This window comes from Gavia stellata, chromosome 5 (assembly GCF_030936135.1).
Source record: "Gavia stellata isolate bGavSte3 chromosome 5, bGavSte3.hap2, whole genome shotgun sequence".
NCBI classification, from domain to species: Eukaryota; Metazoa; Chordata; class Aves; order Gaviiformes; family Gaviidae; genus Gavia; species Gavia stellata.
This window is the reverse complement of record NC_082598.1, coordinates 61,262,028-61,334,116: the sequence shown is the minus strand read 5'-3', so window position 1 is coordinate 61,334,116 and position 72,089 is coordinate 61,262,028. Positions and strand designations below refer to the sequence as shown.

General features: G+C 42.9%; 1 long non-coding RNA gene across 1 annotated transcript; it reads left to right on the top strand.

Moving 5' to 3' along the window:
• Nucleotides 1–29,165: 29,165 nt before the first annotated feature.
• On the top strand, nucleotides 29,166–52,852 carry LOC132317116 (uncharacterized). The gene is made up of 3 exons (XR_009484010.1): nucleotides 29,166–29,290; nucleotides 49,099–49,161; nucleotides 52,674–52,852. It is a non-coding gene; the product is annotated as an uncharacterized LOC132317116 (long non-coding RNA).
• The last annotated feature ends 19,237 nt before the right edge of the window (nucleotides 52,853–72,089 follow it).

The following is a 72,089-nucleotide window of genomic DNA, read 5'->3' as shown; positions in this document are numbered from 1 at the left end:
GTGTGTCTAAATGTCATAGTTACAGGAGGCTTCGTTGCTAGAATCTGTGACTTTGGTAAAGGAAGGACGATTTAAAACCAGTGTGTGTTCACAGGCACAGGTGGGCTAAACTTTGACTGAAGTGAACCAGATCTTTGAGTTAAATACTTTAATTGTTAGAATAGGCTTTATTACTGTCAGAACTGGGAAGCAATTTGCAAAGTAAGTGAAGCCCCCCTTAAATAACCAGAGGAGAAATTGGTCAGTCATGAAAATTTAGCTAAACAGCTGAGGTAAATGCAACCATTATTTGGTAGCATAGGACCATTCAGTGGAACTGTGTAAGGTAGGGAAAATACAGAAAGAGACAATTTCCCTATACAGTAAGGAAAGCAACAGGAGTTTAGTTATCCAAACTAGCACCTGAACACAATGTTACAGTTAATTTGCGATGCAATGGAGTGTTTAATGGCTTTCGGTGGTCAGGAAGTTGGTTTTAGAAAGAGCGTGGGTAACAGTTTTATAGTCATCCGAGTGATTTACAGCATTTGTAGACTGCACAGTGCGTTGTGGTGCTGAGAAGCCCCACACTAGCATCGTCTGCTCTGGTGCCAGAGCTGAATGCAAAGCTGAGGTCTCTCAGCAGCAGATCTAGAGACCCCTGAGCCCCTCCACCCCATGCACACATATTAACAGGCTCAGAGCTATCGCGAGGACTGTATGCAGCCCTGCATTGCTTTCCACAAGAACAGCCCATATGCTTTGGGCACAGTGATCAGTTTTACCCTGTAGCACTGTCTTCTCTGTCTGAGCTCTGGGATCAAACACCGCATACCTGTGCATCTAGTCGTGCCACATGCCTGCGACCAACTTGTGCGTGATCAAGCAATGCTCCTGTCTGGGACTCAAGTCCTAGTTTTTAGATCCATCTCGTATAGGTGGTGATGGGATTTTGCTTTCACTGCTGACCTAATGCTTTCAGAGGGCAGTTGCGAATTCCCACGTGGCTTCCCACGTTGTGGTTTGGGAGCAGGCTCCATCACTGTTTTCTGTGTCACTTAGGTTTTCCTGGTCACAACTTCCACATCCTAAAATATGTTGTGCCTCCTTGGGAAAGAAGCTGGCAGCATGAGGTCTGTCTGCATGAAGATGGTGAGGATCCATTAAGTGGGATGTGAATTTACCGGGTATGAACTTGTGCATTCTCTTTCCCTGTGCAAATCCCGGCAGAAGGAGACTGCCTGCCACTACGAGCGTCTGGCCAGCGGGTTCAGCAACTGTCCTGGGAGTTTAGGCTCCATCTCAGTGCACTGAACTGTTCAAGCAGACCTCTGGTCAGTGACAAGGTGTATTTGTCAACTGCAGCCCTTTTTTTCTGCTCGTGAGTTAATCAGTCACTGTCACTCGCGTAACTGAGCTGGTTCTTACCGGTGTTGATCTGTGATACAGAACTTTTTGTCTGGTAGAGATCAGAGCAATCCGCAGATGAAGGTGAGTGCTCTCATCCCCATTTAACTGATGGGCAAACAGTGATGAAAAACAATTTCTGAAAAGCAGCAGAGCTGATAGTTAGCCGTTGGGAATAAAATCCTGTCTCTTACCATCCCTACGGATGCTTCATAAATTTCAAGTGTGCATAATGTGCAGTTTGAGACATGTTTTGATATATATCCTTTTGACAGACAAATCATAGCCTATCTTTGTGTTTCCAGATAGGATGAGACTGATTCTTGAAATGAGATTTCCAGCATGAATATTCATGTTCACAAAAACCAAATTCTAGTTATTTAAGTATGCTGCAGTAGCCATAGGTTTAAGCACATACTCTTGCCTGGTAGCTTGCTCACTACAGCATTCACAAGAAGAGTTTGCAACCTGGGACTGGATACAGTCAAAGTAAATTCATGTGAAGTAGACAAATAATTGTCCATGCAGCAGTTACCATCGCTTTACCTCATTTTCAAAATCAGAGTTCAGTTCCACATGAATAATGAACCATCTTTTGTTATCTCTATCATCTTTGTTTCAATGCGGTAGATAATTGATGAACGGGGAAGCACGCAGAGTCCAGGCTGTCAGCTGGTGCCGGCTGTTTGTGCCCGGGGAGAATCTGGCTCGGAGCCTGTCTCCCCCAAGAGTCTCTCCCCTTTGAAGCACATACGGAGCAAAAGGAACGGCTGCATTATGCGACTCGAGAAGTCAAGAAGATGGCTGGTTACGCTGTCAAGCATTCATAATATTGTTGTACAGGCAATGACCTCTCCAAAGTCCGTTCCGAAATGAACTGGCAGTTTCAAGTTACTCTGATAGATTGAAGTTAAATACCTTTAGATTTGCAATGGGTTGATGCAGCCCCTGCTCTCTAATTACGCTAGACCTTCCAGCAACTGTGACTGGCTTCCTGGGTTAGAAAACCTCTCCTTGCATCTGTTAACTCCTGCCCATCTCCACATTTAGGAGAGTCACGCTTGGCAGTGTAAGAGTAACCCTTGGAGAGTGTGTTCCTGCATACACAGGTGTGCCAATCTGCTGAGATTTATACTTCCATTCCCCAGATGCATCTGCAGGGTGACATCCGCCTACTGATGGTGAAAGACAAGCAGGAATAAATGCTGCAGGCTTTTTTATAAAAATGCCAGTGCCTCTATATTTACGTAGCAATGTGGCCTGATTATTCAGGAGCTCTGAGGCTTATCCCAAGATGATGATTTTTACATCAAAAGTAGATTAATGGAAGTCGACAGCCTCGTGTCCATCCAAACACAGTGTGAAGTGGTAATAAGTATAGAATTGCTAGTCAGTAGGGTCCCATGTCACATACTCAGACTAGATAAATGATGAATATGTAATTAAATTACATAGAATTGAGACAGATGGCTCTAGCTTTTGATAAATGCATATATCTTCACAATCAGATAATAATGCCAATATGTGGAAGATCAATTGGGATATAACAACTTTGAAAACGAAAATCATTTCTCTGCTTTCACTTTAAGATGCGCATTTAAATCAGAATCAAGCTTAATTTAATTACAAATTTTTTTTCATCATGAAATTAAACAAGAAGAAGAAAAGAAACCCCAGGAAAAAATACAGGGACGTTTTCATCTTATTTTGCTTTGAACTGTCGTTATTTATCCTACTGCATATAATGAAATACCATTGCCAAAAAGAAAAGACAATTATTTTCTCACCAATAAACGTTAAGATAGATTGATGGTCCCCACTGTAAAAAGGACTAAATGAAATTCTTGACACCTTTTCAGGAAGATGTCATTTTGTTCCTAAGAACTCCAGTTATGAGGAGGCTCATAATATGGTCCACCTGTTATTGATAGGGATGTTTAATATTTTACTGACTATTTAAGGTGCAAAGTCCTTGAGATAAATCAACCTCTCCTTCTCTCTCTTGATTTTACCATTTCACTTTAGGTACCTCTTTCAGAGAATTGACATGATTGACTAGGGACATGGTGTAAAAAATATCATTTGAAATAATGTCATTACCAAAAAGTAAGGAATTTTGAGAACAAAATAATTATGAAGCTCATTAAATTCACAGTTTCTGCATATTGCAGATTAGTGAAAGAGTAATGGCAGCAACTCAGCACATAATTTTGCACAGTGGTTGTGTATTATCTGAATTACTGTCACCTCTTTTGAATTTAAAGTCCGTGCTTGTGTAGATAAACAAATATATCTGTCCCTCATTTGCATGGGATTACAGATATCTTCAGGTGAAGTGGAAGTAGCTTGTGGTTTTCTGCAGTTGATCAGCCCAACTTGGAGTACCGGTTGTAATGAAAACAAAACCCCAGCTGAGATCTGATGTGTTAGGTGCCGTACTGATACACAAAAAGGGTATTACAGGTATGAAGCGTTTTATAATCTCTTGTCTTCAGATGAGATTTCTTGAGCTGAGAGGGAGGAAATGAGGCACAGAATGAAGAAGCAGCTTTCCTAAAATGGGTAGAAGTAGTAGTAGGTGGGAGTACTAGGGGTAGTCCTCTGTGGGACAGCCTTCCTCACTGTCTGCGGTGCTCCTGTAGGAAGAGCTTCAGGCGAGAAGGCACCTTGTGTGGCTGCAGAGATCCTGAATCAGCAGCTGGCACAAGAGAAGGTAAATCAAGTTTAGCCTGCGTTTTGGGGCTCAGTGCATAAATTGCCTTGATGTCTTCTGGAGAGCACCAGAGGATGACGCGTGAGTTAATGCAGTGGCCCTGCGTGAGGAGTACGCAATTTATAGTGCACTGAGGAACAAACAAATGAGGTTCAGAGCGGCGGACTCTGAGGTTTTTTGCATAGCCATCAGCAGAAAAAGTACGAGATCCCTTTTGCATTTAGCACTATCCAGTTCCAAGAGATAGGTGTTTCCTCAACTTTGTGTGGTTTTCCAAAGCCTCCCAAATGCAGTGGGAACCCTTCTCTTAATTTCAGCAGTCTCTGCAGGCAGCACGAGCACTACTGTGTATTGGCTCGCAGTGGAAGTGGGGCAAAAGCCCTGCCCCTCTCAAGCAGGAGGGCACTGACGCTCCCAAGGAAAACCCTTGCTGGTGTAGTAAGAAATTCTGCCTTGCTGGCTGCAGAGCCATCACAACAGGAGCGCATCTCCTCCCACAGTTTGCCACCTCCTCAGCACTTCCAAAAATCACTTGCGGCTTTCTCAAGCCAGGTTACCTAAAGCTGGAGGCTCCCTAATAATACTTAAGCGCCTTAGCGCTCTCTGAGCAGGAATTCTTTGCATTTATCTTTCAAGTGGATCACTTAACTGTCTAAAACATTTCTAGCGGTATCAATATTTGCCTTCAGCCTGCATTCATGTGGAGTCATGGAGAATCTGGGATGAGATCTTAAAAGAGCCTATCACTTTCTGATATTGCCTTGGGAGAAAATTTTTCTGTGCATCGTAACTGTGATAGTTTATTGATCAGAATGAGCCAACTTTCAAAGGAGAGGATAATGCCATACATTTTACTTACGATATTCGTGCAGCTGCTAAACAACTGCGCCACAGCAAGCAAACTCCTCGCAGTGGCAGTGAGAGTGCTCTGCTCTCAAAGATGTCCGATCTTTCACTTTCTGTTGATGCATTTTAGAAACAAAACAGCGTTTTCCATTGGCGCAAGTCCTCATCTGCTTTACAAGCCAGCAACGATGGAGAATCCATGGTCCCTGGCCCAGGTGTGGCCTGCCAGCCAATTTCACGTGGCCTGTAAGTATTTAGCTTTCTACACTGTAGCGGATTAACACTGTCAGGGGCATTAAAATGTGGTTGGACAAAGGTGTGAGAAGGAACTCTTGGCTCTCAGTAAGGAAAAGATTTGCCATCTCTGCGGTGTAGCAAGAAGGAAAAATATAAGGGAAAATCCTTATTTCGGTACTTTCAGTAGAGTGTAGAAAAGCACGAAGAAAAGTTTCTCTTCTGACCACGGATTATGGGTGTTATTAAAGATAGGCTGTCCTATAGGTGGAATTCCCAGTAAATAGATCTTACAATTTATGTCCATGTAGTGAGAGAGAACATCTGCAGGAATTAACAGAAGGTCTCAAAGCACATCAGTGCTTACCACCCGTCTTTCAGTGACACGTGCTGTTTCTGAAATTTCTCATGGTTTGGCACAACTAAGAATCACAGAATCACTATGGTTGGAAAAGACCTGTAAGATCATCAAGTCCAACCATCAACTAACCCCACCACACCCACTAAACCATGTCCCGCAGTGCCATGTCCACACGTTCCTTGAACACCTCCAGGGAAGGTGACTCCACCACCTCCCTGGGCAGCTTATTCCAGTGTTTCATAGAAGACAGACCCTTCCTCCACCCCCCCCTCACGGATACTGCAATCATTCAGAGGGGGCAACCGGTCATGGAGGTGGGCAGACTTCTGTGGAAGCTGCTGCTGCTGTGGGAATCCCAGAGCTATGGGACTTAAGGAGCCTGACCAAAATACCCCAAATCAACAAACGCCCAGGCTTAGTTGGCTCATTTGAAAGTTAGGGAGAAGGGAAAAGGGCAGAACTCATTCTGGTCTGGAAAAGGTAGATAAAATGAGTTCAGGAGAACCATTAATGGGATGGTAAGTACCTGTCCAGGGCTTTACTTTCCTTTGATACCATGAACATCTGTTAGCATAGGCTAGCACTGGCAGACGGCAGAGTGCTGTCATTCTTTTTTTTTTCTTTGTACCTACTTTCTAATATATACCTGCATGTCTGAAAGTATATATTGGAGTTAGTGAAGCTGCATTGTATCATAAGGGTTTCTGCATCTCTTTGCAATGGAAAATGTGGTGCGGTTTTTTTCCTTTTCTTTCTCCATTCCACCCTGCACACACGCACCCCCCCTGCCCTGGCCTTAGCTCCAGCTGTAAAGCTGTTTAAGTAAAATTCAAATAAAAGAATTTACTAGAATTGGTAAGATAATTATAAGGCCAAAATCCCTCACACACCACTGGATTCTTTCCCTCCTGATGCGGACTCTGGATTTGTCTGTGAAAGCAAAGAAAAAGCTTTCTTTGGTGCATTGTCATTAAAACAGTTAGAGTCTGCAAATCCTGTACAGTCAAGACAACAGCAGGATTATGTTTGAATCATGAGAATGAGCAATGTGTTCTGCTTAATTACAGAAGTTACAGAGGAAAAGGATTTATAAACCGCCCCGTCCATCTCCCCTCCAGTGCAGGCTTGTTCTCTCCAGAGTGCTTCTTAAGTCTTTTTCTATGCAGTGCTACATGCACTACGTGATGGATCATCCACTCTTTTACTGGGGCTCTTGCAGCAGTTCTTAATGGGTTCAAGGGTGTAGTAGAGCCCACTAGTTTTAGAACAGCAGATCATGTTCTCAGTGTGGACTTTGCGAAATTGCTTTGTCTTAGTATGCGCTCATCTGGGGATATCAAAGCTGGATACAAAGATGGGCAGGTGCCTTATCTCACTACCAAGATGTTTTCCCTGGAACTTGGTTTTCACCTTGGTTTTCTCAGTTTCATTGGAGAGCTTGTCCTCATTATTTCCTTCTGAGAATTCAAAAATAGTGCCTCCCATCACTCATGTTTATAACCTCTGGTTTTGTAGTCTTTCCCTACTGTTTCATTAATGGGGACTTTATCTGTAAAATGGTGCTTCTCTTTGATCACGCTTCAGTGGGTAGGAAATTTCCTGTTGAAATACTGTGTTTTGAGAAAATCCTTTGCAGGAAGTTTTGGAATTTAAAAAAAAAAACAACACCAAAACCAAAAACCAAACTTGACTTTTTCTTACCCCGCCCCCCCGCCCCCAATGGAAAACTTTTTCTTTTTTTTCTGGGTAGTATTTGGTGTTTTCTTTTTTCCTGAATAAAAGGCCGAAGGTTTTTTTTATAGCTAAGAAGACTTTTCTCCCTGTCTGTAGCTAATAGCTTGCACAGATTTGTGGGCAGTTGAATGCCTTCTCCCAGGTGTCAGCAGGTCAGCTATAAGCCCTTATTAACACAACCTAACTCTCTGTCCTCCTAGATGTGTCCCTGAGAAGCACGAGAAATTCTGGCCAATACTTTGTCCTGCAAGCCCACTGTTTTCTCTTTATCTAGGCTCTTGCTATTGTCCATCCAAGGGCTGTTTCAGTATTGTTCCTTTCAAGTTTTTATTCTGTCACTAAGGGTATAAGTGTTTGATTACTTTTTCCCAAGCACTCACCTCATGAAGTTGCTCAACATATTTCTGACAATGGCATTTTAGGGGCTTCCCCACCCCCAACCAAAAATTTTAATGAAGAGCTAGCATGCTATGGAGGTGTTTCTCTTACAAGTCTTTTGGGTTTCCAGTTTTCAAAAACTGCAAACTCTTTCAGTTTTTGTATAATCCAGAAGGAAGAAAACTCCTGTTTCGAGGAAAACAAAACCAACCCCTCTCCCTAAAACCACCAACCCCCCCGTGAGTAGAAAAAATCTACATGCTTAGTACATCCCAAGAAAAATAGTTGACATTTTCTGAACAATTTCTGCATCATTCCACTGACTCAGATTTTGATCTTGTGTCTCTCCACTCCCTTCTCTCCCTGTAAAGATGAGTCTATTATATTTTTGCTCCCTGACATTCAGAGTGTCCCTGACATTCACATTGAATACTGTCTATAAAATATTATTAGCAAGATGCTTATTCTACTTTAAAGTTGCTCCAAATGTATGAATAGGAACATTTGCAATTTTGCTCCTTAAAAGCAAGCTGCTTATAAACCATAGACTAAAACAACAGAGGGTAGAAATAGTCATCCCTATATTACAGATGACAATAAAGGTCCGTTACAGCTAATATACTGCTAATATATCCCTCCAGAAAGGAGCCTACTGAGAGAAGAGCTTTTTGAAGCTCCATTGCCGTAACGGCACACCAGCAACACTGCTAGCATCTCCTAGTGCTTCAGAGGCTGCCACCGCGAGCTCAGGTTTTGGCAACTGAGCAGATGCCATGTTAGCACGTAGTCTGTCGGAGAAGCGCGGTTCTCAACCTCTAAGACGTTGGACCAAATCTACAAAGGTATTTAATATTTCAACAGCAGACTGGCCTTACCAGGGATTAAGAAATGTATCTCCTGCAAGTTGGGTGTGTTAATCAGCCTAATTTTTAATAGGCTTCATGTGCCTATGCTTTTGGAAACACCCATGGCCTCTTTATGCATATAAAGGGCCCTTGCTGCTCTGGTTCATGCTGCTCACCTTTGCTTCCATCTCCTCAGGAATGCTGTTTCTTGGCCAAGCCAAGCATTGGCTCTAAAATCTAGCTGCATTGTAAGATGAGGATCCACATAATTCAAGATTAGCTCTCTGAGGTATGTCTTTTGTCTAACCCTGTGTGTCCTCTGTGGGCCAAAAAAAAGAAAAAAAAAAAATAGAGAGGCTCTTCCAGAAGGAAGTTCATCACAAGCTAGGACTGGATGAGAGGCCTGCGTCCACACTCTATATTGAAGGAATCTAGGACGACTAATTTATGCAAGAGCAAAACCTACTTCAGTCATTTTGTCCTGTGTTACAGCTTCTGAATTGATTCCCAGGAATTCCCTGTGCTTGTGGTCCTCTGCAATGATTTCAGATAAGCATTGTGATGAAAACAAGGAAAGCCATAGACATCCTAAGAGAAATATGCTATTTTTCTGTAACCCTTACGTAAAATAGTGCTGCTTTGGTTACTCTGGAAGGTTGAACAGATACCCAGCTTAGGGTATCTCTCTTTACGGTGGTACCTTAAGCCATCTAGGAAGAGAGAAGATTTAATCATCCTTCTAGGTTGTATTTTCATGTCCTAATAGAACGAAATTCTGGGACAATTCTTTGACACCATTTGCCATGACGGGGGATTCTTTAAAATTATTAGAGAGCCATTTGCTCCAGTGATCAGTCAATAAGCAGGGGGAGAAGCTGACTTTATCAGTAGCCTGAAGTAGAATTCTAGAGTTTCACTCTGCCAGAGTGGAAGAAAATAAAATGCTAGTGTAACAATCCATGGAAGTATTTGGGATCACAAAGCAGCCATCTTTTCTATAAACTGGATTAGCCAGAGGCAAAATGCTTTCATCAGTCAATGATTGCCAGACTTTTTTTTTTTTTTTGTATTCGGAAAACTTTAGAAAGTGGATAAAGAGAAATGTTCTGCTTTAAAGTGTTCAAATACCAGTTCCTGCAGGAATTCTCTGGGGATTACAGTATTGTTTAGCATCTCCCTGATCGGGGGTTTTGGAAACCTGAACTGCAGGACTGCACTCGTGCTAGAAAATAGTTATTGTTGTAGGCAAAGCAGCAGCAATAGCTCTTGGGCCAAGTTTCTTTGACTTTGTAAGAAATTTAAGGCACCTTTAGAGAAATAATATCTTGGATTTGGGCTATGGAAGCATCAGTGTTGAAAAGTTCATAGGACTTTGTTCCCTTGCTGGAGCAAAGTGGTAAGTCTTTTCCCTTACTATATGCTTTTATGCTAGTGGAAACTTCCACCATTGTCGCTGTGCTAAGGCAGGAGTTGTTCCCCCAGCTGTGGTGTGCAGAGTCCTGTGGTGAGGTGAAGTTGCTAAGACCTTCAAAAGTCAAGACTTTTGTTTCAGTAATTTCCTCTGGAGCTCTTTTTCTCAGTCAATGTATGTCATCAAATAAGAGCCCGGGGAACTTGTTCCTTTGTGGCACCCCCCCAAACCGAGGCAAAACTTGGTGGTAGTAGCTAAGCATCCCTTTGTTGTTAAGGCCATAGCACTGCAGAAAAGTGGAGTTATGTTTTCAACACATAGGAATGGGAACCCTCAAGCTTTGCAACACTAAAGTGGTACCCTGCAGTTTTGGCCTCTGATCAGCTCCCTTTGATGCATGGGGGTGACAGCGCTTTCTGTGGGTGTTAGATCAAGATGAAACATGTCTTATTTCGTCAGCGTAGATTCTGTACCTTCTACAGCCTCTTGTTGTATTTGGTATTGTAGGAAGGGTATTCATCAGAAGGTAAATGCACAGGCTCTGTTTTGGTATCCTCTTGAAGGGAATTCCATTGCCAGTGCTTCCTTTGGCTCACCCAATATGCTCATCTTCACATGGGAAACTATTTGAAAAATAGTGTTTTAGTATGAGCATAAAGCATTCCTCAGCTGGCTGATGCCTTTGGTAAACCATCAGCACTACTGTGTCCTGGAGATATCAAGAAGGTATATGGAGACTGAAGACTGAGTTACTGCTAGTGACAGGAAGTGGTTTTAAATAAGTTTATTTAGTTAATATAAAAACTACATCTTTGAAAATAACCTGTATATTGTGTCATGACACACAGCAAAGCAGACGCTCCCTTTTTTTGGTAATCTGTCACACGTTTTTATGGTTTCTGTCACCTGTTTGCAAGCTTGGAGATTGAAAAATAGGACAGCAAACATAGTAGATGGGACTATGTTTCCTGAAAGCACCCCCTGACTTCTATCTCATTTCAAATGTGGGCACTTCCACTACTTTATGAATGGTAGCTGCTTATATATGTACGGTGAATAGTGGGCGTTCTCACTGATGTAAGTTGATCCAGTGCCACTGAAGAGCTTTAGTCCCATTGCAGCTAAGTTACAGGCAGTATGGTCATTTTGAGTAGGAGACATTCATCCAAATCGGTGAGAACTCACAGCTTAAATTCCCTTAGAATTCCAGTCTCACCCAAGGAGCTACTGGCAGCTTTTAAAAACTCATTCTAACATTTTACATCTTTGGGTAGCTTAAATCATCATTTGCTTTGTTGTAGTGGTTTTATTATTTCTAGTTAAACCCCCTGAAAATAATGAACCCCTATCAGCTTGGCAGAAAAGCATCTTTCTTCATCAAAACTCGCAATAGTCAGAGTTTTGGGTCTTCTGTGAAGAGCGTAATTTTCTTAAATCCTCGGTTGGATTCAGTAAGGCAAGTACAACAACCCTGTTCCTTAAAAACAAAACAAAGCAAAAAAAACCCCCATAAACTGTCATGAATTTTCAAGCCTGGTATGTGACAGGTCTGCAGTTTCAGAAACGGGAGTTTCACACTTCTGGGAAGCCATGATCCCATAGTGGCAGCCTTCCCAGCATGAAGTATTCCTGTCTTGTCAAAGAAGCTTTGAAAGGAACAAATGTTATTTCATCAGTATCTTGAAAAACTCTGTTAGTTGCATTTTGTGTATGCATTAAATAACATAGAGGAATTATGTTATGTGATGGCCTAGCAATTAAAAGGCACAGTTGGCTGTCATCTTTGTAATGTCGCCTTGTTGGTGTCTGTCTAGCTGCCAGAAGTTTTTTGTGTTGCTGAGCACAGAATTTCCCCACAGGCAAAATCCTGTCCATCTTTTATTCCATACCATAGACAGGACAAAGAGTTTGTTCCAAGTTGTGCTGTCCCTTTTTTAGGCATCTTCCAAAAATCAGGCCAGAAAAGATGAGCCTCCTGCAGATGGTGCCTGCATTTATTCCAAAGGGCTGACGGCCAGTTTGCTGCCATTCAGCGATCTATGCTGTGGTGACGTGGACTTTTGCCACATGCAGATTTTTCTGGTGTATCACCTTATTTCCAAAGTAAAGTAGCTTAGGAAAAAGAAAGCAGACTCAACACTGTTGCTGTTATGATTTTGGATGAGTTGTTAGACTGTCTCTCTCTTTCTCTCCTCTGTATTAATATCCAGCCCTTTTCAGGTAGCTGTATACTCTCTATACAGCTAGAATTCATTGTCCACAAGGAATAACGATAACATGAAATACAGAGTTGGTTGTTTCTTCATCGTTGGGGAATCCTAGCCTTAGGGAATCACTTAAGTAGCATTTTTTTTAAGGTTTTATTCAGAACCTAATTATGGGGTTTTCTTCTCCTTTCAGAGGCCACGTACAGGGTATGAGCTCAAAGATGGGGAGCATGCTACCAATGTGCTGTGAGAAGAGCCCTGGTGGAGCTTACAGCAGCATCCCTGCCAGCATGCGATGCCTGTAGGACTGAGGACTAGGAGGTCTAAGCAAGTGCCACAGGGTGACTCCAGAACCCCTAGAATATCACACTCCCAAGTAGATGTGCCTGCCAATATTGACCCAACAGGAGAAATGTATGTTGACTTTTCTAAACCAGCAAGCTAGGACTTGTCTTCGCTTAGTGTTAATCTGAGGTCACTAATTTGTCTCTTGCATGCAGATGTATCTGTGAGTGTCAATGACAGTCAGGCTGCAGCTGGATAACCTGGAGAGGTATGGATGGAGCTTCAGAGCTGCTCAAGCTACTTAGAACCTTACCTCAAGTGATGAATAGTTTCCCATTCCTAATGCTAGCCTCACCTCCGTTTCAAAACCCTATGTCCTTCAGACTTCTCTGCACCTCCCAGTGTTGGTTTTCAAACATCAGGGAACTCGTACCTTTATGTACGTGATTCATTCCTTCCCTATCACTTTTCTCCTGACATTTGAAATTGGATTTTGCAGAGGTACCACTTGCCTCTAACTGATAAGAAATGTTTGTTTCTGGCAAGATGGATTTTGTGTCTTGGTCCTCTCCTCTCTCCCTTTATCAGCCCCCTTTTGCATTGTTCTTGCTGTTCTTTGTCTTCATTTTTGTCTTCTTTCTCCCCCCCCCCCCCCCCCGTCTACTTTTTCTCTACTTTCTCCTCCGTTCTTCACATGTCCCTTCAGTCTCCTTTCCCAGACTTTTCTGCTGCTCAGCCTGCTTGCCTGAATCCCTCAGCTTGGAGCTGATGCCGTGGCGATACAGATTGCAGAAAAGAAAGTCCAGCTCCCTCCTGCCAGCTCTGGCCTGCGTGTCACAGTCTGGGTCTCTTTTCCAGAAGCATGTTGGCTTTTTCGGTAGGAATTTTTATTTTCGGTCAAAAATCGGTTTGATTGTTTGGGACCAGCACATGTGGTTTAAAAGATCCTGGTTCAAGCTGTTGCCTTCTGATTTCCAGGAAGGACTTATGCCCTCGTCATTTTTTTCTTGTTAGAGTTTCATTTTGTATAAATAATTAAAGGCTAGTTGAAGCCAAACAAGCTCTAGGCCAAACAAATTGTAGGCTAGGCATTCACCTGGAACAAGGAGACCACAGGGGCATTAACGAATTAGCCACCGGGCTAGCTGCCTGGAAATACGTTGCTGTGGCACACAGGGTAGTGAAGAAGTGGGCCCAGGAAGGGCTGGAGCTTGAAGCTGTATGCAGCGGCTGCTTGGCAATGCATCAGGCTATGCCTCAGCATGACTTGGAGTGATTTTCTATCCTGTGAACTTCAGGGCTTACTGGACGGGCTAAGGGGGAAGGAGAAAGGTGGCCCGCTGAGATCCCACAGCCCTTCTTGCAGTGGGCCGCGTTGCTGCCCAAGCATCCTTGGCAGCCTGCCTTCGTGAGCTGAGCTTGTCAGGCTCACACCAGCACCCTTCAGAGCTGAAAGATCTGAACTGTATGGCTCCTTTGTTTAGTAGGAGTCACAGAGGCAAAACCAAGACCAGCAATACTGAAAAGCAACCCCCCGTTACCTTCCTCTTTAATATCATCTTTTCTTACGTGTGCGTGCTTGACTGTGACTCTCAAAGGATAATTCATTAAAAAACTTTCTTAGAAAATGTAGCCACATGAAGTGACTTGCAATCTCACTTCTGTCACTGAACTGTTCATTCAGGATGAGAGACTTTTATCGAGTCTTTAATTTATCTCAAAGTTTTATTCCATCATTGCTCTATTTCCAGTTCCATTTTTATAATAACAAGACTTTCTTTTATTTACATTGGTGAAGCCTTGAATTCATAAACTGTCAGAGTGATTTTAATGTAGAATAAGGCTTTATCACTGCATATAAATATATTTAGCCTGAGATTCATTCTGAGTAACCTTTTGTAGGCTCAGAATAAATGTAACACTTTTTATGTGTACATACCACTAGATTTAAAATGAGATTTATGAAATTCATTGCTGTTAGAGAATGGGCAGAAATACGAGGAATACTTTCCCAGTGTTTAAGGCTGCACCACTTTGAAATAATAAACCATTCTCTCCTACTTCAAAGTAATTTTATAGACGTGTTTAAAGAACACTGCGAGTTTGTCTATTGCATTTGTAAGTTTTATACTCAGCCAGAACAAGACACTTTGGAAAACGTTTTTTATTCATTATCGTTTGTATTAAAATACAGCCTGTGGACCATGACCAGCATCAAAGCCTCACCGTGTGCTCTGTGCTGAGCATTGCTAGGTACGGGATAGCTCATGGCAGAGAAGGTACGGTTGGATGTTCCAGGCAGAAGACATTTTCATATGCTGCTTCGCTGTCTTGCAAGCAGGAGATTGTCACACACAGACATTCAGCCTCCTGTTTCATTACCAGTGTCTCATTACCAGCTGAGAAGACAGGTTTCTGAGGGAGCTTAGCCAAGGTCACAAAGGAAGGTTACAGCAGAGCCAGGAACCAGACCCAAATTCCCACCAGGTCCAGCATGCACATTGACTTGGCTAAAACTTCCTTGAGCGTCTTACCTGCTGCTGGATTTTTCCTTTGGGAAACTTGTTTGGTCCCCTCCTCAAGCAGATATTGCTGATGCTACCCTTTCTCTGGGAAAAGTTTGGAGAAGTTGCATATGGTGCTATTAGCTCTGCAGGAAACGTTCCAATCGACTTATCAATTGTGCTGTAAAATGAACTGTGCAACTGCTGTATTTTTATTAGAGAAATGACACAGACAAATTTTGTCACCAGATTCGCTCAATAGCTGGAACTAGGAGTGCCAGGAACTAGGAGTGCCTTTCAAGCGAGAGCGCCTCTCAGTTATGGATATCCTGTCTTCTTTTTAGTTTTCTTGTCAAAAAAATTTATGGCAACTACCAGCTTATGTGAAACAGTTAGTGGCTGAGGCTTTCTGACCTGCGTGGAAGACGTACAGAAAGAGCTGAGGAACTGTGGGTGGGTTAGCAAGCCAAGTTGCTTTGGTGCTGCTTAAGGGAAAGGTGAGTTCTGGCAGAAAGTAACACTGCTAGGATGACGTTGTGGGCACAGGGGTGGAAATAGCCCATCACGTCCATTTTCTCTATCTGAAACATTGACAGTGTTCAGCCTGTGGTGTCCATCTCCTTGGGGATCTGTACCCAGTGTCTAAAGGTCTGCAAAAAGCAGCAGAAGGAAGCAAGCGTTATGCGGGTAGGCTTAAAGTCAATGTGCAGGGACTTGCAGCTTCTGTGGAAAATGGCTGGTGGTGCACAGAGTGGAGACTGTTGGAAACTGCTGCGTGTGTACGCAACTGTCACTTTTGCACGCACAGTACGAAGGTGTGAGTTACATCTCCTATATGCACTACATGCGCATTAGTGGCTGTTTTGTATTTAGTACGTCTTCAGGAGCCAGTGCTTTCTGTGCACACTGCACGTGGCAAATGGAACCGGTGGTTTCCGTGTGTGCCCCTTGTACTCGAACACGCATTTTCTATAGACAATACCTGATCTTTTTCATTATTATGGAGTCAGGATTCCTGGGGAGGCTATTACTGAGCTTTTCTGGGTCAGACCCCATCATGATAAACATCAGTGATGTTCCTCCAAAGTCAATGTACTGGCACTGATTTAAAGTTTGACCTCTTCTTACCTATATTCTTTTGTGAATGTGTTTCTGTTACTAATGTACTTCACTAACTGCCTGCTAGATATATTGGAATAGGTTACCAATGAACTTATTTCATGGCTGCTTTTCAAAAATGCATTTCTCGGACTATTTTTGATTACCTTTGTTCTCTCCTTTCTGGCAGGTTGTGCTTTTGATGTGTTTGTAATCGTGTATTATTCCTTCCAGGAAGCATTTGGAATCTCCTTTCACTTCTAAGGCAAGCTGTCAGTTCTAGGGCTGTTACCAGTTTTGTACTCTTGCTTTGTGTAGTTTTAATTTAAAGGGCAATTGCCTCTTTCTTTCTCTCTTTCTTTCTCTCTTCTTTCTTTCTCTCTTTCTTTCTCTCTTTCTTCTCTTCTCTCTTTCTTTCTCTCTTTCTTTCTCTCTTTCTTTCTCTCTTTCTTTCTCTCTTTCTTTCTCTCTTTCTTTTGAGCTGGGGGGTTTTTTGTCATTTTTTTCCTTTTTTGGGTTTCCTTCCTCCCCCGTAGCGGGAGCTTTGTTCTATGATTAGTATCCTGATTGGCAGATAATGGAATTGAACATCAGTCCCTTAAGTGCAAGAGCTTGCTCATTACCCATTGCATCTGGCTGTATTTCATGGTAGTATAAAGAGTTTTTATTTTGCCTGGGTAAAAAGAGCTAGTAATTGAATTCATGATAAAATATTTATTTTCCTACTCATCCTATCCAACGCTAGCAGATGGCTGATAGGCGCACGGTGCTTAAAACTTTGAATGAGATTTGTAATGTTATAAAAATAATAAAAATAATCTGGATGGCTTTTGATTCAGCCTAGATACAAAGCAGAAGATTTCCGGGTATCGTCTAGTTCGAATTCAAAGCGTAACTGGGATGAGCTCCAGGGACAACAGAGAACTGGAAAGGTTTTCTTTTTTTTCTTTCTTTCTTTCTTTCTTTCTTTTTTTTTTTCTTGTTTGCTGAAGCCAGTTGGGAGTGTTATGGTAATCTCGTCAGATCTCTTGAATGTCACAGAACTTCATCCAGAGATTCCTTTCTTGCAGCATCTTTTGGGTTTGATTTGGCATAGCTGTGAGTTTAGCTGTAGGCCACCTGGACAGTTTCTTGACACTTGGGCACATATAGGCAGTGTGTTTCAGTGGATTCTTGACATTAATAACTAAAAACACCAGTATGAAAATGGTTTGCAAAGGAGTAGGGCCAGTTACTTCCCTAGAGCATGTTCAGAAACATTTTTACTATGGAAAACATTTAAGGCATGTGTAAGGAGTTGAGATGCGTATCTCGGTTTATGCCTCTGGCCCAGCAGACTACTTGGAGCACTTTCAGAGCACAACAAAGCCTAAAGGTTGAAGCAGCTGCAGGAACAGGGGCATGCAAGGGCCTCTGCATGCTCTCTCACTTGGTGACTAAACACCTTCCCTCCCCTGGTGCCCATGGTGGAATATTTTATTTACCGTCGCCCCTCCAAGCAGCTTTCGGACAGGCTTTCTCTGAGGCTGTGCGTAGGAAGAGAAGGGCAATGTCACTGCAGAGGTGCAAGCAGAGAGTGGGACGCTCTCCTCGTCACTGTTACTCAGTGGGGTGTCCCAGCACCATGCAAAATAATGAACCTCCAAAGAAAAAAAAAGGCAACCCACCAAAGTCTAAGCAGATCCTCCTCCGTGTGAATTCGGCTGAAGCGCCCTATTAATTCTGCCAGGAGATTGATTTTTATGGCCTGGGTTTACTCTAAAGTACTGAGCTGGTAACCAGCTCCGGAGCAGAGTTTTTGCAGGCAGCTGAGGACGTAACAGAGGAATAGAGAGTGGCTGTGTCAGATCAGTCCACAGCGTGTCTCGCCCAGCACTGTCCCCACAGCAAGGGCCCCTTGCAGATGCTGAGGGAGGGAGTTTAGCAAACACAACATGTTTTGGCTGACCTGTCCCTCGGATAGCTTCCCAGCTTCCAGCAGTCGCTGTCTAAGGGGCTGCCTAGATCAGGGGTTGCAACCGGGCCGCTGTATTTAGTAGCACCTGAGAGACCTGGGCTCCAGGAATTTGGCTAATCCATTTTTTAATCCGCTTATTTTTTCAGCTTCTGTAATATCCCATTGTGCTGTATGGCAGGAGCACCTCCTGTTTCTTTTGAATTTGCTGCATCGTCGTTTCCCTGGATGCCTCCATCTCATTGATAGGAAAAGAAGCAAACAATAGTTTCACATTCCTCTTCCCCCACTCATGATCTTACAGACCTCTATTAAATCGCCCCTCTGCCATCTTCCCTCCAAGCTCAGCTGTCTGTATCTGTAGAGCCTCTTCTTAACCAAAGCAGTCTGGATTATTTTTGATACCCCTCTTTTCCGGTCTGTACCCTTCCTGAGATGGGGTGGTCAGAACAGTGCTTGAAGCCTTGATGCCGGTGCACCGGGAACACAGATGGGGATGTCATGAGAGCGCTCTACAAGTGAGCGCATCCCTAAATATTTTTGCACAGAAGGAACGCAGACATCAGCAATAATCAGCCCTGTTTTAAAAATAAATCCTCCCCGTGGCTACTTGCAGAGCTTGGTAGGTCATCTTGAGACATTTACGATGATGTGATTTTCTTATACTGTAGGTAAAGAAATCTTAGATATAGGAAATGAAAGATATTCTGAACTGCCTTTAAATTCCCTCTACGCAGAATAAGAAGCCCCAAAACTATTAAATACCTGAGTTGCTTATTAGGGACAGCATTTTTATCTGTCATATCTTGATTTAAATTGAATGTGTCATGTGGCATTAAGCAAAATGTGAGTTGTATCTTGAAAGACAGCATAACTCATAAATAGTGTAGCCATAAGCCAGTTGATGGCTTACTTATAACCAGGCAAATCTAATATCCTGCTTAGCTGTAGGGTATGTGATTTTCTGTATATACTCGACACTCCCGTCATTGTTTGTTGTAGAGGATGGTGAATTTAACAGTTGCCATGAGCTCATTTCTTGCCTTAATGCAGTTAATATAGATGAATATATTTTTAAGGATTCTTTGAAATGTTGCTCATATTTTAACAGTTTTCTGAATATAATCTTCCCATGGCAGAGAGGATCTGTGGAGAAAATGACTACAGGGCAAAACATTTATTGAATTACAGACTATTTATCACTGAGTTTATTTAAAAAGATCCATATGAGGCTTCAGATTTTTTGGCCACTCTCAGAAAGATATACAACTAGATATGAAATTTCTTGCAAAATAAACTACCGCCTAACAAATGGCTTTTTTTTGAAATTTGCTCCGAAAGATTTAAAGGCGAATGCGAGGAAAAATTACATTGTAACCATAGCCTGGCTTCTCCGTCAGGAGAGGAGACAAAAAGCATATTTCAGAAACAGTTGCAAGGGTTAATGCGAAAAATAACATTACATCCATGTATATATAGTTGAACTAAGCATGAAGTGCTCGCTCAATCAAGAAATAAAAAAATAACTGTGTAACTTTCAGTTATTTGACATGCATCTAAACAAAACACTGGATATTGTAGGAATAATTCAGTGAAATAAACATAATAGTAATATTATAGTTTTTAATACTTCTGAATAAAAAATTCTGAAAATATTCTGATCAGTTCATGGACCTTTCATAAGTACCCCCATTTGCTGACATCAGAAACTGTTTTGTGGTTTGTGTGGTTGGTTTGTGGGTGGTTTTGGTTTTTTGGTGGGTTTTTTTTTTTTTTTTTTTTATGGTTGGACTTGATGATCTTACAGGTCTTTTCCAACCTTAGTGATTCTGTGATTCTGTGATTATTACCAGGGCAGGTTTTATAAATGCCTTGAGGAATAAATCACCAAACCTATTTGCTCGTCTTCAAAGCAGCAGAAGGAAATAATTGACAACAAAATAGGAAGGTGCAGTTTAGACAACTTAATGATATGAAGTTGCAGAGAATGACATTACCATTAAAATGCCTTGGGAGTCTCAAAGTTCTGATAGAAACCACCCTACTGTTTTTTTTTAAAATTATTTGTAAAAGAAAAGTGCTTGCAATTAAATGTAGTGTAAAGTCACATGCATGCACAAACACAAGTAGGAAGCACTTAAAAAATTGAAGAGAATTCTGACTTTCAGAGATTGTTTAGCTTCCAGCTTTGCTTTTGAATGCACCACAGTCCCTTATGTCAATAGGACCCTGTGAAAGGACCTTGCAGGTGAGTGTAAATTACCGTATGCCTTTACCCTTAATCAGATGTAACACCTACCGGTCAATGACATATATCAGTGGTGGAAAAAGTGCTACTGTATGCTTCATTTCTGTGCTAGAGAGAGAAAACTGGGAAAGCCTGGGGTTGGGAATTAGAAGAGGAACCCATGGTGGGTGTCTCCTTTCACTTGCCCTCTTTATGACGAAGCAGCTCCAAATAAAATAAGAGGATGCTCTACCTGTGAATGCCCATTCCTCATGTAGAACATCCTTGCTCCTTGATTAATGGCACATTTCCCTGTGATTTATAACCATGCCTGCATTCAGGTGGCATCAGAATAGCAAGGAAAAAAAAAAAAGAGAGTCGGGTTTATTAATAGGGAAACTATATAGCTGCTTGTTGGGTTTTGCTCAGATTTCCATAACCATTACCAGCATAAGCAGCAAAATATATCCAAAACACAAAGGGCCAAATGAAGGTTCAACACTGGCTGGTATGAGCCACATTGCATGTCTGGCTTGAGCCTGAGCCCATGGCTTTCAGTCACCGGCACTCCGGCACTGCCCTTGCCGTGTCCTGCCAGTACAGCCTGGGCTTTGTGTCTTGTCTGGTGGGACTTGTGTCTTGTCCTTCTGCTCAGCACAGGAAATATTTTTAATTGGAAACTAAAGGGCCAAAAAAGAGAGAGCGTGGCAAAGGAGGAGAAAACAACAGTGGGAAGTAAAGGAAAGAAGTAGGTTTTGCTTTAGAAGGAAGGAATGGTTTTAAATAGTATTTTGATCCCATTTTTGCCAAGGCTCATGGCAGAAGAACAGTAGCTGTGTCTGATCCCTCTCAAACTGCCTGGTGACACTTTCTCTAGTAAGGAGGCCCCCACTTTTTTTTTGTTGAATGTCTGATAAATCGTTCATATATTTATTTCTCCAGTTAGTGTAATTAGTTACCTAGAACACATTTTAAATCTGACAAAATGACGTAAGCAGTTAGCTTAATGCAGTTGCAATATGCCTTCCTAAAGGTATCGCAGCGAGCGTGGCGGAGGGCACAAGAGGCGGACAAGGCTGGCATTGCCGACTGCAGCTGGAAATGTTGCCCATGCTGCTCTGCAGCTGATTTCTAGTGGAGATCGGTTTCGGCAGTTGCATGTGGACGCGACTGACAGTTACAATGGCTGCTTTAACCTTTCGCTTTGTTTGGAGTTAGGTGTGTCCCCCGCAGCTCTTCATCATTTAGCAGACCTGAAGAGGTGTTTCAGGGGTTTTTCAGAGGTGGCCTTAGCAGGGCATTGATACTCTTGATGTTCATTGATACTGGATGCTCAAACTGACATTTAGACACAATAAAGAGGGATTTTACCAAGTGCTTGGGTGACCTGAGTCATGGCAGCCTCCATTGCTGCAGGGTGCCTGGGTGCACAGTCCCACTTGCCTGATTACCTGCTCTGGAGAGGTCTGGCTTGCTGGGAAAAGGAAAATTGGCATCCAGCTTGGAAGAGGAGCTGGGAATTGAAATTGCATTTAAATCCAGTGAGGTGCCTAGTGACATCCGCACATGAAGAGACACCTTTGAAACGTGCTCCGTTGTACCTATCCTGACACTTCTAGCCAAGTGTCCTTAGTTTCATTTCCCCATGGGACCATGTCCTCTGTGAGGCATCTCCTGTTGCCTCTGTGAGGCATCTCCAGCTCATTGTACAAGTAGTGGATGTGGGGTATAAGGGTGCGCTCAGGATACCCCCTCAAAGGAGTTTCAGTGATGCTTCCCTGCTACGGGAAGCACGTTCCGTACTTCTCACTGGTGTCCTCGTTATCTGTAGAAAAAAACTTGGAAACAAGTGTGAGGAGCCCCTGTGCTTTGTCATCTTCAGGCAGGCCCAATGGATTGGAGTGGCCTTAATGTGGCATTAGGTTTGGTATGGCCGTCTGCAAGGTGCTTTTGGGACAGCTATTTGCACTGGCACTGTGGGTCCACAGCTTTCCAGAGCTTTTGCAGGTATAGAATAAGGTGCCTGTGTGGGAATTTCAGACTTGGAAAATCTAGAACTAATATTTTTTGAAAGAGCTTTGATTATGGTGGATTTTAGCAAGAAGGAAGTGAGCTGCTCATCATTTTCTTGGCTGAATTAGGTGGAAGTAAGGCTGGAATAAAAGAGGAGAGCAGAACTTGTTGTTTGCCATTGCCGGTGTTGTCATTGCCGGCCTCAATCACACTGGGCAATGTTTTGATGCTCCGGAGGTAAATGCAATAAAGTAACCGCTCTCGTGTGTTTCTTCTTGTTTGAACATTACTCGGACCCTCAAAATTATTTTAACATCAAGTAAGTCTTCTTCAACTGTGAATTCATTGTATGAAAGAAGTTTGTTTACATACAACTTTGTGCTTTGTTTCTGATCTTGACTTTTCAGTCTAGTTTGTTTATTTATACTAATTTTCTTAAGAAGATACTTGGAATCTGCAAAGGAACAAAGAAGGATACATGTCAAAAGTTTGCCTTCAACAATTTTTTTAGTTGGTGTTAATTTTTTGAGCCATTATTCGAGCAGCTGTCCAGGTCAGGAGAGTTCAAGCATGCTTTTTCTGTGCCACTTGCACTCCGGGACTGCAGTGAAGGAAGAGAAGTCTGCAAATTATTAAGCATTTGGCAGTGCCTTCTAGTTGTATTAGGTTATAACTGCATCAGTCGCATGATTAAGAGGAAGTGACAGGTGAGCAAAATGAGAACAAAAGGCTCATGCTGTTAGAAGCAAATGTCACCGTGTCATACATACTGTGCATGTATACCAATGCTCTCTCTAAACATACGTAGGAGAGAAAGAAGATACGAGACAACATCTGTGTATTTGTCGATAGGCGTTCGTGTGTGTTGATACAGTTTGGGTGTTGTATACATTGATGCCTATCTCATGTATGTGTGCCTGTTTCTGCATGTGGAAGCCAATATACCCGTGGAATTGTGGCACGGGTAGTAACAGTATGCTGGAGATGGAGCATAGCGATGCTTTCATACAGCTCACTGGTCTGTTTACTGACTTGAAGTTTTCTGTACAGGCATTTTTGGTTTTCCCCAATTAAATGGTTTTTGGAAAGGTATTTATCAAACTTTTAAAGGTTTTGCTTCTTGGTTTTCTCTCACGCTCTGAATGTATCCAAGTAAAATATGAAGGTTAAATACTGAGAGTAGAAATTACTACATTTATAGCGTTGCTTTCTAATGAGTATTCTTTATGTATGTCGTATCATTTTAGAATGACATTTTTTAAAGTTACAAGTTCTACAACTAAGTAAGAGAGCTTTCACAAATACACAGCGAGCGTGACAGTTTGACAGATGTTGGTCTATAACACACACGAGGGGATGGAAATACCTCAAGTTGGCAAGGCCGCCTGTCGCTCATAGGAGTCAAGGAGTTATCTGGTTAGGCTCACAACCCGGAGTGAGTCAGAGAGGCAGAAGCCTGACAACCCATTTTGGGGTGCATGAAAGAAGGTGAGACTGTATGAGGGCTTGACCAAATACGTGTCTCTTCCCTGTGCCACGTAATGGCGTTTGGGGTTGGGAGGAGAGTTCAGTCTATATTTTTAAACTATCAGAACTTGTATTTATGCACACATGTACACCATATATATGAATGGAGTGAAAACACAAAAAAGCAGAGATTGCAAGTTGATCATTGAAAGTAAAGCAATGTTCAGGAGATAAGATGGCCTAAGTGACATTAATTCCCCTGTCTGTTTCTAACCAGTACTGTCATACACTGTTAATGGTTGCGTTCACAGATGAAGAAGGAGGGGGCTTTAATACTGGGGTTTCACATGAGATGCTCTCATAAATCTTAAAGAAGAGTGGAATTTTGCATCCTTGAGATGCCCAAGTTAAGTACATTTAGAAAATATATAGACTAGCTTAAGTCTGTCTCGTCATATTTCCACAGGTATAAAATGAAAATGCCATTCAGCTTTCCTGCTACCATATATAAATGTTAAATCTATGTATATCATTCACTCGTAGGCCCTTTGGAAGGCGGTTTCTTGTGCCAGTAGCAGCAGTCAAAAGCTTTATGCTGCTGCCGGATAGGGTATTTTCATTTCTGTGTATTTCTAGTAATAAAATCACAAAAGGACAGAGCTGACACCTCCCATTTTGCGAGTACTTAACGTACGCAAATAACGCGAGAAAGAGCTGTTGCTTGTATTTCACTTCCAAAAAATTATCTTCTTAAAAGTGTTGTTCTTGAATTTTCTGATCGTGTGGCCAGAAAATCAGGACTGATGAAAACTCAACTGGCCAAGGAGAAAAACTGTCACCAATTTCTTTTCCCTGAGAAGAGACTATGGATGTTTAGTATTGGCATACCTGCTCATGGGTGGTTTGAAGCTGGCTTGAGTGCCTGACGTCAAGGCACCAGAGCTGCTCAGCCAGGCTGTCGGGGATACGTTTCTGACTGAGTGAGCTTTTCTTTATTTCGCTGCAGCCGGAAAATTCGCATAGGTGTCTGACTCTGCAACTTCATACCTTGGGATGCTGTATTGATTAATATTGTACAAGAGATGTGTATCTTTTTTTCTAGCAAGCATACCTGTACAAGTCAAATATTAATGCCTAGGGTATTCTGTAAATAGCGTTCATAATCCTGCTCTGAAGCAACTTTCCGTGAAGCCATTTTCCACTCTGTTTCTTACAGAAAAACAAATATGTAACAGAACTCTGAAACTCCTTTCCAATATTTCATTTGCCGGCTTTCAAGCATCATCCTGGGAGCAATGAGACAAGAAAAGAGTCTTTTCTTCCTTCAAGGTCTGCAGCGAACAGTGTAAAGCCACACACAATGGATTTGGAAGAAGCTTTATATATTATGACAAGCGAGTGTATCTCCAGGGTGCTCTGCTCTTGTGGAATGTAGTTCTAAGCCAAATTATCCATTAAGTCACTGAATGTGGTAAAATTTCTCAGGTTCCTAGAGATGAAAAGCAGATGAAGAGACACCCATGACTCAGTTCGTACAAATGCAGTGAAGTAAGATTATCAGCCTAAATTGTCCCTATTAATCAACAGTGTAACCTTGCAACGATAGCCTCTGTGAATCTGCAGAGCTTTGGGACCGCGTTGGGTGGAAGGAGTCTGACTGACAGTTTTAGGGTCATGTACTCAATGTGAGTCTCAAACTGTTCCAGCTGAAAAAAGGAAAGAAAGCATATGTACTCCTTGCTCCTGGGGAGGTGTTCACATGGCTAGGAAATGCATGATTACGATGCTGTTTCTACACAGAGGGAGAACATTTTTTTTTTTTTTTTTGCCGTTTTCATCCCTGCTATCTCACAGTTTCTCTTTTCTTACTAAGCCCTGAAATTCAGGCTTTCAAAATTTGCCATGCCAACCAAAGGAGGGGATGGCTCTGTGGCTACATAATTTTTGTCATGTTGAAAATGATTTAGTGTTGGCATACATGCACTGATGTACATCGATACATTCATACATCCATATCTTTACCTTGCCTTCCAGTATTGATTAAATTATAGCCTGATCAAGATTTTTAGAATGACGGAATGAGCTGCCTTCTCACTGATAATCAGAGGCCAGTACCGCTGTCGGTACTTTACTTGCAATGCCTGCCGTCCAAGGGATAGTAAATACCTTCTTTAATCTTTTTTTAATTCGCTGTGTGTGTGTACTTGTCTGGGTACTTTTCATACCTGTGATCTGCTGCTTAGATTATGCCTTTGACTTCAGAAGTTGTATTTTGTTAATCAGCTTTCATAGGAAAGGGACACATTTTATTAAAAAAAAAAAAAAGACTGCCAGGTTAATTAAGGATGAGAAACAAAATAAAAAGAAACTGCAACAGCCTGACTAGGAGGCAGAAAGTGTAGAGCAAAACCGGTATCAAACACTACGAGAATATCAGCAAAAAATGCACTGCGGTAATCAGAATGGCTCATCATTAAAGTATGTCTATGGAAATTTTCAAAATGGCCAGTGCCCTTAATAAATAAATAATCTTTTTTCCTACTGGGGAGAAATCTTCGTTATAAGGAAACTGTTCCATGTGTATTTAGGTGCAGTGCTTCCCAAGGAGGAGTCAGTAATTCCTGTCCTGGCAAAGTTTGCTGTCTGTGGTTTTTGGATAGTCTTAGAAAGAGGTGAAAGAGTGAAAAACAATCGAGTCTTTTGCAGCTAATAACACCCGAAAATGGGAGACCGCTAAGCTCTGTGCCCGGACCTTAATCATGGTAGAGAGGGAATACTTGGAGAACCGAACCTCCAAAGATGGCAAGGTCACTTAGGCTTATGACTATACTAAAGAGTCTATGTTAGGAGCTGTAGAAAGGGATAGCTGAAAAGCATGTGACGCGGGGACTGGGAGTAATTCCCAGTATGTCTTATGTCACATTGCTGCAAGACACAATCAAGACACAGTAGAATGCCCTGCAGATGCCATAACTTGCTTCAGCATATGACATCCAATTTTGCAAGGTCTGGTGACAGGCACAGAATTAACTTGGGCTGCTGCCGTAGGCATGCCTGGGAGCTGCTTACCAGTTGCAGCAGCATGTCAAGATATTTGCCCCATCTTTTTTGAAAGAGAAATAGCCATCAGCATTGGCATTTGAAAGAGCACCAATAAATTCAGGTAGAAACTGAACAGCCATTTCAGTACTTTCCCTTGTATCTGAAGTTAACTGTTACTCTAGGGTTTTTTTATTAAACTCAACTCCCTGAAGACAGGGAGGAAACACGTAATATTTTTACGATATTCATTAAGGTGCTCTTTAAAATAATACAAAACCGACAGAGTTAATTATAGTGAACAATTGCTTGTGTTTCTGTGGCAGGATGTTTCTGTTGTGTGTAAAATTCTACAGGTGGAATTTAGTTCTCTTAAAGCCTGTGATGTGACTGAGAAGTCTTATGAAGTTATTTTGTTTTCAGTTTTACAAGGCTGTTCTGTAAAGGGTTACATCTAAGAGATACGTGCTTTGGAGAAAATCCTATCCTCGGGTAACTGTTCCCGTAAGTGCAATTACTTTTTTTCTGTAGTAATTCATACTTAATTTGCTCTTATGATCTGATTTCTTAAAACAAAAAAGTCAAGCCTCTTATCCTAAAGAATAGTGCAAAGTAATCCAAAGGAAGACCTCATGATACTTTTTGCATCCACCCTAATGAGTCCTGATTAGGAACCTGTGCAGTGATGTTATCCTGATTGGCGGGAAATTGGTGAAGGAAATAACCAATTTTCAATCAACATAATTGGTTGCTCAGGAGGTTTGAAATCTAGAGAAATGGCATTGCATCTTCTGCAGCTGTGTTAAAAGATTTTTCTGGAACAGCAAATAAATTGTTGGTAAGAATTGCACGTTTCCAAAAATATTTACACTTAGGAGTAATTGTTTGTATAAAAGTCATACGACAGGTATTTTAAAAATCATTAATGTTGTCATCTTTTCAGTCATTATTAAAGTTCAGTAAGTCCAAATTCTATAAAAGACGTTTTAAAAGAACAGCAAGTTCACCACCCCCCCCAACAAATAATTTCTTTGATTGACCTCTGTAGGTTTTGATTACATTTTTCATTTGTTTAATGGGGATTCAGTTCTGTAGTTCAAGTCCACAGTGAAGTGGTACCCAGAACGTGGTTCACACCATCTTCATCTCAGTGTCGCGACACGCTATTTACATTACGCTGCCATTACGTAGTGCCACGTACGTTTAACAATGGTAATGAGCTAGAAGCAGAGCAAATGCAAATGGAAAAACTATTCTGTCCCGCAGAGTGTAATCTCTGTGGTGATAACGCTCTGATCTTGAGCTGGCTATAAATCCATTAAAGTCGTAGAAGTCAAAGTGTCTGTGCTGGTTTACCCAGCTGGGAACTTTGACCCAACTTTGTAATTCATCATGCATTTTGAATGCATGGCCTGATGTTTTCCCATGCTAACCTGACTGGACTCAATAGATAAATAAATTAAGAAATAGTAAATAAATTTCCCATACAAAGCCAGTGTAGCTCTTGACTGTTTTTAGCTGGGTTTTAAAGGTCTATGAGGAAGAGAAATGGGACTATCTCTTAACTAAACGTGTCAGTCTGAACCAATTCTGCTGAAGTATTTCCTGCTTAGTATCTGCCTGTGAATTGAAGGTAGCCCAAAGCCATCTCCTTGAACAAGGTAGCTGCCTCACTGCGGTAAAGCTGGGCAGAACACCTCCGGCTACAACATAGCCATGTAGTAACGGCACAGATTTGCTACTTCCCTGCCTCTGAATTGTGAAATCGCAGTTGGGTATGCAAGTCCCAGAGGAGAATGTTGCTGGATATACGTGGTTATATGCACGTATCCTCATGCATTCGTCCGCTTCAGCTTCTCCTTCCTTAAATCAGCCAAGGGATGGAATGGCCGTGCTGTACCTGGGCATAAAACATTTTTGCCTTGCTGTGCTTCCCAAGCACTTGTCTTACCACCTTGAGCTGTCCACTCAAGTGTAAAGAGAAGTTTCACTACCCACCTTCTAAAATTATAGTTTCCATCTATTAAAAGAAAGAGGCTCAAAATCCTTTTGAGAGGATAAATAGCACAGAATGCTTTGATTCATATCTGTGTGCTGGAAATTTCACACATCAAGTAAAATACCATGAATACATCATTATTTTGACAGCTTTGTGAAAAAGGAGGCAAGAGGATCGCACTGCATGGATTTAATTTCTGCAGTTTTACAGCTTTGTGTTTTGCAAAAGAATCAAATCCTGCCATCAGAGCAGAGTAGGTGGTAAACTGAAGGGCAAAGTGGAGGTACTATATAAAGGCCTGTCAAATTTCATACTTGGCATGCAAGCCCCCACCAAGGGCTCCCAGCCAGAGCTCCTGTGTCTCTCACCTTCTCAGAATAGTATCTTTTGTCTTTTTTTCAGGCTCGGCACTTCTCCAGCATGCAAGGGGAGTTCACAGAAGAGGAGAGGCTAGATAGCCAGAACCGAGTTTCCTACCAAGACTGTTACAGGCAAAAGAAAACAGCTTCACTCTCCCCACTGGAGGATAGTGGGATGCCCACCACCACTATGCCACACAACACAAGGAATGTCATGGGCCAGCATTCAGGTAAGCTGAAAAATCTCTCTGTAGGTGCCAAGGCCAAACGCGGTGTTCATTTAGGATAAAGCTGAATTTGAGTGAAAAACACAGTCATGTCGGGGTGCCATGGACAAGGAGCACCATCCTAGCTGCAGTGAAGGACTATTTATGTTGAGGTAGGTGAAGGGAGACTGGGGAAAGGGTCCTATGCTCCTCTGAGCAGTAGTACCCTCCCTTGTTATCATTCCTCCATGACTGTTCACCAAGCTTGCACACCCAAACATTTGTGCAACGTGTTTATAGAAAAACATAATGTTTAAAGCACTGAGGACATTTAATATTCTTTTTATTTCCCTTTGAGTCATGGATTTGGGCCTCACTTTGTAATCACAAAATGAGAAATATATTTCGAGAAAACAAAGGGGGTTTTCCCTCTCCCATCCCAGGACTTCAGGACCTGAGCCTTTACAAAAATAAAAGGTACATGAATATATTTGGTTAGGGTTTTTAACATAACCTTCTTCTTCACCTTTTGCTCTCGGCCGCCTTAATTCCCTGTTCTCTTTGATCTGAGGCAGTTTAGGATTGTAGCAAGCATGTCCTTTCTTGCGGAGTAGAAACCTGGCCTTGTTTAAGCTTTGGCATTGACTCAAAAATGCCCAGTATGTCGGTGGTGGTATTTCAATATCCTTGCTCCTGTGGCCAGCAGAACACAAAAATTGGAAGGATAATGCAAAATCGTAATTAAAATTAAAAGTGAACTGAAATTTCATCAAAGCTCAGAAAACTTTTCAGTAAAGTTCACATTTTTATGGGCTTGTTATTTTGTACAAATCCCTTTTCTTCTTTCGTGTCACATCTCCAGACCTTTTTGTAAGGAATCACCGTCTCTTTTCCCCCTAATTTAAATTCTGCTCTGTCTGTTTGGAATATTAGGTATGCCTTAGCAGTGAAATTATTTTAATGATGTGGCTGAGTGCTCGTATATATTCAGGCAAGCAAACATAAAATGGTCATTCTTTATATTAAGGGTCTATCTATAGTTTAGAAAAGGTAATAAATGATAGATTGAAAGCATAGGCGGCTCCAGTAGTGGATGGTGTGTATTACAGAGGTTATTAGCTCATCAGTTGAAGGCATTGTAGACGGCTGCAAGCCAAACTTACAAGCAACCCTCACAATGGCCAGACTCCGTAAGAACTGATTAACTATGTATTAACATGCAGATTAACTCCTTATCAACTCTTTATGAAATATATGTGCTTGGCACCCATATAGCAAGAATGGCCGTAAAAGGAGACATAAAATTTCTTTATGAATGGTGGTATATCGGCTCTTATTTTTGTTTAAACGTGGAATATGATTTCCAAGGGTGCCTATGCCACCTGAGATTTAAGTCCTGTTTTCAGAAGTGGCACTGTGCCGTGCTTGTCTCATTTCCAGTCAGGATTAGGCCTCTAAATCTCTTGGGCAGTCTCGAATATGTTGCTGTGCTTCTTAATTTGCTGTTAAGCAGAGCGTCCATTTTAAACCCACAGCTTTTCCTAGGATGTGTGTGTCTAATCTACCAATGAAGGGGCTGAGGTACGGGGGGTTGCTGGGAAGTAGTGAAGGGGTAGTGGGAGAGTCGTGAGCGGGGCAAAGACCCTGCTTGTCTCAGGGAGGAGAGCATGGCCAGACCATGGTGGTATAGGCAAGAGTGGAAGGGAATTCCCTGAAGCTCCAGAGTGGGCACAGAGCATGCTCTTCAAAGTCTGAGCTCCCAGTGAAAAGAGGGTTGGAGTTAAGGTTGTGGTTTTGTAACCACATTTCATTCTTACTCAGAGGTAAGAGTTATCTCCATACTCAGTTACAGTGGACAAAGCCCTGTTGAATTGGCTGGGGCAAAAGCAGGTGGTTTTTGTTAAGGGGAAGTTTATTCTCACATCTTTTGATCTGCCTCTCCCAGCAGATTTTCATTGTTCCTCTGCAGAGGTACCTTTCTCCAGTCTGGTGCAATATAGCTCAAAAGACTAGAAGTCCCTTTTGGGTCTTCCTGTGCATGTGCTTCCCAGAAAAGGTGGGGCAGCTCCATCTCTGATCTCTGCCCAGCTTGTAACCCTGTCACAAATGCAGCTGTGTGGCTGTAGTCTCCGAAAGCTCTGCGAAGGGCTAGCAGAGGTTGATGGGAGAGAGGAGTTTTGCTATGCATATATGGCATTCTTACACCTTATTCCAAGTGTTTTGGCTGCTGGCGGATTGAAGACCCTGGACTGGATGCATATATTTTGACCTAAGATGGGTACTTCTCGGGTTGAAAACAGGACGTCTGCAGAGATTTTACCACTTGTTCCCAGTAGCTGTAGATGCCAGTAACTCCTCCTTTCCATAGATGATCATCTTCTTCCTACACTCCAGTATAAGAGTAATGCTAATAGCTGTATTATTATCACCCATAACATTCCTTAGGAAACAGAGAAGGCCTAGGGACTGGTGACCATGGGAGGATTTGTGGTTTCTCATCCTGCAGCCAGCTGCTGAGATTTGGAAAAGTGGGCATGAAAGAATTGCCAGAAGTGAGGCAGGGAAGGGGCTTCCAGGGCCCAAGCAGCCCAGACGTGCCTCAGCCACTCCTGAGAGTTTGCTGGGTAGCTGTTCTGAAGGTGTGGAGAGAGTCTGCTGCTTCCTCTTGTAGCACAGTCCAGCGCATTACTGCTAATAAGTTTTTTTTTTTCTTGTGAAATGCGAGTGTTTCTTGTTGTGACTTAAGCCTGTTATTTTTATCCTATCCACCCTGGAAGCGGAGAATAGATTGCTCCCTTCCTTTTTTCTGCAACATTTTATGTACTTGATTACTGCTATTATATCTCCCCTTAGTCTTCTGTCTACTTTTAGTAGTTGTCCTTGTTTCATGGCTTCATTTTTTTCCAATCAGCAGGAAAATTCCCTCACATAAAGTCGCTTTGGATTAGACCCCTTGCTAAGAAAAGCTCTGTATTGAAAACATGGGTTTAGTAGTTCAGATGTTGTATGTTGGGATGGCAAGGACGTGTTATTTAAAACCGTGCTTAAGGGGCAAAAGTATCATTTGGAATAAGGAAGGTTACGTCCAGGCTGCTTAGAGTCGTTATTTCTCTTTAGCTCCCCAGCCCTATTTTGTCTATCAGGGTACGTCTATTTATGGTTCTTCAGCAACCAACACTGTAACCTTTCTTAAATTATCATAACCCAACCTTCTATTGACCAGGGCCAACCAAGCCAGCGTAAGACTGCCGATGCAGAAGTTTACAGTGTTAAGACTTGGGTTTTTTGCTAACAGAGTTGTTTATCACCAGATGTTTCCAGTAATGGCTCTAGAAAGCATTGATTATTTTTCTGCCTTCACTTCAATTTATAAATTTAGTTTACCAGAGAGTGAGAAAGAACAAAGCAAAGGTATGTGATGGTCTAAATGACCCTGGGTAGCATTACTGATTTGTTTTGCATAGGGTTCTTTCTCCTGCTTCATGTAGGCTTAGATTTGGGAGAAAAAAATCTGAATAAATCCAAAACCAGTCCAGTTTCTTCATTTCTTTTGCTAATTTTTTCATAACACAGAGAAAAGGGAATAAAATCACAGTTGTGTTAATGTTAGCGGAGGAAAGGACAGGGCTAAATATTGTGTGGCAAAAGAGTTTCAGGATCCCTGTGGCTCATGACCAGCCACCTTTCTCTTGGCGTGTCTGTGTAGAAGAGAGAGGACGCAGAGGGCTCTTTCACACACATAGCCTGCCAGGCAGTAGGGGCTTTGTGATTTCTGGAGTATGAGAAGACGTGGGGGTAGTCTCAGGTGGGAACTCCTTGAGCTAAAGGCAGAGAATGGGAGCTGGCTGTTTAAAGAGGACTGGGTAGGCACAAAGAGGTTCTGCAATAGCTGTGGCCTGACCTGTATTGATGTCAGAGGCGAACGTATAAAGCATGTTAGGAAGGCTGTGCCGAGGCTGCTTGTGTCCTGTTGCGTCTTGCGATCCAGCAAAACCCCTGCTCTCACTCCGAACATAGACATGAGACTGCAGAGACCATGGCTTGGTGCTTAGGCTGGTCAGCAGAGCCCTGTTACCGGATAAAAATCTGTATTTCCTGGTATTGCTTTACACAGGTTTTGCAGCCAAGAAAGACGTACTTGTCTACCTTGTCCTGGCTGCTGCTGACTGGCAGAGGTGGGCCCACCAGGATGGAGGGGAGAGAGACTTTGCCAGGGGCATGGCCGGCTGGGAGAGGCTGTCAGTGAGCAAGGAGAGCACAGGGCAGGAGGGCAAGCCCGCTGCCTGGAGCACACACTCAAGCCCAGAGGGGATGAGGAAAAAAGGGACGTGTGAGATCTTTTTCCATTACGAGATACTGCTGAAAGTTGCTGCTCTGGAGCGATGCAGACTCTCACAGCTAAAATTCATGAGTCCCAAGATCAGTTTCCAGATTGATATGTTCAATTTTTCTTTTACTACAAATGTTCTTTGTTTTTGTATGGGATATCAATAGCCTATATATTATTTTGAGTGAGCACATACCTAGGTATTTTCTGAACAGAACTACCACCTTTATTCCTGAAGGGTGAAAATCATATTCTTCTTAGATGGCAGCCCTTAGGCCTGGAAAGCTCAGGAGAACATGAGGCTGAGCAAGTTTATAAGACCAAGTTGTGCATGGTTGCATGTTGCAAAGGCATCAGATAAAAAAGGTTCTGAAAATTGGAGTAAAAGTTATAAAAAATGGTTATTTTGGTTGGGGTCCACGATCCTTCTGCGAGAAGAGCTTAGCAATTCACATTCCCATTGTCTTTGGTGCTGAGAGTAGATTAATGTCTTCAGAACCAGGCTGAAGTTGTCTTGGGATAAGCAGATGGAGGAGAGTTTGCTAATCCCCTCCTGCAAGAGTTAGTTTTTTGCCTCTGGGCTTTTAGAAATTCTCATAAGCATATGTCTCTGAGAAGAAGCTCTAGATGATATGGGTTGCCAAGCTGCGTGGAGTAGGTCCTCTTCAGAGCACCTTATGAACACAGGGTTCGATAGATAATTGAGCAGTGTCTCTGACCTTCTCCCTCCTGAGTCATTCAGGAGGAGGAGGAGATCGGTTCGATTTCTCTCTGTAGCAAAGGTAGTTTGCACAAAACCTGTGATGCACAAATTGTATTAGATGAGCAGGGAAGATGCCACATGTGAATTGTTAGTCAGGTTACAGGTATTTTGCTGAAAGTTCTCATTTCTCTGTCTTTCCTCATCAACGTTAATAAAGTATGTAGTAAAGTAGTTCAGCAGGTACTGGAATTGAAGTTTAGTATCACGCAGATGCCTGCCTCATGGCTAATTATGAGCGCTGACTGGGAACATTTATAAAGATACCTGATGCTGTTGAGCCTCTACAGCCCATTAGGATATCAGCATAACGCTGGCTGTATTGAGTCCAATTTAATTTTGTGTAACTTAGGCTGAGACTTCTCCCACTTTGCTGGATTTGATTGCAGTTGATCAGAGGTTTAAAAAGCTAAACCAGGCTAAAAACATTAGGCTGGTCGTCTTTTATACCTGGATTGTCTTTACAGTGATCTAGCAGAGGATTATCCGCATGCTGATGGAAGTGGGAATCAGTCCTATTATATATTAAAAACCTCAGAGATATGGGAGCGTTTGGAACTTATTAGCTTAAGTTTGCCTTGTACATTCACTTTCCTCCAGCCAGATTGAACCTGAAATGATTTGGCATGTGTTCCTGATCTTCTGTCATTGACGGATGCCACTTAGTGACACATTTGCATGATATTTTGAGCAGGATAAATGGATACTTGAGTCCTTTTAGAGGCTTTGACTTTGGATTTTTTCCAGAAATGCAGTCTTGCTGTTGTTCTTAGCTCACATCGTGAACGTTATTTCCCACACGGTATGTCACGAGGTCCTGGTGCTATTTATTCAGAATGCCCTTTGCTGTGGCCTGCAACTTCTCTCTGCCTGCTATGCAAGCACTGAGAGAGGGGGGGATGTGAAAGCCTCCCAACGCTACCCTCTGCACAAATTCCAGGGTAGGGTGTGAAAAACATACTAAATGAGATTTTAAAGAGCCACACTCGCATGTTGGGGAGACCAATATTGCCCTTTCTTAAACATGGAAGCTATAATTACGTCCAGCTGGAGGGAATCCTGCTGGGTCTCCTGCATGCCCACCTAAGCACCAAGCAGGATCTATCCCTAAATGAACTGATCTTTATCTGACTGTTTACCACTCTTGCGCCATACTCATTATTTGTTTAATGAAACGTCCCAGTAAAATAGAACAGCCATTCATAAGCCCCTGACAACAAACAATCATGAAAATTGCCTTTGAATTTCCCTAATTTGCATGTAAGAGTCAGAACAATGGGAGAGAATAATTGCAGTTATTAAAAGAAATTGCTGCAGGCAAAATACAACCCATTTTAAAACTCAAATCCAGGAAAACAGAAAGGGGGGCAAAAAGGAGAGCCACCCAGTAAGATGCCTTGTGCTCTTTACCTCCTTTTGTCTGTGTAATGAGAGACTTCACCTTGCTCTTTTCTGAAGCACTGTTATTTACGGGGAAAATCAAAGCATCTAGTATCAGTGTAGTCAAGCTGTGTGCGGCAGCGCCTCGCCTGGCAAAGCCGTTGGAAAGCTGTTTTCTTCCAATCTGCTTCATGCCAATGCAAAACTATCCCTCTCTGGAAACTAAGTGTATTGGAAGCCAATATGAGGAAAACTCACTCTAGCATTAACTACTGTACAGAGAGGACTTTAACTCCTTCCTGGGCATGAACTAGATTGCTTGTGAAACTAAGAGGCCTGTAGGATTTTCAAAAGAACACAACTGGCTTTTAGTGTCACATCACCCCTAATGAGAATTGTTTTCTTTAGTCATTTAGAGCCAGGGTTTAAAGAATTTGTGTTCCTAAAGATGTATCTACAGAGCCTTGGGGATTCCCATTGGTCCAGACCCAGCTGACTTTGCACATGGAGAGAGGTCATGAACCGCTCTCTGCCCTTGGCCGTACAGAAAACCTCTAAGCAACGGCAGAAACAAATAGGACTTGGACTTTTGTGTGCCTAACGTCCTTCTAAAAGTGAGAGTTGAGCTCCTCAATCAGTTAAACACTGCAGCACTAAGCAAAGCAATGCTTCAGTACTTGTAAAACTTGTGCCTCTGAAACCAGATGGCATTGTAAGAAGAATCCGTGCCTAACACAAACCGCATGCTTTTGTCCCAGCCAATTCAATAGAGCTTTGTCCGGTATAACTGAGCACGGGGGTAACTCTCGTCTCTGAGTACAAATGAAATGTATTTGGCTCTCCCACTATTTTATAAGGAGATAACAGAACAAAGGATTGCTGCAATCTGAGGGCATGAACCCTCATTTTCTCTCCAGTCCACCTAAATAGAAAAGAATTTCTTGTTGGCCTGTGATCTTCCCTTCTGCAAGTCAAAGCCCTTTGAGTTCCCACTGCAAGTAATGGCAGTTTACTCGCAATTTTTCAGCTGCATGTGATACACCAAATTGGCCACCTTGTTGTAATGAAAAGCAGCCTGCCAACACGGAGGTCCTTCCAAAGAAGCCTGGCTATTGTAAGAGGAAAGCGAGCGACTGTGGTAATATTCCTGCATTGCCGTTTCACTTCATGCTTCACCACAGGAACAAAACAAGGCAGCAGAGACCACTGTCAAGTGTTTACAGAATGTGGCTTTTCGACAAAAATGATTGTCAGGCAGTGACTATATCAAACGTTAGCAGGAGATAGTGGGTTTTCTTGGTTTTTTGCCCAGGCAGCTGGCAGTCTTAATTGCTCTGGAGAAAAAGAAAAAGAAATTCCTTTTCTTCTCTTGGTATTTGGGGATGTAAATCATTCAGTGTTTTAACTCCATGCCTCCCTGCCTTATCAAAGTGAAGGTGGATGAAACTTCCTCTTAGTTGCCTTGCTGTAGACATCGAGTAGATCCACTAAATGTCTCTGGTTTGCATTGATTTAATGTGAGTAGAATTTAACCTATATTCAACATCCAGTACCTGAAGCCATTTTCCCAGGTAAGCACAGAATATTGAATAGTCAGTTCGATCAGTGTTATTCAAGGGAAGCTGAGGATCCATATTCATAGCAAGTCCACCCACTGTTTACCTTGGTACGCTGGGGTTTTTTCTTCTGGCCGTGGAACCAAATACTGTTTTGCCATCTGAAGAGATCTCAGCAAAAGGGCAGTAGTTAAAGATGAACTGGATTGCATTGCAAAAAAAAAAAGTCATAAAACATTCCGGGATTTAAAATCTCAGGGGGGTTAAATGTATTGACTTAACCGAATTAAAATATTCCAAGCCGTTCCTTCCTTTCTGCTTGCCACCTGCCAGAGTGCTGCAATTCCCTGCGCAGAAGTGTCACAGGTTGGTGATGCTGCAGATACATGTGTGTTTATAGTGTCATCACTGTGGAAGAAATTCTTATTCTATGAAGACAGACCAAGACAGAATATTCTATTCCCAGACCATGGCAGGGAAGAGCCTTCTAATTGAATTCTTCATTTTTTATAGTCTCCATTCCCTTTTATGTGTTAGGTTTAGGCCAGCGTGCAGAAGGGAGCAGGAGTAGATGGTCCTAATGAGGAGGCAGCTGAGCACCTTCCCTGAGCACGCCCTGCAGTGAAGCTAATTTGGGCTACATTCCACTCAACTGTTCCGCACCTCTTGGGACAAATCCTCACCTCGGACATTGCTGTTCAGTGATCTAAGATGCAAATTTTCAGTATCTACCAATTACCATTGTGATACTGTTCTCATCTTGGTGCTTGAATATCTAAAAATGTTTTCTGTGAAACTGAATGTCCAACCAGGTTCTCTCTTATCAAAGTCAAAAAAGCATTTTGGTTTTATGAACATAAATGTAGAGGATTTAATCAAGCTTCCCTGACGTGACAGTTTGCCAGCTCCATGTCTATATTACAAGCTTGCTTTGTGTGTTAGTCTACTCACCTTTAAAAGTGAAGTTACCCTGCAGTCAATGAATATATTGTGCTTGGTAATACCTGGAAATTTGCTCTCTGTTCCCATCAAGTGATAAAAACCTCAAACAGAGAAACAAAATTTATTGTAGAGTTTCTTCTCCTGTTAAAGGAACTGAAAAATGGGGAATGGTAAGGAAGAGAGAGAAACAGTGGGGCGGGCTAGTGAAATCAAGCTTTTTGTAGGTTATACCGCGTGGCTCCAAAGAGATCTTCTTTGTAAAGGTAAAGGGTGTAAAAGGCACCCTTTTCTGCAGAAATGCAGCAGAAGTTGAACACCCAACCCCACTTCCTCCCTGACAAGTGCATATGGGTGTTTTACCACGTGTATACTTCTTGCTGCATTTTCTAGAAGGATGCCAAAAACCCTTATAGGAATATGCTCCATGATTTTAAACAGTTTTTGTAAGTCCAAATAAGCTCCTCCATAAATACTGGGGAATGTTAGTCCAAGCCTATGGCAATCTAAGGCTGATTTAGGAATACTGCAGTATTCCTAGTGCTTATCAGCTTGCTCAAGTATCTCATTGGCTTAGATCTTTTAACTGTGTTTTGGTCTCATGAGTGATTTTTATATTTAATAATGTCCTTAAATATGTCGGCACAGGTGATTTGACACAGCGAGTGGGCTCAACAAATCACCAACAAAACGTTCCTCTTTTCTGTATAATTCCTGTAGCTATGCAGAAAGAAATGGAAGGATGAAAGTGTATTAGTCCAAGCAACTGTATTTATATATATACAGAAGTCTGTAACTTCTACCCTCTCTCCTTTGTATTCTGGTGCGGTATTTCTGGAGCTGTTGGCGAAAATCATGGTAAAAGTGAACAGAAGTATATAATGGAAGAATAACCTCGGAGGCTAAGATTCTTCTGTCATTCTTTCTATTTTTATAGGAACCTTTGCTGATTTACTTGCCAGATGAAGGCAGACTTTCTGTTCTCTCTCATCTGCTTTTTAATTCAATCAGACAGCTTCGCTGTGGGGTCATGCACATGGGAACGCTAGACTGTAGACTCACGCCTTGTTTGCAGTGGGTTTCCTGAATTACACTAGCTCCTAGCTGATCCAGAGCTATTATATGGAACTTCAAGCCACAGGTAGATGCGCTATGAAGCTGTTCAGTGAATGTCTTTCTGCAGAGTGTGACTGTTCTTGTGTATGTAAAGCAATAGGTGCTAAAGGGTTGTGGCTGTTAAAATATGCTTTCTGTTGTACATGGGTAGAAGGCAAAGCAATGTGGCAGCTCAAACACAAGAGTAGGATATTTTTAGTTTCAGGAAGAGCAGTGCACAGTGTGTGAAACCGTTGTTAAAACAAAGGACAGCAGTTTGAAATGCGTAAGGGGATAGTTTATATAAATCTGTAGAAGATACAGGGTACAAATCAGGCAAAATATTTCCTGGTAGCATTGTTGAATTTAGGGACTGCTTTGGGACACAGGAGCAAGCTTTGGACACCTTGGAAATAACTTATCCTATATTTTATAGAAGTGGTCGCTTCTATAAAAGAACCTAACAAATATTTTACAGCAAATAAAAGCAGTAACGAAGCAAATGCAGCCCTCCGTATCTCCCCATACTAATGGATTTGCCAGACTCTCTTCAAAACTGCAGTGTAATGCCGGGTTACTGTTTCCACTGCACCTCAGCTGCTAGGAGTTACAGCTCTTGACCTTTAAATGTTAGGAATAATAAAATACATTATTAACAAGTAGTCAATTAACAAATAAATGCCCCTCTGGTAAATCCAAAAAGTAATGTTTTGAAATACTGCCACCTTCTGATAAGTTTGGGATGGCAAACTGAGTTATAATGAATTAAAGTTTTTATCCACAGTAATAATTCAGTTCCTGATGTTATAATGTTAAAGCCGTGTTGCACCATCTGTTTTGCAAGGTCAGCTTTCACTGTATGTGAGACTATGTATACAGTAGTAAAAGAGATGAAGAAAATGCAGTATGGTTTCTTACAAGTGATGGGAGAGACAGCAGCAAACTTGTTTGAAGTAAGGAAAAGCACTTAGGTGCATTGTGTGCGAGTTTAAGGATTTACAAGCACAGACCCTATGTTTTAAGTTACGTAAGTGTTAAATGCATTACAGAATTGCAGCTAAAATTTTGGCGTCTCCTGCGGGATAAGCTTGACCAGAGGAGAGGTATGTGTGCTTTGAGTCTTAATTTCCCTACTCCTGCATAACACCTGTCTCTGACATGAATGTGTCCATGAGGGGTTAATTTCTTTTACCATTTTTACTTTGCTAACATTCAGATGGTACTTGTCAGCATACCACCTTTGTGTATATTTTAATTATCCAGATGGCGTCTTATGTGTTCAGCCCCATATCGTTACTATATTACTTAAACTTGGCAGTGATACTTAGAAATAACTTTCCCCAAGCTGGCTTTTTCTTGCAAAGTTCATCCAGTTTCAGCTTTCCAAATGTCCTTTGTGCTGTGGCAATATAGATTGTGTACCTAAATGGCTCGCATATCATTTAAATTCCCTTGGTTGGGAAAGTCTGCTTGGCAAAGAAAATAAAGTGTTTAAAAGAACCAGAAATTAACACAAAAGCTAAGCTAATGTGACCTTAAAGTTATCATTTCAAACTCTCAGAATTTAGGCAATCCAAAGGTTCTTAAATTCACTTTGATTCACTTGAATTTACCCAGGTTCTTTGTTGGGCTCCAGTGAGATCGGGATGCCTTGTCACACTCCCACCTTCGGGGTTGTTGTGGACCAGGCTGATGCCAAGGGCCTGGCTGCCCCACAGTTTCCCCAAAAGGTGCAAATGAGGTGTGCTTGTGTTGTAGGCACAGTGGTTTTCCCCCCCTGAAACAGGTGTTTTGCGATGGTGTCCGAGAAAGTGGATTCCTCCTTGAAGTGTTATTTGGGATGGTAACAGGACTTCCAGCAGCAAAGGGGAGAGAGTGACTCTTTTTGAAGCCACAACGTTGCTTTCTTGTGAATTCATCCCATATCGTAACTCTCATCTTACCTGGAATACCATGAGCAGCACCTCTGGGACACAACGTAGGAGCAGGCAGACTTGAACATACGCATTGCCCTGGCAGCGGGGCAGTGTCAGGGCTTGGGCAGGGAAAGCATGTTGGCCGTCCGTGGGGATTAAGGCCCTTCCCATGGTCAGTGTAAGTCTTTGTACATTTTATTTACTTTCTCATATTAATCAACTTCTAGGATTTCCCACTCGTTGCATGGCTTTCGTTTTGGCTTGATTTTTTTTGACTTTCAGTTTTCCATCTTGGGAATGTTTTAACTCACTAGCTGATTTCAACCTAATTTTAGGGAAGATGAGTCTTGAGTGCGCCGAGTTTCTGAAACTTTCTGAAAATATGCAGTCGAGTAAAGGACTCAAACCCATATCAGTGCCCCACTAAAGGGAAAGATAAGCAATTTGAGCTCAACTGTATAATCGTACACCAGGGAATCCGTGTGCGAGAGAGATGTACCGAATGAAAGTACTCAGAAACGAAACTTCAAAAACTATTCTGCTTGTGTAATTACTTGTACATTGGCTTTGATAACTCCAAAGCAGGTAAAGTGGTTTGTGTTTAGCCAAAGGAGCTGAGTCCTGCAGCAGGACTCGTACTGTGGCCTGGCTGGTAATGGCAGGTGGATGTCAGGCTCTGTTACGCACGGAGGGAGTGCCCTGTAGATGAAGCCTGTTGTGACCCATAACGTGCCATTTGTGTCATTGCAAACTGAAAATAAGAACCGTTTTCTCATCAGAAAGGTGAATAGGCTTGACTCCTTGAACACTTAACAGAGCACGTGGAGCTGTGCTGTCATCCCATGACCCTTATCTTCCTGGCTAATTTCTAAATAGGGGTTTCTTGTTCCAATTTGATACAGAAAAATCTCTTCTGTTGAACACTAAAAACATTGTCTCTTGAGTTTCAAGTAAGGGACTATCCCATAGCAGAGTTTTAGAGGTTCACCGTCTCTGCTAGATGCAAATGACAAGCCACAGAGCGAGATGCGATAGCAGTCTCCAAGTGTTTTTGAAACAGATCTTAACCATATGTACAGTGTGCCACTTCTGCTGTTGTATATTGAGCTCGGGAGAAGGCAAGTAACATAATTGCCTTCAGCAAAATTGTCAAACAAGGAAACCTTCTAAAACTACATAGAGGGAGAATGTAATGAGAGCCCTGGAAGGAAGAGGCTAAGAGAAGAAAAATTGGCAGGGAACATTAACATGTACTTTTAACTAGTCTTTTCACAGAAAGAAGAATGACCCAGAGGTTTGACTGTTGTAGTTCTTTTTTCAGTGAAAGGATTTTGTACGTGCTGCTGTGTAGGAGACAAATGCTTATTTCTCCTGTGTTATTTTACATTTCAGTTTGGAAGAGCAAAAGGAAGCTTTATTTAGCCTGCTGAGTCCAACCCCGCAGTAACACAGCATATAAAATGTTCAAGAAGTGAAAGGCATCCTGAGCTCACATTTCAGATAGTTTTCAGGATAACTCCTTGGCTGTTATAACCGTATGTCATACTAGATATAAATTATTAGAAATTATTTGCTACAGTCTGCATTCATATTACCTCCCAGGGACCTTTCAGACTGGATTTATGGAGGGAGATGTTTCCTGAACGTTTCTTTCTAAAGAAACTACAGATCGCAGGACAAATCAAGTGTTGATGAAATAAGGACTCCGGATTTGAATTGCTGACTGATACCTAAGAGTTAGAGAGTGCAGCCTCTGGGGGCAATTAGGGATAACTATCCCCAAGGATAGTTGTATCTTGCAGCAGTTCCACTGGAAGTGGAAGGATTATTGTTTGCTTTATGATAGAGGCAGATGCCGCTGAGTAGCAGTCACTTAGCTGGTTCGTTTCCTGCAGGAGTATTGTGGAGACATGGCACAGGAGAGAGAGAAGGGCCTTAAAGATCTTCCGTCCAGGTGAGCTGAAAGCTGTGAATCAAAATTGTCTTTAGGTAAGGGGAGGTGATGGTCTCCTGGGCCTTGCTGGTTTAGTATAAACCTGCAAAATATAAACAAATGTCATGTTATTTTTGGTAGTTGTAGTTGTATGCATCAAGGCTCTATGCTACGCTGTGGTTGTTTCCAGCTTTCATTTACTTGTTCCGGAAAGTGCTCTTCATCCCCTTTTTCGCTGCACGGCACATCAAACAGCTCACACATCATACGCAACAGAAAACTTGTGTCCATGAGAGGTAGGTAGCTTCCTCTGAACATCGTAGAATTTACCGTCACTTTCCCTTTCTTTTCAAAGTTGTCCTCGCCCTCTGAGGAAAAGTCTTGTGTGAATCTAGAAATGCTATCCATCCTGTGTCTTCTTACCCAGCTGGTGAGGGGTCTGGAGCACAAGTCTTATGAGGAGTGGTTGAGGGAGCTGGGGTTGTTCAGTCTGGAGAAGAGGAGGCTGAGGGGAGACCTCATCGCTCTCTACAATTACCTGAAAGGAGGTTGCAGAGAGGTGGGTGTTGGCCTCTTCTCCCAAGTGACAAGTGACAGAACAAGAGGAAATGGCCTCAAGTTGCGCCAGGGGAGGTTCAGGCTGGATATGAGGAAAAATTTCTTTACTGAGAGAGTGGTGAGACACTGGAATAAACTGCCCAGGGAGGTGGTGGAGTCACCCTCCCTGGAGGTGTTCAAGGAACGTGTGGACATGGCATTGTGGGACATGGTTTAGTGGGCATGGTGGTGTTAGTTGATGGCTGGACTTCATGATCTTACAGGTCTTTTCCAACCTTAATCATTCTGTGATTCTGTGATCTCATGTGCCCCAGATGGGCATGGGTGAACGGTTCTGACTCCATACACCTCAGGACTGTGGGCAGCCTGAATCCCAGGTAACCCTGCAAATACAGGGAGCGCAAGACAACGATGAGCAGGGCTTTAGCCTGTTGCCTGGTCTGTATTACTGGAGCCAGTGGGGATAAGGTGGAGTAGCCTGGCTCTTCGTAAAACCCTACTGTGCACTGCTTTGTGCTTCTAGGTGTATTATAATAACCTGGCCCTGTGTGGTGGGGGAAGAAGTCTGATAGGAAAAGCTTTTAGTATGAGATGTGTGAATAGAGGAATTCCATAATTAACAATAATGACCAGCCCAGGTGACATTTCTTTGTAGTTAATAGCTGCTGATGTGAAAGGCCCTGGAAGCAGAGCCTCAAGCTGCTAAGCTAGCAAGTGAATTGCTAGGCTATTTGACCTGCAGTTCATTCATAATATAAATGGTGAGGCTATGAAAAACCTGAGCAAAATGTTCTTAGGGATGACTTCTTGGGCTGTGTGGGAATGGCAGCAATTTTGTAATTGGGATTGAAGCAGATTTCTCATGTTGGCAGTAGGGCTTGCACCAACTCTTTAGGAAGATGCAGAACTGTAAGTATCACTTGCACCTTCTAGAGGGGAAGCAAAGAAAGTCTTATGCACCTGAGAAAGTGTAAACAGTTATGGCCAAATTCTGCAGTAGGAAGATCAGGGAGATTTCCACCCTTAGGGTCATGAAGGTCGACCCATGATAAGTGGGTGGACTGAAAAAACCATGGTGCTGAAAGAGGTGATGGCATGTGGGCTATCCCTTCTTGCAGTGTCTCTATGCATGGAGATTCCTTCTCCAACTCTTCTGACAAAAAGGGATGGACAAAGGTAGATGGTTCTGAGTGATTCTGCAGGCAGGAGAATGGGGCTTGTGACCAGGAGCGGGAGATGGGGCAGCTGTTTGCCAGACGCTGCAGTGGTGTTCCCTGGATGTTGCTTTTATTGGTGATTCAGAAATGGGTTATACTCTGCGCATCTGGTCTTGCCAAAACAGCCAAACTGCCTCTAGCAGTGTGGTACCACCCTGATCTGCCAGCGTGGGATGCAGCAGCCCGAGAAGGCTGCAGCTATGCCAGGGAGGCTCACGTGTGACAGCCTGAGCTGGGTAATCTTATTATTTGATGCAAACTGGTTTTAGACTGAGAACATGGTTTCTGCAAGTCCTGACCACTTCGTAAATTCAGCTTTGGCCAACTTATTTGGGGGGATATTCTAGTGGCCCCTAAATGTCCAGGCAAGAAAAAGCCAATGCATTGTTTTCCAAGGAGTGATTAAGATACTCCACTGTGCTGAACTTTGAGTAGAGGTTGTTCCCAAAGCTTTTTTTTCTGATTACCAGCTCACCATAAAATCCATTATCGCCCACTTTTAATCCTGACTATCAAAACCGTTAGTCTCCACAGATTGCCAAGTGAATAGCTACAGATGTTGTTTATTGTGCTGAACACAGCGAGACACACTAACAAATCTACTGTAACAAGAAGTAACCCATTACAGTAAGAGAAGACTTTGTGCTCTGAAACAAATAGCTTGAGACTTCAGTCTGAAATACAACCTACTGTCGTGCTTTCTGCACGGCTAGCAATTTTACTGTATGACACAACAAATCTCAGTGCGAAATAGCTCGGTTTTATTCTCTGCTAAAAAAATTGGACCTGCTGCAGTGTAGCATGTGGGAATTGGACTGAAGGAGTGGACTCTTCCCTGCAATTGGGTTTTCATGGAGCTCTGCAGACAGAGCTTTTGATACCACCTTACTCTCCACAGAGTCATCGGGTTTACAAAGCTAAGCCGCACCACTAATACTGTATGTGTGCTGCCCTAAAACAAAAGCCATGGGACAAGTTCTTAGCTGGTGTGAAGAACTGCAACACCAGGCATGACATTTAAAATAGTTCTTTCCTGTCTCAAAGATTCGTCCCACTTCGACTTCATATTAGAGCCCTCATTTCTAGATGCCAATAGCCTCTGCCCAGCCAGCCCTGTCTCCCTCTGCTCTCCCATCTCATCAGAACATCTTATGTAGTCTCTGCCTAGTTTTCTTCATAAATTCTGCTGTCTCATTTCAACTGTTGACTCTTAGCACTTGCTGAAATTCTGGTGGATTTTTCTATTGGGGACATCTTTGGCAACCAGACCATTTCTGTACGAAATGCAAAGTCCCAACTTCCACCACACGAAGAGCTACAACTAAGTAAAGAAAGCAGAGACTTTCTAAGCCTAGTTTTTGTTTGCTTAAGAACGTAAAGCTACTGAAATCGCTGTCTGCCTGTCCCTTTTATGCCTCCTCCAACCACTCTCCAGTAACTTTTGACTCTATTGACCAATTTCACCCAGAGCTGACATAAAAGACAGAGGTCTTGAAGAGACTTAGTTACTGCAATATTAATAAAAATATTTCTCCTTCACCTGGTTAGCTATAGTGAAGATTGTTATATGAATCTGCCTGTTATCACACACTAGAGAACTCACAGGAAGGAGGCACAGTACCCATCTCAGGAAAGCTTTTACACATTAGACAGCAGAGATTCCAAAAAAGAGACAAAACCCCATACCAAGACGAGAGTGGGTCTCCTTCTCCAAGTTTCAATGAGGGCAAAATAAGTTTTCCCCCCTCCTGTGGGCTTTTTCAGTAGTGATTGTTTTGAGGAAAATACCTAATGTAGCATCATCATTCAGTTCAAGTGATAAAATGCTGGCAAACTTAGAAGCTGCTGAAGGCAAGATCTCATAATAGCCTGTTGGGCAAATTTACTTGGTGGTCTTCTCTGAGTTGGCTAATAAATGGGTTAATAGCTATAAATCTCCATAATTCCAGATTGTGCAGTTATGTCTCTGGGGAGAGACTCTGCCATTTCAGAGTTAGGCTGCTGGAGGAGCATGGGAGTGTTCTGCACTGCACCACCATTTTGAGAGGGAAGAGGTGCTGAAAAGAAGCTATGATTTTTCTGTAGGTTTTAAAATGTGCTGCTATTAGGGGAAAAAAAATCCAACAAACAAAAAAGAAGCCGAGCGCAATTGCTTTTTTGCAGCACTTGCTCTTTTTGTTAGTAATGTCTGGGCTCATCACAAAAGCATGCTGTAATCATCTCTTGCATTCCCTCATTTCTTTCACCTGTGTGGCTTTCACTGTGCCTCTATTCAGGATTCTGTGTTTTAGAGAAATCTCAGCTATAAACCTCTCTAGCGGAACCCCACGTGCTTAACAGTTGACATATCTGTTTGTTTCTATGGACTGAATATTAAAATTAAAGTAAAAGAGTAAACTCCAACAATTAAATTAAAATAACAAAAGAGATATTACTTACTGAAAGGAAATGAATTGACAAAATTAAACCACAGCCCATGAATTAGATTTTCCATGGAGCTCACCTCCTATTAAGCAACTATATAAAGAGAGGCACTGAAGGGCTCAGCCTCTCTCTTCTCCCATGCTTTTCTGTGGGAGCAACTGGGCATAGCTAGTTTCTAGATCTGGCCCTTTTGTACCTTTTTATTTGCACTTGAGTTATTAATCCTAGTTCATCACTAATTGACGAGATGCAGCCAGTGGGACCTAGCACAGGTGGTGGTGTGTGCGACATGCGATAGTTTTGCTGTGATGAGGTGGGATGATTGGAGTAGGTCCCCTCCAGAAAGCAGTATTGATGGGGAAATCGGTCCATCAGCATCGCTACAGTCTTAACCTTGAACAAACCTATCTCTGGTGCTGACTCTGAAAGTTTTAGCAAGGGCTGTAATCTCCTTGCAAGGTATATATTTGAGTGTTTTCCTGAAAATGAATGGATTTCTAATTCCTCTTTAAGCATCTCTTTCAGCTGAGACCCTTGATAGTTTCCCGTATGATTGGTATTACATTAATGCGCAGCAGATACAGTTCAGCTCCATGCTGCAAAAGCAAAACGATGTCCTAGTTGTACTGGGGACTGTGAATTAATTCCCAGGTGTTACAACTTTGTTCCTTCTTACTCAGGGGGATGAGAAAGGACAGGCCTCTCTTCTGCTCCTCACGGAACAGCAGTCACAGCATGTGGGACTGTTTGGGTGTAATGTGGGAGAGGCAGGTGGGCTAACAGTTTAGAAGGAGTTCTGTGTGGATGCTTGAACCTCCAGGTGAGGCAAACTGACGCCAAGATGAAAGGGTGTGTGAGAGGCTGGGGAGTATTTAAGTCTAGCAGGGTGACTTGCTATCAAGCCTGCAAACGAGGGGGAAGTATTTTAATAGGGCAACCCCATGGAGAGAATCACAGAATCACTAAAGTTGGAAAGGACCTGTAAGTTCATCAAGTCCAACCATCAACCCAACACCACCATGCCCACTAAAGCATGTCCTGCAGTGCCATGTCTATGCATTTTTTGAACACCTCCAGTGAGGGTGACTCCACCACTTCCCTGGGCAGCCTGTTCCAGTGTCTCACCACTCTCTCAGTGAAGAAATTTTTCCTAATATCCAGTCTAAACCTCCCCTGGTGCAACTTGAGGCCATTTCCTCTTGTCCTGTCGCTAATCACTTGGGAGAAGAGACCAACACCCACCTCACCACAACCCCCTTTCAGGTAGTTGTAGAGAGCGATGAGGTCTCCCCTCAGCCTCCTCTTCTCCAGACTGAACAACCCCAGTTCCCTCAGCCGCTCCTCATAAGACTTGTGCTCCAGACCCCTCACCAGCTTTGTGGCCCTTCTCTGGACACACTCCAGCACCTCAGTGTCCTTCTTGTAGTGAGGGACCCAAAACTGAACACAGTATTCGAGGTGCGGCCTCACCAGCGCCGAGTACAGGGGCACAATCATGTCCCTACTCCTGCTGGCCACACTGTTTCTGATACAGGCCAGGATGTCTGAAGGTATTCCTGCATGCAGGTATTGCTACTTCCGTTCTTTTTTATGGCACTGGGCAGGCCCTTTCTTCATTGTGGCCGTATTTGTAAAATGACAACTCAGAAAAGACAACTACTACCTCTATGCAGCCCTGTGGTTACCCCCCTGCCTTACCTCTTCTTGTCCTGTCCTCTTTCACACAGGTCTGATCTGTATTTCAGCGCTGATCCCTGTCCTGGAGGTTTGGCTCCCGGAGCCACGAGATGGTGAGTGTGCCAAGGAGCTGGCATTGACCAGGTGGACATCACTTGGCAGGCGTGTCCATCTATGTGGCACTGCCACGGAGAGCTCAGACTCTTGGGTGGTTTGAACTGGATAAGAGCAATGTGTAAGGAGGTGCAAGGTCCCTTGTTTGCTGTTTGCATGGCAGAAATTGTTCATTTGAGCTAGGCGCTTGGGAAGAGAAGAAAGCATGTTTTATTACCTCGTCTATATTAGGTGGGCATGGAAAAGAGGTGAACGTCTGTCATCATGCAGGACTGAGTCACGCAAGCGCTGAGGCAGCCTATTCATCCCCAATCTCTCCATTCTGCCTGCTTCCCAAAGTTTATTTGCGTTGGCACTGTAGGCAATGGGTGTAAAAGAAAACGTGGGCTAATATCCTATAATCCCCCTTATCTCATTCACAAAAAGCTAATATCAGCAATAAGGCAACCCCAGGTCATCTCATGCAGTGGGTAAGTTTGTGTTCCTTAAAGAAACGAAGTGCCATCTGAAGTCCGACGCTGAGTTTTAAGCAAGCAATGTATTTAAACACATGGATAAATAACTACCTTATCCTAGTATAGGCCTCAGCAATGACCTGGTATCTGAGCTCTGCTTGGCCTGGGGGGATTTTTTGTTTGCTTGCTTGCTAAATTTTTCAGAGATGTCTCTGAAAGCTGATACAAAAGACTGATAGTGGGTCTCTGAAGCTAGAAAGAGCACTTCCCTTCTGAGGGTGCTGAATCCCTGGTTCCAGTTACTTGAACAGTTTGGCTGGTGTCTCCTGTGTTTAGAGAGTAATAACCAGCTGTGGAAAAAAATGACTATTCCTGTGCAGCTACTGCAGACTGTAGCATTTTCTGACAGTGACTTCACCCAGTCATGTATTCAGTGTGTCCCCAGAAAGCCGAATTTTCGAAGGTGATATATTTTCCATTAATGGCTGTCGCACAGCAATGAGTTTGATTCCAGGTAGGCGCATTATATCAAACTTACCTTATTACAGATTGTGGTGGGAAACACACTCTGTGTAGATGCGGCTTACTAAATTATCTGTATGAATCGGTAGGTGGTAACTTTGAGCATGCTGCACATCTGACCCAGCTGTGAAATGGCCGGTTTAAGGGCTGATGTGTTTAGCGTAATACCTAATCTGTCTTGTTTAGCAGGCAATGTGTCTGAGCTTGTATGTGATATATCTGACTTGGTGAGTGGCATGTCTGACTCAGCAGTTGAATAACATTACTCATTCTGGAATAGATCATCTCCAATAGAGAATATATATATATATATATATGCACGCACGTTTATATTTTTTGTTAGCAGATGATCAAGCACACACCAGAATGAATCAATCCTACTTAGTATGCAGGAGGGTTTTTTCCCCTGTCGTCATTCCTCTCACTTGACCATTATTTTACATATCTGTACATATTTACATACACCGAGATGCCTTCAAAGCCTAATGGAAACCGCTGACTTCCAAGTGCTTTGGATCAGGCCCTGGAAGCCAGCCCAGCCACTCAGCAGGCAAGACTGAAAGTAGGTAAAATCTGTTGTGTATCTTCCTGCCCTGTAGTCCCAGAAGGTGTCCCAAAGCAGCATTTCTCTCTTTTCTTTGCCAGAAAGCTCTGTTGTATTTACCTTTGAATAAGATGAGGTGGGAAACTCATGACCTTCAGGCTGATACAGCCTACAGTTTTACTTCTTCCACACTCTGTTGTGGTTTGGTGGTTGGTTTTTTTTTTTTTTTTTAATGCATTAGCGCTGGATAAAACAAAAGTACGTGTGACCGGCAAAAGCTGTTTGCAGGCTTTCTGGGCTCTCAGCCCAGGGAAGGTTCACAGTCCCTCAAAGAAGTAATTGTTGCTGTTTTCTGATCACTGCATTCTCTACCATCCGTGCCGTAACTCCATCTTCTACCCGCTCCGGGGATCAGCACACAGTCTTTCAACAGCCCATGCTCTGCAGGATCACGCATTTTTTCTTAAAAGGGCAAGATATTTGGCAATGTTTGGAGGGCTGCCAGCGCAGTGCTGCAGGCTAGCTAGCGCTCAGTACCATGGGGCAGTGGTGTTCGGCATCTCCAGGGCTGGACTTGAGACGGAGGAATAGCAAGAATATTGAAATGTGGTTCAGAAGGGAAGCAGGGCTGCCTCCCAAGTTGAGCTGGCATTCCTAGAGGAACCAACAGGAGAGCGAATGCTTATCTGTTGAGTTAGCAGAATGCTGATTGGGAAGGGAAACTGATCATCTGATTAGCATTGGCAGGTTATCCTTCAGCAGCAGGTCGCCTCAGGCGATGGGCACGGAGCTGTTCATCCCGCACAGGTTTCATGTTGTTCTGCTCCGTTTAGCTTCTGCTTTGATTTGCTTCACTTATTTCTCATTTGGTGGAAGATAGAATCAATAAATCTTGAATACAAGTTGCTCAATGGAGGGCTGCACTATTTTTATTCTTTGTGGGCACGCATACCTGCACCCCTGTCCGCCTGTGCTATTAGCATGTTTGCTCTTAATGTTGTGCTGCTTTCGATATCAATGGGAACACTGTCACTGCTGCTGGCTATCTTTTTATTTTTATTTTTTAAGAGATGAGTCCCCACTGTGCAAATCTCCAAGTGCACATGCTGTTGATGAAGCCACATGAGTAACGCCAGAAGCCCAGAGCCTGCCGGTCAAAATGCTGTGGGTGGCAAAGCCATTAGTACAACACGGAGAATCCCAAGTGTAGGTTTATGTTACTCAGCCACTGTCCTCCAAGTTCCTTTTTTTCTCATGTGATAAATCTAGTAGGCTTTTTTCTGATTACCACATTAAAAAAAAAAAAATCTCTTGAAAGGACAAGTGAAATATTGGCTGAAACAGTGGTTTGCTTGTTTGTTCTTGCTTGCAAAAATCTTCATTGCAGCTGGTAAGAAATGTTTCAGTTCTGTTTAGCATGCAACTGTTCCCAAGATGCCTGTGCTTTCTCTATTAGTTTTGGATGCAGCTAGGAATGGGAAACTCATCTCCATCTTTCTAGAGTGTCCTGGTCTAGAATCCACTGTGTGGTGAGCAAATAGCACAAGTGAGATAATGCCCGTTGTGAGCTATTTCTTTAAAATTGTTCCTGAGTATTTGAAGCAAATCAGAGCACTTCCTCACGGGGGAAAGCATGTGTCAGGAAGAGTAATGCACAGGCTGTTTAGCTACCTGTCTTGGACTGTTCCCTGTGGGATGGGGTTGATTTGTGATACTGTTGATTCTCTAGCATTTATGGAAGTGGCAGCAGAGAGAGCCCTCTTGAGTTCAAAGCCTTCCTAAAATTTGGGCATACAGTATAGGTTGGAAGTGGTCTCTGGAGGTCTCTGGTCCAACCCTTTGCTCAAAGTAGGTCCTATAAAATCAGGTTGCTTGGGCCTTGTCCAGTTGAGTGTTGAGTTCTTCCAAGAAAGAAGATCCCACAGCCTCTCTGGAACCTTGCGCCAATGTTTGATCGTGTTTAACTCGGGATATCTCCTTTGTGTTGCAGGGTGAGTAGCAGAGGAAGCAAAACCAGTTACCAGATACTGGCAACTCTCTGACATTTCTACTGTCAGTGCTGAAAGGGCCGAAGCTTCTTTAGGACTGAAGGCAAATAAATACATATCCTCATGTCTTCAATGAGATCAGAGATGCCAACATCATCTATGTTGGAATACAACATCCCGTACACAGCCTGGTAGGTACATAACTAAAATACACTCCAGCTTTCCAAATGGTTGCAAAAGAATTTAATGCGGGCTGAGCACACAGGGGAAGCTTGCCGTGTCCTTGTAACTCTCCCCTGAACTACTGCTGTTGGCCACTTTGAATTTGCACATTTATTCTGAGTTTTATTGGAGCAGTGGAAAAAATTACATGAAAATGGTAGTCAGGTGCCTTGACAGCTCAGTCAAATAGGAACCTATGTGTTATGCTAAACCAGTGACCAGCAATAGGTTTCTAGGTTATTTATTTTATAGTATCTGCAAACAAACTGTGGATGGCATCATCTAAAGGTAAGACACAAAGAAACTATGATGCTGTTTTCAAAGATATCATCAATCAGAATGATGTGTCTCTTTTAATGTTTCTGTATTGCCCTTTCATTAAAATAATCAGAGTAAAACTATGTACAACTTCAATCCCTCCCCCCAGCAATAATTGACTTAAGCCCTAATTTTGAAAAGATTAGTAACGTGGGTTGCCTGGTTTGAGAAACTGCAAATGAGCCTGATTTCCAGAGAAAATTTGATCATACGCCTTCTGTAAACTGTGTCCATATACATTGAAATGCTGAATTCTATCATTTTGATTTCCCTTTATACTGGCAAATTTTTTAAATGGGAAATGAATAATTTCTTTTAATCTGACCAAATACTGCAGGTCAGTTACAACTGTTGTCTACAGAGGTAAGCTGTAGCACTATAGACATTTGTCATGGGAGAGTTTGCTGCAGCACAGGATTAGTGCTGAATATGTTCATGCCCACCCTCTCTTTTAGTGTTGATGTGAATCAAGCTTACTATAATTAATTTGCATGTGGAAAACTGCCTCTCTGCCAAGAGATAAAGAAGATGATTTTGAGTTACCACAATTATGTCATAAAATGTGTTTATCCAGAAGGCTGCCTCTTCCAAAGTAGATGTCTTCATAGAGCATATTCAGTGTATACCACTTTTGTGGTTTCCACACTGTAGCTGCAATAACTGACAGCTGAAAACATCATTGCGAGGCTGTCAGATGTGCTGTCTGCATAACTGGTGATAATCTAACAGTTCTTCAGCTTCACATATCAAACCGCTGGGAACTGATACTTCAGCGCTTGTTATTGGCAACAGTAGGTGGAATTGAGTAATGTGGTTTGAGTGTCAAAGGCCTGTGGTGCTGACAGGAATATTAACCATAAATCAAACACAGCACAATGGTGATGCCGGGCTAGAGCATAAGGCAGGATCTTGCAAACCAGACCGAGCCTGCTTAGACCTTGCTTGTGGGAATATTTCCACTGGATAATGGAAGTAAGGATCGGTAGGCTGGGGCTGTAGCAATGATCCGTTTAACTTAAAACTGGGAAGGAGCGATAGAGACTGAAGAAGTGACGTGTGAGATGGCCGTGTGCTCTGCTGAGTGCATTCCCGGTTGTCTTGCAGCCCTGCCACGCTGCAGATGCCGGTGAAGACTTGGGGATATCTCATCCCCGGTTAGGCATCGTCGCTGCTGCTCCCATCTGGCTTCTGTTGTAAAATCTTTCAGTGATGGCTGGGCTTGCACTTGCTGTATTAAGTGGAGTTTGCAGGGCTGACATTTACGATGTCCTTGATTTAGAGACAGCTTGTGAGGTTCGTTCTTGCAGCAAATAGCTCCCAGTTGCAGAAAGGGGCCCGCTGCCTGCATTTTGGCTGCTCCTAGCGCCCACGGTGAAATGAGCAGGGGAAGGTGTCTGACTCCAGCCTCCGTGTTAGCAAATAAACCAAAACACTGGGAACTATTGGTGGGAGGATTGCGAGGAAATGTCTGGGTACCTCATGCAGTCAATTTGCTTGACTGTTGACTCTATTTAATGGCTTATGGTCTTTCTAGATGCCCCTGTCATATATCCTGTTGCCTTTAAAGGCAACCAAGAGTCACTAAAGGCAACTGGAAGAGTCACTAGTGACTCTTCCAGCACAGTTGCTCTGGTGACAGGCTTGGCCAACTCTCTTCTCATAATTAGGTCCTAGATTATTGCAAGTTTTAAGTTCTGTGCATTTGGTTTATTCACTGTGTTAAATGGAGATGATGCAAAAAGAGCAAACAGTGCTGAGCTGTGGGGCAGAAATCTGATTCTAGCTAACTCTACCTAGAAAACCTTTGGGGAAGGGCGCTGCAAAATGTTTTTGCAATTATGTGGAGTTTCTCAGCAGGGAGTCAGCTAACAATATCCAGAGCAACCCAGCAAGCAAGATGCATAAAGCCAGGAGCTAAGCAAAATACAGAGATTTTATTATAAATTAGTGGTGGAAATTAGAGGTAGGCTGTGAAGTAACCACAATTAAAATTCAGAGAGCAAAGAAGAAAAAGCTTATCTAGTGACCTCTGCTCGCTGCACAGGGTTAGAAAAGAAGCTGTGCTACTTTAATATTCTAGCATAACTTGCACATTACTCAAATTGTTAGGAATTTAAAGGAAAACCGTGGGACTGATTCTTAACTGATGAAAATCAGCATAACTTAGCTGATATCAAGGCAGCTAAACTGATCTACATGAGCTAAACATCTGCCTCTAAACCAAGAGCTTCCCACTCACCATGCCAATGTAGATGGAGAAAATGAAGCAGCTTTTTTCTGGCAAGTCTGTGTGCTGTTTCTGAACTATATGTCTCTATTCAATGGATATGAGCTGTTTAGGAGTAAAGAAAATGATCTCAAAATTAACTCCAGGGGCAGAGAAATAGATCTGTAATAAATCAGATCAGTATAAGGTGATTTTGTTGGTGATTGTTTGTTGAATTACCTTCAATCAATTTATTTTTCTAATATGAAACCAAATTGTTCCCAGTTCAGGTTTCTCACAAACATTAAAAACCTGAAATGTCAAACCAACAAAAAAAATTAATACCAGGATTCTAGCACAAGAGCTCCCTGGAAACGAATTCAAAGGCAGCCAAATAAAACAAGAGATTAAAATGTACAAAATACTGCAATTTAAAAGAAAATCACTGAATTATTGAAACTCCATAGAATAGATGTCACAGCAGTGCTTCTAATCAGCCTGATTGAAAAAACACACTATCGGGTTTTTTCCCCTTCTCCTTTGATGTCAAGAAGTGTATTGTAAACTTAAATTGATGTATGTAGTTCAATCAGATTGATCTGGAAAGTTCAAAGATATTGTCATTTTCTGAGCATTTATGCTTTATCCTGTGTGGTGGAAAGTATGTTGCATGTATACACAGTGTAATCCTTTTAATACTCTGTTGTAGGACTGCAAACAGAAAACACTCTTCTGCAGAGTGAAAAAATAAGCAGCCTCTGTAGAACAGCTCTGTGCTGACCTTCACTGTGCCGTGCCCATACCCAACGCAATCAATGCAGTAAGTGTCTCGCTCGCAGGAGTGCTTTGTTCTCCCCAATTGATTATTTTGTTATAAATTTACATACGGCCTTTGCGAGCTGCCTGATAATTGCAACATCAGCTGGCAGGACTGGAGCTCGAGGGCAGCCTCTGGACCCTGGCTCTCTGAGCGAGAATGATCTTCTCATCACTGAAGAGGTGCACAGGGCTTGTGATGGTGATTTTGGTGAACGATGCGCCATCCGGTAGCCCTCGCCGTGCAAATGCGTTTGGGCAGAGCTGCCTCCACCCGATGCTGATATCATTGTGGTGCTCTGTACATCGGAGGCCCAAAATGAGTGTGAGGGGCAATGTAGTTCATGTGGTGCCGGAGGGGCTCTTTCAATATTGGTTCTTGCAAAGAGAAGCTCTCGTTTCAGCAGGCAAAAGGGTTGCTATTTCCCTAATGGGACAGAGACCAGGTTTTCCGTGCATTAGATGCTAGTTGACATGGAAAGAGATGGGTTTTTTTGCCCTGGCAGGGAATTCTCACCCATAATTCTGGCCAGCCAACCTATTTTAACAACTTCTGCCTCTGGGTAGTGCATAGTGGTTGTAGGCTGTGCTGGGGCAAGTACCTTTTGAAATGACTTGCCTATTGTGAGTATTAGGCATGCCAGAGTTTGGAACCCCGGTTCTAAAAATTCTTCATTTAAGTAAAAGAGATGGAAAAAATACCATCATTCCCCTTTTACAGAAGAAAAATCAAGTTGTAGACTTGTTTAAGGCCTGGTGAAGTAGACGGAAAAGCAGCATTAAGTTGTGGCAGGCTTTAATGAGTTGCTTAGGGATTTTGTGCCTTTGCAAAGGGCTGATCTCAGTACTGCCAAGAAGAGATTCAGAGCCCTGCCTCCAGTACAGCCAAAGCTGAATTTAAGAACTATTTTAAAGGATTTAAATCTTACAGATTTTCCTCTTCATTATTTGTGATTTTTTTTTTTTTAGGCAGAATTTATTCTTTTTTATTTGCTCAGAAGTGCCATAGAAAGAACGAGACACTGTCATTCTGCACTTTTTTATGGAAACTTTCAGTTTATTTTAGCATTTCTGTAGAGCAGTGGCCTGTTTAACAGACTACAGAATGGACCTTGCTAGCTCAAGGCCTGTAGCAGGGAATAAACCCAACTGGCAAAATTGGAGCTACATCTATTTACATCAGTTGAAAGATGTGACCCCTGATCTTTGATTACTCTTGTGGAGCAGAGTGCTACAAGGCAGGGATTTTTCAGCGGTCCTTTATCTACTTGAATTGCCTGGCCAGCTACAAGATACAGAAGCTGTAAACAAGGGGAAATTGGGATGGCAAACCGATCAATTACGGAATATTGAAAAGATCAAGGAAGTGGCAGCAATGCTGCTGAAGCCAATATGGAAAAGCCTTTCTCGTCCAATAACCTCATTCTTGTGACAAAGATTATAACAAGATGGAAAATGGCACAACATGAATGCATTCTGGTGGCAATGATTGCTGTGAGAATTGGGACTGGTTCGTACTTCACCCACTCTGTCTATCTTTCCTAGATGCTGTATCCCAGGCAACCCAGGCAGAAGGTGTTATATTTATTATGTCCCCGTCACTTTTTATCTCTTGTAGTGAAACCCGACATTAAATTCTCTCTCCAGCTTCCACTCTTTTAAATAAGCAGGAAAACGTGACAGCGTTACCTTCACTCAATCTCCTGATTAGCCCAGCAGAATATATTTCTTTCTTCTCTATCACAGAATGCCAGGGGTTGGGAGGGACCTTTGGAGATCATCTAGTCCAACCCCCCGCCAGAGCAGGGTCACCCAGAGCAGGTTGCACAGGAATGCGTCCAGGTAAGTTTTGAGTATCTCCAGAGAAGGAGACTCCACAACCTCTCTGGGCAGCTTGTTCTGGTGCTCTGCCACCCTCAAAGTGAAGAAGTTCCTCCTCATGTTTAGACGGAACTTCCTATGACCAAGTTTGTGCCTGTTACCTCTCGTCCTGTCACTGGGCACCACTGAAAAAAGAAGGTCTGAGAAGGTCTGTGCCATGGGTCTCCGAAGTGGTTGCTGCTAGCACATTTTCTGCCTTATGTTGTACAAGGGGCTGCCCTGAGCTTTTGGAGATGGGCTTGGTTTCATTTCCACTACACAGCAGGTTTAAGGCCTTAAAAGAGGCAAGGTCTGGAGACCGTACGTAAAGCTTGAGAGACGGCACGATACCCTTTCTGGAAAGGGTAACGCTTACCCCGTCTGTACAGGCTCTGCTAGATAGCTAAAGGGCCTGTAGTTAAAAACCACATATAAATAAAAGAACTTTCAGCAGATTGCAAGGCTTCTATGTTCAGCTCATGAAATCCTTTTTCTTTTTTCTGTATCAAAAAGCCTTCTTTGAGCCATTGAAAATGCTCTTTATATCCCAGGGGTTGTTAGCGGCAGAACGTGTGGAGGGAGAATCCAGCTTTGGCAGTCACAGGATCAAACTTGCCGGGTCAGATCTGTATTATTTTTGATACGTTAGTGCATGTTAAGGTCATCTGGGTAAGATCAGAGCTGGTAACTGACAACAAAGAGGTGACAGCTTCTTACAGTTGCCTTTGAATAGAGCTTGTGGTGCAGCTCTTCTCTCTCCGTGTGAAGTTTAACGTGTCAGCATACACCGCTGCTGTTGCGGTGGCGGTTTCGCTTGAAAGATGGTTTTAGAGTTTGCTACCATGCAACTTTCTGCTGCCACCACCCAGACAACTGTGTGTGCGAGTGCTGCAAAACACGCAGTCAGTTAAGGAATGATGTAGCTATCGTCTCCTCCTCATGGGCCGCTTTCCTTGTGCTCAGCTCCAATCCTGCGTCCTGGCAGGGTTGGCCAGAGGATGGAAGTTCTGGTAGGGTCACCGTGAAGGCTTCTCTCTCTTGGAGGGTGTTTCTTGTCCTAAGATATTTTACATCTAGTGAAGTCAAGTTTCTTTTATTCCAGCAATCACTGCCAGCTACGCAATGCCGTTGCCTGTAGCTGGGAGTGTCAAAAAGGAACAATGAAGTGTCGGCAGCAGTCCGAAATGGCTCCATCTTCCCTGAGCTGGCAGCACTCATTCGTGGTCTTCAAGTCAGGACTATGAGACCCAGGTAAAGTCACAACCTGTAAGAGCTTACACTCGTTTGTGAGCTGCTCACTCTCTTGAATCTCAGTCACTGCTCAATTCCCGTGGACTGCAGTGGGGAGGAAATGCTCGCAGTGTGGGTACTGCAGCCGGTGCTCCTGGCCTGGAGGAACTTAGCTGCTGCCGACTCAGGATCACATGCAAGCGGATAAGCCAAAAGAGGATCCACATGTTCACAAAGAGAGAGAAATCCTGCTCTAATCCATTAGTGTGGCAAGATGCAAAGCATAAGGAAGTATAGCAGTTTTCACCACAAAGTTTGAATTGCCTTTTGTTTTGCCTTCTGTCCTCCTTAGCTGAATTCCTCCGTGCTCCTTAGCAAACCAAGGGCCAGGACTTAGTGATAGGTCCTCCTCGGTCTTCACCTATGCCCAGAGAGCTGCAGAGGGCTCTTGCCGCAAAGCTGGGGAAGTCCTCATTAAGCAGCTAGGGAAGAAATTCCTGTCCTGGTGATGAGGGAGAAATGCTGCCTCCTGTGTGACATTCTGCTTTTCTTCTGCCTCACCAGCGTCAGGTCGGTCTGTCCCCCTCGCTGTGGGTCATCCGTTTGCAGAAGAATAGTTCAAAAGTCGCAGCTGCTGTTTGAGAGCCCTTTGAAAGTTCACCTATCCCTTTTCAGTTATTCTGCAGATAGGCCAAGACAACAGCTTGTTAGTGTTTACATGAGCCCATCCATATTTTAGAATGAAATTCTCAGTCATTTAAGCCCTGTGTCTGGTCACTGTAATGTTCTGATCTGCTCTCTAATTCAAGGCTTTGCTTTTAAGCCTAACTAGAGTGTAATACTATTATGTGGTCATTGCCCCTCAAAGGATAGATAATTCTGAACCTAATCTGCCATTTCTGGCTAGGTTTTTTTTTCAGTGTTGCTACTAGAGAGTGAGGTGCAGAAGGATTCTGCGTCATTTAAGTGAAAATGAGGGATATCGAAAGAAATTAGAAGGGGGTGGGGGGTGTAGTGGAGTGTGCCATATTCCTGATGCTTCCCTAAAAAAGATTGCTAAACAGCCTGTCTGCCAGGTTGTGTCTTGCTGGAAATGCATACCACCCTAGACAGGGAAAGGTATGCACTAGTTAGCTTGTCTGGCGATGCAAACTATAAGTCCCCTGTAAATACAGACTCTGATCGAAATGCTGTTGGCTCCGGCTGACCCAATACAACCTGATGCCGTTGAGTCCCCGCCTGCCAGCTAAAAATTACAACTCTCAGTCCTCTTTGACTCTAATCTTTCTGCTCCTGTGTTCAGATGGCACAGGGCTTTTGCATCTCCCTCTAGGGCAGGCAGGCAGGCTGCCTAAGTGTGTAGTCGCTGTGCTTGCCAGCAAGGGGGACTCCAGGTCCTCGGTACAGCGCAGGTCCAGGAAGCCAAAAAGTGTGTGACTCTGGGATTTTGCTTTTCCCCCTTTTATTTTTTTTTTGGGGCAGTAGAGGTTGTTTGCCACTCTTGTTTGCATTAGAGCTTACGGGTGCTTTATGCCAACTAACAATATGTATGTCATAAAATTGCCAGCTGATGCGCAAGCCAAACTGCCGTAGAGATCTTTGGGTTGTGTTTTTGTAACTGACTTGGATCCAAGGTTTGCATATTTTAAATAAACCCACATTGGCGGAGATCCACACACAGATAAGTTCCTGCCACTGTTCTGCTAAGTGACTGACTCTTCCCCCAACAGTTCTCTCTTCATCTCCTTGGAGGTAACTCAACTATGGCTTCGGGGCACAAAATGACAGTAGAAAATGAGCTGAAGAAAACACTCTGGAATATCTCCCCTCCTCTCCATTACCTTAAAAAAATTAAACTTCTGTTTATTCTGAAGGGCTGCTGTTGCTCTCAAGCCGTATCTCCTAATAGGTTTCTTAGAGAAGCATTTTTCTCTATGCAAGTAATTTAAGCCTTACATGCCCTCAAGCTATTTTTTAATTAAAAGAAAAATAGAAAATTCTTGGCCCGAGTAGGGGGCTTATGCTGTTGATTGACTACAGTAAGGAATTTCGTAGGAATTTTGAATTCTGCACTGCCAGATACTAAATCAGCCCTATAAGTATAACCCTGACCTGAGGCTGGGATATTTAAAATGAGTTTCTTAATAAGAAAAGGAAGAAATAAATTTGACTTTGAATAAGCATAATGCAATTTCCCTTCACACAAATTACTCCTTTATTATAGCACAGATATTCACATTTATCTGTCTAAATACTTAAGTCGTATGCAGCTTCATTTTGCTGGACTCAGCTCACTCCTGCCTAAGAGGGAACCCATTACTAGAGCAGCTTAATTCATACATGCCATAACCCACCAAACGAGTGTGGCACACCAGCTCCCCTCCTTTCCCCGTGGCTGAGCCGGGACTGTCTCTGTAGTAGCGATCATGTGGAGCCGTGACAGTTCCATTCAGCTGGGTTTTTCAAGAATTTGGGGTAATTCTCCTTTGGTTTCCCAAAGTACTGGGTTTTCTCAGACATGAGTGAAACTGAGGATGAAGGAGATAGCCTAATTTATCCAGCTGAGAGCAAATCTATCCACTTGCTGAAGCGAATACAAGGGATTTGGTGCATGCGGTACCGCACAGCAGACTCTTCCCCTGTTGCGCGGTGTCTTCACCGCAGCAATGTCTGCAAGGGCACAGACTTAGGGAATGTGAGGTCGGAGCGTTCCTGTACATGCGGCTTGCGTCGGTGGTTCCTGTGGGTGTGGGGGGCATCCTCCGTTCAGCATCCCTGGACTTTTCATTTCAGGGCGAGATGGTCTGGTTTCTACCCTCTTCTAACAAAATACTCTCATTAGGCTTACAAGGGAAATTAGGGCAAATCCAAAGGGTTGCTGTCAACCAAGGAGTCACAGTCAGGTTATGTGACTTCACCTCCCTACCCTTGCTGCCAGCGCACGGATGCATGGGTGCCAACCCACTAGTGTGAGACGAGCTGCTGTGGGCAAGAGGCTGATAGCAGCAGAGGGGCTTGGTTAATGCAGCAGTGCATGTCCAGTGGGAGCAGGGACTTCAGGTAAATAAACTGGTCAGGAAACAGCTAATGGTAGAGCTGCCATACATGGTATTTGAGAGCTGTTTTCTCAGAATGGGCTGACCTTGCACCAGTGGCTGGAGTAGAAAAAGGCCTGAGATCATCATTGTTTCACATGTCTGTTTTCCCATATCTTCTTTTTGTTTGTTTTTTTTTTTGTTTGTTTGTTTGGTTGGTTTTTGTGGGTGGTTTTTTTTTTTGTAAGGCTGACTTTCTTAGCTGAGAACAGTCTAAGTATGTCCAAAGTAACTCAGCAGCTGATGAAAATAAAGCCAGGGCTGTCAGAAAATGCCGAGCAGAGGTATTTTTTGCAGGTTGAAATAAAAGATGGGAGAGCCACATTTGGATAAAAAAAGGAATTAACCGTGAACCTCTCCCCAAATTCTGATTTAAATATGAATCTCATTTGAATTAAAAAAAAAAAAAGGGCAAAAAAATATAATTCGCTGCGCTCACTGAGCTCTTTTATGCAGCATCTGCAGATCCTGGTTTGGGGAAGCAATGAGCTAAAGACAGCCAGAGTGCAAGAGAGTGGTGCTGAGAGTACAGACATCACCTGCACGGGGAGAGAAGCAGAGAGGCCATTAACTTTTGTCCCAGGTTTGTGCCTTGTTGTCCCCTGTCTCGTGTGCTGGATTGATCATCAGGTGGATTATTGCCCCCTTGAAAGTGCTGATAGAGATTCTTCTTTGCAGTAGATAGGGGTACCTGTGATGGCACCAGGGACAGGCTCCTTACATACAGGTTTAGATTAACCCACATCTATGTTTAAGATTTTGTGAGGTCCTGGCGAGGGATAATATTGCCTTTTAATCCCTGGTTTAGCTAGAGCATCTCGGCATGAAGCTGCTTTGCACAGGGGACTCTTGCTTGGTGGATACTCTGCTTCACACAGGAAGTAGGTGATGAGGGAACAGAGGATTGAGGAGGAGAAATGGCATAAGGTTCAGCCCGCATAGATGGCCAAGCAAAGAAAAGTGCAGCAAACTGTTTGCAAGTCATGCAGGAACACAGAAATTAATCCAGCTTCAAGGCAGGAACCTAAAAAAATCTACCACTAGCCCTTTGCCTCATCATCAGTCCATTTTCCTGATGCCTGAAACACTTTTTTCCACTACTCTTTACTCCCTCCACTTTCAAATAACTAGAGAAGGGGTAAGACAGGAATGAGTTTTGCAGTGAGCTCTGAACACATCTAGAATGATGCTAGTATACATGAGCTGGTGAGCCCCCGTGTCTGGTTTTGCTGTCCTGAAGCTGTACATTCCTCTTTTTCTGTGCTGGAAACCTTATCTGCAGTATATTTTCAGTGATTAGTGACTGGTGATTAATTACCCCTTGGAGAGACGTGGCAGCTCTCCTCCGGAGTCCCTGCCCATGGTGTGAGATGGACAGATCAACCAGGATGCTTGGCAAACAGGGTAGAGTGGAATCTAAGGAGAGGAGAAGAAGGAACTTAATTTTCTTTTGAAGCACTGTAGTAGCAAAGCCCTAGAGAGATTTTACGTTTGGGGCGTTCAGGGTTTTTTTTCAGTGGAAAACTGTGCTTTTTCCTATTTGATCAAAAGCCCAGTTTGCCTCAGCGGTTTTGATGGAAAATTTTCACATAGGTCTTTGTTGTAAAATACCAACACGTCAGAATTATCCCTTTATCTCAGCAGATTCGCTTTCCAGAAGGGGAACATCTCAGGTGATGAAAAACACAGCAGCTTTGCTGCCTCGACTCAGTCAGACAGTTTTTTGATGATAGAGAATTTTGTCTAAACAGACTCTTTTCATGAAAACTGAAATGCTTTGTGGACAGGTTTTGGTTTTGCTCAAGTTTTTACTGCTAATTTTTCATTACATAGTTATGCGCAGTGCTTCATTGTGCCTTCTGTAGTGGCACTATATGTAATGGTATGGGATCAAGTCTCTGCTTTGCCCTGATTTCAACTAGTCTGTCCTGAAATGATTCAGATGAAGCCAAGTTGTAATATGAAAGACTCCTGTTTCTGAGGCTGCCAGAGGTATTAGACTGTTTGCATCTCCCATCTAGAATTAGGAAGTGGTGTTTGACCTAGAAAGAGAAATTTTGGACTGATTCCGATTTTGCAGAATCCTTTGTGAGACCGGTTCTTCCCTCCTGAGGACTAGAGAAGCCTAGAAAGCTACCCCAGAACACATGTGTAATTCTGCCACAGACCACAGTGGGAACGTCTTGCTTCTTGCCAAGACCAGAATCTTTTTTAAAAAAATATCTTAAGATATAAAATCGAAACTATTAAGTGGTGTGGAAATGTGTCAGCTAGCACACTTACAACCCAAAAACCAGAAGGCGTGGGAGAGGTAGGGAGCCTTGCCCAGGGTCCCGCGCAATGTGCGGTGTGCGAGCCAGCTGCCACGCTCGCGTTTCTGAAGGGCCACTCTGTGCTATGGCACGAAGCCTGGTCGAGGGGCAGCTGTGGCAGCGCCGATCAGGGGAGATCAACGGCATCATGCTGCAGCCTGGCAAGTGACGTTTCCTGAGCAGCACGGTCACATCAATGATGTGCCACACTGCAATTAATAAGCTTGGGCTCCCAGTGGAGCTAAGCAACACGGCCCAGCATGATGCTCTTGTGCCTTTTCCTGCTTTTGGTCCAAGAATTGAGTCTGCATTTGACATGGTGCTCCCTGGCATGGTTCTAGACGTGCCGTAAGTTCCAGCCTAGTGATGTAGCCACTGGACCACGCAGTTTCTCCTACTAATGTTATTGAGATGAAATGCCCTTAAAGCATATCCTGCTCCCCCCTCCCGTCTGCTAAAACTACCTGGCATGGCATTCACTGCCAGAGGTCAAATTGCTCCTAAAGGAAAAGGAAGTATTTTTAAAGAAAGTCTTTACCTACTGGCTGGCTGGATTTATGTTGGTTTAAAATCAGGCTTTGTTTTTCTTATCTGTTATGTTGGGTGGCTGAATGTAGTGACTCTGCACTCTTCAGAATCTTCAGTTGCTACAGATGGTACATATTAGATGTTCAGCATAGGAGTTTTCACTTTCTTTTGAGGAACTATGGCCATTTCACCCAAATTTTGGCCGTGAAGGGACACATCCTGGTAGTCTGTAGGTGCACCTGCTTGCAGGCTCTGGGAAACGTCTGCCCGGTGTGTGTCCTTGCAATCCTCAGTATTCAGTTGGTACTGGGACCAGTGGAACTGGGACCAGTGGAACCTCCCTGGTCAGCAACAGATGTGTTTTGCAACATGTTTTTTTCTCACCTGGTGTCTTCTAGAGAGCCCTAGGGATGCAGCAAATGGAAAATGTGTATACAGCAATGGCTCTTTTTGAGAGATATCTGTGTATTTAGATCACATCCAGCATGGACACAATATTAGTGAGCAGCGAGCCAGCCTTTTGCAATGTGATATGACATACTGGTAAAAATCCGCTTCCTGGGAGCCACGGGAAACATGTTCTCTCTTCTTTTTCCCCAGCCACGCTCTCCTAGCTCTGCTCTCTGCTGATGAACAAACTGCCTATGCAAAGGAGATTGAAAAGGGGAAATGTGTCAGCTAGCACACTTACAACCCAAAAACCAGAAGGCGTGGGAGAGGTAGGGAGCCTTGCCCAGGGTCCCGCGCAACGTTGCTTTGAGTAGACCAAAGCCTTTCCTAGCATTTTCAGTCATAAGTATGGTAGCTTTAATGAACAGGAAAAGAAGATAAATGAGAGTCACAGACTGTCAAGAAACTCAGTTGGAAAAGGGTAGAAAGTTCTGTTGGAAGCAATGCTGTAAGCTACATCCCTTTCTAGTGGTCTCTGTGATAATCTGCTCGGTTCGAGGAAGGTAACTTTCTGCAAATCTCTGAAAAATGCCAGCTGAAGGATATTAAGGGGATGAAATCACAGCTTTAATTGCTGGGATAGAATTCAACCTGTGTTCCACCCAGTTAAGGCTGAAAGAATTTCCTACCAGATTTTCTCTTTCTGGGACCTCTTGGTTCACAGCCTTCAATGATCTCCTACCAATCCCAAACCAAAAGGAAAAGAGGTTGTGAGCTGATCTTTTTAATACAGAGGAATAAAGCCAATTTTATAGGTCATAAATAGGTGGTGAAAGAGCTGAGCACAGTTTGTTCTACAGTTTACCCCATGGATTCATCACTTATTTAGGAATATCACTTACGCGTATCACCTTGTTACCCTGCTATGCAGAATTCAAACTAAAAGTGGAAAATGTATGCAACAGTCATGACAGATGCTGGCTCTATATTACTCACTATGTCCTTCATCATCAGTGTAATGAAATATTGATGATTAATGTTATTAATGTATTTTATTAATAATGATAATTGGTGGATGAAATACTAAATATGAGCCGGCAATGTGTGCTCACAGCCCAGAAAGCCAACCATATCCTGGGCTGCATCAAAAGCAGCGTGGCCAGCAGGTCGAGGGAGGTGACTCTGCCCCTCTACTCTGCTCTGGTGAGACCCCACCTGCAGTACTGTGTCCAGCTCTGGGGTCCTCAGCGCAGGAAAGACATGGACCTGTTGGAGCGGGTCCAGAGGAGGCCACAAAAGTGATCCGAGGGCTGGAACACCTTTCCTATGAGGACAGGCTGAGACAGTTTGGGTGGTTCAGCCTGGAGAAGAGAAGGTTCCAGGGAGACCTTGTTGCAGCTTTCCAGTACTTAAAAGGGGGGCTATGGGAAAGATGGGGAGGGCCTTTTTATCAGGGAGTGTAGTGATAGGATAAGGGGTAATGGCTTTAAACTGAAAGAGGGTAGATTTAGATGAGATATTAGGAAGAAATTCTTCGCCATGAGGGTGGTGAGGCAGTGGAACAGGTTGCCCAGAGAAGTTGTGGATGCCCCAACCCTGGCAGTGTTCAAGGCCAGGTTGGACGGGTCTTTGAGCAACTTGGTCTAGTGGAAGGTGTCCCTGCCCATGGCGGGAGGGTTGGAACTAGATGATCTTTAAGGTCCCTTCCAACCCAAACCATTCTACGATTCTATGATAATTCTCCTTAACCTTCTCTTCCCACTTGGACAGATAGCCAGCAGTCGCAGCAAAGTCCCATTGGCTGTCCAAAGCATTTCAAATTCAGACCAAAGAAGTAGAGAAGGGATGTTTGGACAGAGCAGCTGTTTGAGCACAAACGCAAAGGTCTGGCTTTTATGGGGGATGAATGGCAAAGGCAGTGTTGTTGCCTGGGGCCTGCCAGTGGCAGAGCCTGGCATGATGATCAACCCAGACTCTCTTTTGGCTAACAGGAGGGAAATCACTGTTCAATGTTTTTAAGATGTGGTTCAGATAAGAGGTTGCAAAGGCATAATTTAGCTAGAATTTTATGAAGGAGAAGTTATTCCTCATCACAAAAGGTTACATACATTGGTTTTTAACATAATTGCAATGTACATGCTAATAAGTTACAGAAACAGATAGCATGCAGTACCCAGAGTTTATTAAGGGTCATATATACCTCATGGAATGTGTGAACAGGTTTTGATAAGATAAAAGTATACAAAAATGGGTTTTTAGGACCTTTTCCCAAAAATGAAATTGTGCTTCCTATTCATTTTATCCCTCTTGTGCTGGACTGCGAGTATGTCTCTCTGTTGTATGTCAAGTGTTTTATGTTGAAGGACACATCCTTTCTGGGAACTATCATACTGATACTGCATGTAACGTGGAGGCAGGGGCCAAGGAGTGTAAACTGCAGAGTCCTTAGTACTTGTGAAAGTCTCCAGAAAATGTACTGCAGCTTCATAGATGTATTTCCCTGTTGGATGCACTTTTGAGGATAGTAGCAGGGCCAAGAGGGAGTTGATACGACCTTTGCTGCAAAAGCCTGTCATCAAGGCTTTTTGAGATGGGAATAGGGGAAAGTCTGGTCTGCTTCTTACAGGATTTTTATAGGACTTATATTCTCAAGCCCAGGAATCTATGTGCTGATTTATCTTTCTGGTGCACCTCAGCCAGGTTTGGATCATGTTTCCACAAACAGCTTTTCTCCTGCATTAAACCTCCAAAGCATTTAATCTTGAGACAAGATTGTTAGTTCAGTTTCAGCAAGGCTCAGTGCAGAACCGTGTTGTTGAATGGTATTTCATTATCTGTAACGATAATAATGGAGAGGAGAAACCATTGTGGGGACTAGAGTTTGGTAAAATTATCTCTGCAGCTGACTGAAGCGTGACAAAAGGCAGTGTGTTTAACAACATAATAAAAGTGGCGCGTGCCTTTTTTTCCTCCAAGTGAAGGAAGAGACACTGTGGTGTGTCTGAGGATTTACTCTCCATCCTCTTTGGAAAGTGGTGAGACGTAAGCACTACTTATTCGCTACACCAGCTGCAGGCATCTTCTCTGGCCATTTCGCTCTCCTGAACCCCCGGAGGAGAGGTGCCTTTTCGTGACCGCAGGATTGCAGGTACAGCATGCAAGTACAATAGTTTTTGGTTCTGCGGGAGAATAAAATTACGGTGGCGATGAATCCAGCAGCTGTGAAAACAACTCCTGTATCCTTCTTTAGGACAAAATAGAAGCAAATATATTCATTCCGGATCGGCAAGCTTGAGCATTTAGTCAGGTTGTAAGAGAGATGGTAAGACCAGACACTACTTATCTTTTATCATTGTTTAAAGACAGGGTTTTGCAAATTGCTGGTCCACTCTCCCGTGATAGGTAGATAGATAGATAGAAAGAAAATCATTGTGGAAAATATGTTCTGCCACAGTAGCATATAATTATGTGACAAAAAATATATCAGGCTGTGCTGCAGGCAAGACGTTGTGTCTCATTAGCGTTTGGTGGACTTGATCACAAATAACATGTTTCAAAACTGTCAACTCCCTCTAATTCTTCTTCTCTGCTTATACTCACAAACAATCGCATTCAAAATTAGCCAATTCCTGGAAAGAGATTTCATCTGGCCAGCCTTGTTTCTAATAATTTGCTTGTGGAATTAAAGGGACATGTCCTTCAGCAGCTGCACTCGGACTAAAAGTAGGCAGGCTGTTCTCAGTAAGCGAGCAGTCATTTTTAACCAAGTTAATGACAATAAATTGCCCTGTGCGGTGTGTTTTGATCACTGGCTTAATGCAGTTCTCAAAGATCAGTGCTGGCCATAGTAGGTACTCCTGAGATGCACAGGACAGAAAGCACTCCCGATCCAAGAGATCCCAGGTGAGATCCAATATTTTCCTCTCGTGGATGAGACAGAATGCAACAAGAGTGTTAACAGCAGCAGATTCACTTAGTGCTGTGGATCTATGCCTTGATGCCGATCCGCTGCGGGCCATTTATGAAAAAAGTTAGCAATCTGCAGCTGAGGGTGCAATGTCATTTTTTTTATTTCATCCGTGACCACCTCAGCAGCTGATGTTTGAGGTAAAAATTGCCAGTTGAATTTAACACCTTTATTTTTTGTTGTTATTAGGATTGGAGCATGGGGGCAAAGGGACTGCAATGGAATCCTTGCAGCTTCAGTTCCTCTCACTAGTTTTGCATTTGCAGTATTGCTGAAATACATGCAAGCGTCCATCACTTAGTCCCTCTCCGAGTTCCCGTCCATTAAGGTAGTAGAGAGGTAACAGCAGTTGGTTTCTTGATATCCACAAGCCTTTTGAGATGCATCCAGTCCAATTGTTTTTAGTAGAGTGCATGCATGCTGATTGATTTCTCATACAGTTTAGAGATTGTTTCTATTTTCTTGAAAGACCAGTGTGTGAATTTTAACATGCCATATACTCAGTGACAGACAATAATAAAGCATACTACTTTGACCTTTTCAGTTTCCTGCACTTTAACTTACTGACTACTCCCATTTCCCTTTGTTTATAGCCCCTCAATATAACTGGCAAGGAGAAAGTAGACTGGACAGCTAGTCAAGATGCAGATTATTTAGAAGGCTAAAGCCTGGCTTTGTCATTGTGTTAAAAGTTTATGGTCTTTTGTGGGTGATATTGGGCATTAAAGTTATGATAGCCCATTCTTAGCTATAAAAACACAAAGTGGCACACATTCAACTTCATTTGTAGAGGCTTATGGGCTGGCATCCAGTTTAAGCAGTGGTGGTGTAATCTGGATTAAGCCTTGTAGGAGTTAATAGATTTTCTCTGAGTTTTGTGAATGAGCCTATGTGATTTGTTCGAAAGTGGCTGTGTGGGTGCTCGCCTCGCCACGGGTCCGACTCCAAACTGCTGGCTAGTGGGAAATCAGGGGAAAAATAATCCCACCATTGCTTTTCCCCCTATCATCTTGATTTGCAACAGTTAACCCCACTGCAGGCTGTGGCAGATTTCCTCCACCACACGGTCATGAAGATAGCAACTTCTCTGACTGATGCAGAGAGGTGAAAAGGGGGAACGGCTGCCTGTGGTCTTTCTCCATGCACTTGTGAAATACACTTGTGTATAATAGATTTTTTCAGTCTTCTGGTGGTTCTGAAAAGCTCTAAGTGGGTTCTATACATTAAAAAGAAAGGGGGTGATGAAAAAGAGAAAAAAGAAAAAAAAGAAGTGGTTTTGGTCATTTGGTTTGTTTCATTTGCTCTCCATCTAATTGTTTTGATTTCAGGCTTGCTGTTGTGTTTTTAATTTTTATGTCTCTGTAGGATTGCAATAAAAAAATACAACGAGGGGAATGAGGAAGGGTAGCCAAAGGTTGATTACAGTCTGTTGCTCGTTGCATATATTTGTAGGTTGTTAAGGCAGAAGGGACTGTGATGATCTTTTAAACTGACTTGCATGCATTACATTTAGCCCTGCACCAAGCCTAAGAACCTGTGGCTCAAAGTTCTTAAAGTATGTATTCAGTCTTGATTTAAAAACTTAAAGATTTAAAAAGATCTAGATATCTTTAAAATTTAAGGAGATAGAGAGCGTCATCCGGATATTCTTAGAGAACATCCTCCAAGACCTCTGAATAATCTTCTGACAGTTAGAAACTCAGTTTAAAGAAAAAGCAAATGGAAACACATGTCACTCTTTTCATTATTCTGAGTTCAATTTACAGCCTGTAGAGGTGGGAATGATGTGCCTGATAGACCGAAGAGTCTTAGAAGCATTAGAAATGCTCTTTTTGCTTGGATAAATTAAGGCAGTGGTGAATTACTAACCTTTCCCCTTCCTTTTTAGAAAGCAAAGAGGAAACCAAGAGGAAATCCTACTTCATGGATCCGTAGGGCCCAACATCACTTGGCTGTGCTCCCAGGGGCATGGCTCAGGCATCGCTGTCTGGCAGCTGCTGACTGCAAAGGTGCTGCTTAGCTCCGAGAAATCAGTGGGACTCACTGTGGTGTGAAGTGTAACCAGCAATGTAAAAATGTTAGGATGAAAGGATGCAGATATTTTGTAGAGCTGGCTGAAAATTTTCCATCCTAGTGCTTTCCTACTGAAAACTGTGGTTTTGATGAAAGCCTTTGATTTCCTCAAGCAAAAGTTGTTGTGCAGAACTTGAATGTATCATTTTTATTTGGGCTTTGAAACATTCTGGTTTTGTTTGGGGCAAGACAAAATGAAAATCTGCGTTAAAAGTCAAAGCTCAGCAAAAAAACTTGAATAAATTCAGACACAAGGCATATTTCTACAGAAGGAGATCAATCTAATTTCCAATTATGTTTATTTAACTTTTTTACCAGCCAGTTCTAGTTTTCTTAAAATATATCAGGGTTTTGTGGATATTTGCTACAGAACTGGGCAAAAAAAGGCAAGAGAATTCAGA